At 31.5% G+C, this 60,948-nt stretch overlaps 1 protein-coding gene and 1 long non-coding RNA gene across 2 annotated transcripts; both read left to right on the top strand.

The window, feature by feature from the left end:
• Positions 1-1,543: 1,543 nt before the first annotated feature.
• Positions 1,544-46,676, top strand: LOC123560612 (protocadherin Fat 4-like). Its single transcript, XM_053517030.1, has 14 exons — positions 1,544-2,003; positions 3,875-4,002; positions 6,398-6,466; positions 7,072-7,233; positions 8,512-8,734; positions 9,030-9,154; positions 26,943-27,011; positions 28,070-28,198; positions 29,801-30,047; positions 30,644-30,768; positions 37,805-37,873; positions 43,502-43,663; positions 44,223-44,928; positions 46,530-46,676. Exons 1-13 carry the CDS (start codon positions 1,759-1,761, stop codon positions 44,558-44,560), a joined length of 2,091 nt encoding a protein of 696 aa, XP_053373005.1. The 5' UTR covers positions 1,544-1,758; the 3' UTR covers positions 44,561-44,928; positions 46,530-46,676.
• Positions 46,677-46,985: 309 nt separating this feature from the next.
• LOC128546341 (uncharacterized) lies at positions 46,986-49,122 on the top strand. The gene is made up of 2 exons (XR_008365959.1): positions 46,986-47,415; positions 48,055-49,122. It is a non-coding gene; the product is annotated as an uncharacterized LOC128546341 (long non-coding RNA).
• Positions 49,123-60,948: the final 11,826 nt, after the last annotated feature.

Raw genomic sequence — 60,948 nt, 5'->3', positions numbered from 1 at the left:
TTCTAAATATCGAATGACAAAATCTTCTTCTTTTTTCAGGTGTTTGGTTTAACAATGCGGAAGACGTTGATAGCTTTTCTTGTATTTGCGTGCATAAGTCAATTTATCGCAGATAAATCTTCCTATTATAAATGACATTTATCATGTTACCATTTTGAAAATAGTATACCTTTTAAGATATGGTGTATTTTATGGAAGCCTATAAGGGACACTTTGTCTTAGTTTTTATGCATAAGCTCTTATGTATGCCATATTATGTGTTACGTGTTATTAATTACCTCTTACATGTTACGCATTACCTCTTAGGAATTATAAATTGTGTGTTACTAATTAAACGTAAGATTGGGCTAGTTCTCAGTGAAGCGGAAAACAAAAGTGGTGAACTGTAACGATTACGGTTTGTGGCACTTGACCCCTTTTGGTGACCACTAGAGCTAAAAATAGAAATAGGTTTAAATGACTTATGCTATGAACAGTATGATGGATCTTGATCAAACTTGGTCTGTACCATCAGTATAAGGTCATCTCCCAAATTTGCTAAAAAAGCGCATAGGCCCCCTTGCAGAGCTAAGCATAGAAATACCTTTAAACCTTTTTTGTCATGAAGTCCTTGCATGATCTTGATCACACATGGTTTGTAGCATCATTTTAAGGTCCTTCACTTGTTTAACAGGGGCATTTCATGTCTTTAACTTTTCTTTATTTCTAGCTCACTTGAGCAATACTCAGGTGCGTTTTTGTGAGTACTCGATGTCCGGCGTCTGTCTGTCGTACAGGTCTGTCGTCTGTCAATATTTAGCTTGTGTATACGATAGAGGCTGTATTTTTCAACTGATCTTCATGACATTTCGGTCAGAATAATAACCTTGATAAATCTAGGCCAAATTCGAAAATGGGTCATCTGGGGTAAAAAACTAGGTCACTATGTCAAATCAAAGAAAAACATTGTGTATGCGATATTGTCTGTATATTTCAATTTATCTCCATGAATTTTGGTCAGAATTATTGCCTTGGTGAAATCTAGGTCAAGTTCAGTTATTGGTCATCTTGGGTTAAAAACTACGGTATGTCACTAGGTCAAATCAAATAAAAAACCTTGTGTATGCAATAGGGGCAGCATTTTACACTGGATCTTCATGGAATTTGATCAGAATGTTAGTTTGGATGAGATATAGGTTTACTCAGGGTCAAAAACTAGGTCACCCTGTCAAATTAAACAAAAAACCTTGCGTACGTAATAGGGGTTGCATTTTACACTGGATCTTTGTAAAATTTGGTCAGAATGATTGCCTAAATGAAATCTAGGCTTAGCTCAAATATGGGTAATCTGGGGAAACATGTTTACTTTGTTATGATGTGAGCAACCTAGGGCCATCTTGGCCCTCGCGGTATTTCATTTCATTTTAATTTTTTTTTTTTGAAATGGCAATTGAAATTCATGAACCATATACCAAACGAAGACAAACCTGCGGTCAGGTGCTAAATGGATCACCCGAGTCCTACAAATACATTATTAGTTGCAATGCCAAAGAAGGTGACTTGTTGTTACATTTTAAAAAGTTCATGAAATATACTGTGCTGGTAAATCTTACCTAGATAGATCCAGATCATGGATTTGTTGTCAAACTGAATACTTTCTTGTTGCATAAATACAACTGTGACCTTATATTAGGGTAAATTGTATAGTACGGTTACTGTTATTATATTCTATATTCCACTGCATTCAAATGTGTGAATGTGTACTTTGTTTGTTCACACATGTATTTCTTTTACTTAGTTACATGGAATTCGCCATCTAACGGGGCTACAGAAACGCTAGCAGAAGACAGGACCGTTGGTTCGGTAATTGTTACTTTAAATGCGACTGCATCGAATACCATAATTTACGTCATAGTGAGCCAAACGCCACCGGAAGACAAATTTGGAATAGACAACACAAATGAACTTTATCTTAAAGCAGAACTAGACTATGAAACAACAAGTTTATACGATGTCAAAATAAGGTAAGAGACTATGTTCCGGAACACTTTGATAGGCATTGTGTGCAACAATGGGTTTAGTGGGAAACTGATCACATGGCATAGGAAATTCTATAACATAGTTGTCCAAACCTCTTACTAAACTCCTGACACCTCCTTTAGTTCAACCTTCATTTCCAGCAGACAATCTTTATTTACAGTTACACCGATATTCTACTGTACATATATATAAGAACAATCTGATAAGTTAAATATAGTATTGGTTTAGAATTATATTATACCAAGTTAACAGCTTGTAGGTAATACCAACCATTTGATCAATTTTGTTTGTTTGTTTTGTTCTGTTTAAAGTCAAATGGATACTAATGTATGCCATATGGACGATTAGGCAGTGTCAGTTATCGAGGAATCCCAGGGTGTCTATAAATTGCACGTGGGACTCCGAACCGAGAATGCTGTAAGGCAAGTGATTTTCAGTCGGCGATCTTAACCTAAGATGCCCAACTAAATGATAAAATATAGATACTTTACAAAATTTAGAAGATTTCAATATAATTGTTAAAATTTTATCCTTCCACTTGAAACATGATACGTAGTGCTCTGAGATAAAACTTGTCTTGATAACGGTAAATAAGTACTTTATATTTGGTTAAAAATGATAGTTGTTAATACAATTAAATGATAACTCTACTTAATTAAGCACACTATTAAGTCATATTAAGAGCAGAACAATCACCCATGTAAGAAGACACTTTTGAAGCAAAATCCGAACCAGTCAAGATAATAGTATACTTTGGTTTGATTGAGTCTGTTCATTGGAAGTCAAACCACGTGCAACACCACCCACGCTCCCTCCTATTACCGGCCGCTTAAGCATAACTATAATGAAAGAGCAGTATCCCAAAGATGTATACATGATAACATATTAGGTTTGAGTAAGAGACATTTTTTCGCCGCCATACGTAATGGTTGTAATTGTTCCTTATTGTAAAATTTCAACGACGTATTTAAACGTGTCAGTGTTAAAAATTAAAAAAAAAGGTATCCTAGATATAATGACTCTACGTAATAAACTAAAATTAAGGAGTGTTATCTCAAAAGTCGCAAAAGCATATTCTTTAACTTAAATTTTATAATTTTAGCGTCGCGTTGCTCCGTGCGACCTTGGTGATTCATTTATTTGAGTAATAAAGCACTGATTTTACGTTTTCGTAACTGAAAAAAGGTGAGTTTGATGTGTAAAAGCTATAATAGCTATAAGCAGCAATTTTGAAAATACAACGATCTAGTTACAAATAAACTGATTTAAACTACACAAATGATAGCGTTATGACATCACTTACGTTGATATGTGAGATGTTATTTTTGCCCAAAACAAGCTTTAAATGACAGAAGTAGCTAACTGATGAGCCTGGTGTTTTGCCTACAGATTTACTAGAAGTCAAGAATGATTTCTTCTCAAAGAGTCAATTGTATATTTAAGTGCGTGTTTAGTGTGTCTATTGTGAAATATGTAGCAAGTGAATTTAGCGTGTACTTAAAGAAATGTGTACACACAGCATGGTACTAACTCAACTAGCGAGATAGTGTTGCGTATAAAGAAAATAAACAATATTTGGTAATAGGTAATAACTAAAAGAAGTTGCGTATAACATAATTAAGAAAAAGCATGCTTATTCATTTATTTGAATTTCGTGCTCGGATAAGCAAAGTGTGCAGCTTTCAATATTCCAAAATCAATTTGTTACATTAAATAAATATTTGCAGATTGCCGAGCAGCTCTGTGTTACGCTTGATTTTATAAAATGGACCACTGAAACAGAAATAAATAAAGACAGAACTTATTATCGTTTACCTAATAAAAGTTAACATCCCTTGACGATTTTCAATTTTAGAGCTTTGGATAACTTGGCAAGTGGACAAGCTGACATAACATTAACCATTACTGTAACAGATGTAAACGACAATGCACCTGTGATTGCATCCGACACATCGAGCGATTTACCAACAAATACAGCTGTAGGTAAGGAAATGTTTTTTAGTCCCCTACTGGTTGAAAACCAGTTTCGGGGACTATAGGAATGCGCTTTTCCGTCATTTCGTCCGTCCGTCCGTCTGTCCGTGCTCGCGAAATGATGGTTAAGTGACTTCATAACGGTACTTTCTCTTTGATGTCATTCATTCCGTCCTGTTTATGTGACTTTTTTCTTTTTATGTGACTGATAGAACAATAGAGAGAACAATGGGGGTGTCACAAAAATACCGTTTCGTGAGAACGTCCGTCCGTCCGTCCGTCCGCAATTTCGTGTCCGGTCCATAACTCTGTCATCCATGAAGGGATTTTAATATTACTTGGCATAAATGTTCCCCATGATGTCTTGCGCAAAACGCGGACCCCTAGCTCAAAGGTCAAGGTCACAATTGGAGGTCAAAGGTCAACAGGGCTTTTTTCCTGTCCGGTCCATAACTCTCCCATCCATGAAGGGATTTTAATATTACTTGGCACAAATGTTCCCAATGATGAGACGACGTGTCATGCGCAAAACCCGGACCCCTAGCTCAAAGGTCAAGGTCACAGTTGGAGGTCAAAGGTCAACAGGGCTTTTTCCTGTCCGGTCCATCACTCTCCCATCCATGAAGGGATTTTAATATTACTTAGCACAAATGTTCCCCATGATGAGACGACGTGTCATGCGCAAAACCTAGACACCTAGCTTAAAGGTCAAGGTCACAATTTGAGGTCAAAGGTCAACAGGGCTTTTTTCCTGTCCGGTCCATAACTCTGCCGTCCATGAAGGGATTTTAATACTACTTGGCACAAATGTACCTCATAATAAGACGATGTGTCATGCACAACTTTCAGACCCCTAGCTCAAAGGTCAAGGTCACACTTAGCAGTCAAATGTTAACATAGCATGAACAGGGTCTGTTTCGTGTCCGGTCCATAACTCTGACATTCATTAAGGGATTTTAATATTACTTGGCACAAATGTTCCCCATGATGAGACGACGTGTCATGCGCAAATCCCGGACCCTTAGCTCAAGGTCAGAATTGGAGGTCAAAGTTCAATAATTTTTGTTACCTGTCCGATCCAGAACTCTGTCATCCATCAAGGGATTACAATATCACTTGGCATAATTGTTCCCCATGATGAGATGACATGTTATGCGCAACACCCAGTACCCTAGCTTAAAGGTCAAGGTCACACTTTGAGATCAAAGGTCAGTAGGATTTTTTTCCTGTCCAGTCTAAAACTTTGTCATGCAAAACAGGATTTAGATATCAGTTGGCACAAATATTCCCCTGGATGAGACAACATGTTATGCGCAAAACCCAAGCCCAGCGTCTAATGTCAAGGTCACACTTAGAAACCAAAGGTCAGACACAAGAATGACTTTGTCTGGAGCATTTCTTCTTCATGCATGGAGGGATTTTGATGTAACTTGGCACAAATGTTCACCAACATAAGACGGATTGTCATGCGGAAAAACCAGGTCCCTAGGTCTAAGGTCAAGGTCATATTTAGAGGTCAAATGTCAAATTCAAGAATGACTTTGTCCGGAGCATTTCTTCTTCATGCATTGAGGGATTTTGATGTTACTTGGACCAAATGTTCACCACCATGAGGCACTCTTGTTTTTAGAATTACGTCCCTTTGTTATTACTATAAATAGATTTTATTGTAACTTTTTTATTATTGGCCGTAGAGAAAAATCGCGACCACTTTTCTGTGGTACAACATGCATGTTACATCCATTTTTTAGGTGTATTTTGACCTATCTCTACCTGGTAAAGAGTTTCTTGTGGACTTATATTATATAGATTTTTTTTTTTTTTTTTTTTTAAGATTAATTTCCCTTTGTTGGTACTATAAATAACTTATATGATAACATTTTTATAATCGGCAAAAACATTTCAATATGAAAACAACTGTGGGTTTTTATATATGCACATTTTAATCCAGGTGTGTTGTTATAACATATTGTATATAATAGTACAATATTGTTTATACATCATTGACAGATATCAGTTCATGATGTTATACTGCAGTAGAGAAAATTAGGTGCCTTCTAGTAGGGGACTTTGTATTGCATGGCAATACTTCATTCACTTGTTTATATAGGCACTGGTTACAATGAATATTCATACGCCTGTTTCGTACTACATCGTTCCTCGTTCATTTCGTAATCAATGATGAATTTCAATATATATGTATATATGATTTATCTTCATCATCTATATTATCATTAGCATTTATCTTCATACTTTACATTTATCATTAGCATTTAACTTCATATATATGTATCGTTACTCTCGAATGAAACCGATCTCGAAAATTTTGATCTAAATTTCTGAAGTCTAGAGCTAGTGTTAGATTGAGTTTCTACATGGCAACTTCATCGTATTTTTATTTCAGGTTCGATTGTGTTCGTCGTTACTGCAGCTGATGTGGACACTGTTGGCACAGTAACTTATTCAATAACAAGTAGGCACAACGTCCGAATGTTTGCTATCAACCTATTATTTTGTATTCTACACCATGTAAATGCATAATACACGGACTATTTTTTGCTTAACATACAAAATATAAGAAAGTGTCGGACCACAAGCTAAAACTTTAAAGACCAGTGATTCGAACAAAATGAATATGCAATGGCTTATTCATGATTTATTTTATTAATAAAATCAATATTATCAGAAAAACATGTATTAAATTGAGTACATTTAAAAATAATCCACGAGATAGTATTAATGCGTGCTTTGCGTTGTTTTTTTTTTTTGCTAATTATTAGATTCCATTTTGTATATATTTATGGCAAATGACTGAAATACGAAAATGCAACAAAATAAAACAACGTTATGTTGATGTTTATGAAGGTATAATATGTAAAATTGCTGAACAATATATGATTTTTTTTCTTATGGTAAGGGCCATATGTAATATTTTCAGAAGTAGCTCAGATGTTTTACTTTACCAGAAGATGTTTGGATACAGATTAAAATTTTCAATTTGGAACATAATTGTTACATGTATAAAGCAAACAATTCAGATTGATAAAATATGTCTTTTGGTCTTGTTTCTTTTTACAGGTGGAAATGTCAACCACGATTTCAGTATAAATGCTATGACAGGGGAGATCACTTTGAATAATGCACTTGATATCAATACTACCCCAGAATACGACATTGGTATTGAAGCAACAGACGGTGTAAACAGTGTTACCCAGACTATAACTTTCTATGTGAATGACGGTGAGTGTACTTCATTTCTTTTACCACTTCGACTACAAGATGCAATACATTACGTATAATGTTACCACAAAACCTAAAGAAGGCTGGGAAGTAGGTAAATATGTTGTTTCAACACTTAAACATGAGAAATTATTTCATCAATGTAACATTAACTTAGTTTAGTCTCACGTATAAAATTGGCACCAAGTCGTATATTGGCATAACAGCCACAATATTATGTAAGTCTAAATGTGTAAGAAACTCGTGAAAGAAGAATGGTATAAGTGAAACTATGTTAATAACCTCCACTTGCTTCAGAATAAATAAATTTTCATAATACACGTTAACTATGCCTGCGTTTGAAGTATCTTTCATAAAGAAGGATTGGATACATTTTGTAGATTATTAGTTACACTGGTTGTTGGTGACAGGATACGGGATATACGCTGTCGAGGAAATCCAGGCGTAACTTTTATGCGCGCTGTCTGCAAATGTTCCGTATATATCTTTTTTTTTTAAGTTCATTCAAAATATCGTACTAGTTCAGTATACTCTTGAGGATGAGACGGGGCAGTAACCTTTGAATTGGAATCACGCGGACTGGCGACCAATGTAACAATCACATATTCTTGCCATCAAAGTAGTGTCATTATGCACATCAAAAGAGGCACTTTCACATTTTATTCTTGTAGCTGTATTTATTACAGGATTACATGTACTAGATTATTAATGACAATCATATAGGTCAATTTTAATGGTATTTTCAAAACTGGGTATTAATTGAAAAAATTAAAAAAGAAAAAGAAAAAAAAAACAATCAAATAAACAATAATGAGAACAAACAACTATTTCTGATAAAAACCTAAATATTCGTCCCTGTAGAAATTGTTCTTGAAATCCAGAAAATAAAATAAAAATATCTCGCATATTAGTGAACAGTTTGGTTCTTGATCCCATGCGTTCTGACAGGGTACATACTTGCTACTTTGACAATTATCAGTTATTATATCAATGTACTTTTGCTTTTCATTACAAATATATAGTATACATGTAAAGTACATATTCCTGACTGAGAGATAATCATAGCGGGCCAGATGGTCAAGCTGGAAATGGATGGTCACGTTTGCTTCCAGTAATCACTGGCTTATAAAACAAATGAAACTACGATTCTTAATAACCTGACAATTAACTACATGCTATGACCACCTACCGCTACGAACGTCCCCCTTTAAGGTGTATTTAGTAGTCCGTAAGATTCTTACCTATTTGTATTTGTATTTAAATTTCTCTCATTTCCAGTTATTTGGCGAACACCCAAAGACGGACAGACAGACATACTTGCTGAAAATACACCGATCGATACAACTGTAATAACACTACAGGCAGACAATTCAGTTATTTATTCCTTTACACTGCTGAAGCTGGCAGCTGAAGAATCCAAATTCAGGATAGAGGGCGGTGCCCTTAAACTTAAAGAATCTCTAGATTATGAAATAACAAAGTCATACACATTCACCTTAAAGTAAGTTATTGTTCCTGTATGAGAAATACAATTAACATATTGTACTTTTTTATAAGCAGACACTTAAACAGAATCGTCGGCAAGTCATATTATATTCGTATAAAGGTATTCGGTAATGATAAGGTTTGAACATGCAAATATAACTGGTAATTGCTTTGAAACGGGTGATAATATTATCTGCCTTATTGCTTTCGTAAATATTGATATTGTTTTGGAAGTTTATTAATATTCTGAAATCAGAAGTAGTTTTATTTGCTTAAAATACCGGTTTGATAGTGTTTTATTTCATTTTCAGAGCTCTTAAGTCTTCGTCGCTTTCTGCTGTAATAACTTACAATGTCAATATAACAGATGTTAACGATGAACCTCCGGTGTTTTCAAGTGCCACATCACTGGATTTATCAAAAGACACAGACATAGGTAAAGCACGTGTGGGTTTAAACATCCGAAACCAGTACTGCTGTCTAATTATCTCTAACGCTATCTTTTTTATTTCTTATTGCATGCTTCCGTATTCAAAGTAAAAGCTGTAGCAATGTAAGAAGAGTTATTGTCAAAGCCGTAATTAAAGTTGTACAAGCGAAAGGACGATCACTTTGTATCTCTACTTACGATTATGTCAATATACCATTCTGAATACTTATGAAATAACGGTTTTGTTTCAGTGTTAACAAAACATTTCTTTATTTGTCGTAATAACGATCGCCGAAAGACATAATATGTTTGCTCTACGTAGTATTTAAGAACACTTTTGTGTATGCTTTACTAGCAGTAGTGTAGAGGTAACAATGGTATGGAGTATGTATACATTCTATACTATCGATCTAGGAATAACAACAACAGGTGTATGTATACTTGTATATTGACCTAGGGGTTACAGAGGTAAAGGGTATGTATACTGTATAATCTATCTAGGGATAACAGAGGTAGGGGTATGCATACTTTACTACCGATATAGGGATTACAGAGGTAGGCGGTGTGTCTAACATACAACAAATATAAGGCTAACAGAGGAGAGGAAGGGACGGGGATGTATACGATACTATCGATCAAAGGATAATAATAAAGGTAATGGGTATGTATGCTTCAATACCATTCTAGGGATAACAGAGGTAGGTAGTATGTATACGATCTATGGGTAACAGAGGAAGGGGATATGTACACGATGCTACTGATCCTGAGATAACGCGGAATACCCACTTCATTTTTCCGCGAAGGAAAGATAAAGCAATACGAGGACTTCCGCAGAGTGCTGCATAATTTTAACTCAGATTACCGGCAATTGTAGCTTTATTGCTTTTATACTTATTATAATATATAGCCGTAATGAATGTTTCTCCGCACATCTCAGACTGGATGAAAGATCTATTCAATCGCTTTGTTACTTTTACATTTTCACATCCGTTAAGTATGATTTTGAATTTTCCGACTGAGTGAGTTAAATAAAGACATTCGTTTATCAAGAATAGACTCAATTAAATATTATATAACGGTCGTTTATAATAAAATTTAAGGTGAAATTATTATTTTTAACCAGAAGATGCGTTTGTAGAAAAGTGCATGTCTCCCCTGTGCATAGTCGTAATAGGTAAGAAGTCAATAGAGGACAGGAGAGAAAGTCAAAGGAACACTGATGGTGTGCTATCATAAGGATCATTTACTTGCATGTCCATCCCACTAAGTTTCAACATTCTTGGCTTAGTGGCTCTAAAGATATGACTGGGGAACATTTTTCGATGTTCAGACACGTGACCTTGAATTTTGAACGGGTGACCTCAAAGTCAATAGGGGTCATCTACCTACATATGCAATCGTCTTTTGAAGTTTCAACATTCTTGTGTAAGTGGTTCTCAAGTTATTGATCAAAAACGGTTTTCCATGTTCAGGCCACTTTGACATTGACCTTTAATCTAGTAACCAAAAAAAATATGGAAGTCTTTTACTTTGTAAGAGTAGTATTAAATATAGCGCTTTTGGCGCAGTTTAATCTAATTTAACATTTAGTCTTTGACCTAAACCGACCAATGCCGGACAATTAAAAATCCACAGGTTTTAAACCCAATTAAAAGTTTTTAAAGTTAAATTTAAATACAAATGATATAGATGAGTTTACAGAATAAAATATATTGTTTGAAAGAAAGAAAATTTACTGATAATATAAATCCTCACTATGTTACAGCAAAAAATGGGAAAAGAATGTTAATGGCTACCTGCGCATCTTGTGGGAAAATGAAATCAAAGTTTGTTAAAAGTACAGGGGGTAATTTAGATATTCACAAAGCAATGTTACCTTTATTACCTAAGAAAGGTTTAACACTTCCAGGATATAATTATTGTGGGCCAGGAAATCCCCTAGATAATGGACCCCCTGTCAATGAACTGGATGCAGTATGTATGGACCATGATTTTTGCTATGACAGTGATGTAAAAAAGGGTACATGTGATAAACAAATGCTTTCCAATTTAAATAAAACTAAATCAAAAACATTTGGAGAAAAGATTGCAAAACATTTAGTTGTGAAACCTATAATTAAAACGAAATACACACTTGGGCTGGGACAAAAACAAAAGTCAAAAAACGGGAAAAGGGGGTAGAGCAAACTTTTACTACCCCCGAAATAAATTGGAGCGATGAATTAGCAGAAGAATTACACAAACCAATTAAAAGAAAATTTAGGAAACGAAGAGTGATAGTTAATGATATTGATGATACTTGGTCAGCTGATTTAGTTGACATGCAAGCTTTTTCAAAATATAATAAAGGAGTAAAGTACTTGTTAACCGTTATTGATATATTTAGTAAATATGCTTGGGTTATTCCATTAAAGAATAAAACTGGAGAATCTGTTACTGAAGCATTTGAAAAAATAATTTCTGAAGGACGATTACCAGTAAATTTATGGGTGGATGAAGGAAAAGAATTTTATAATAAAAAGTTTGAATCATTTTTAAATAAAAATAAAATTAATATGTATCATACATTTAATGAAGGAAAGGCTGTAGTAATAGAAAGATTTAATAGAAGTTTAAAAAGAATAATGTGGAAATATTTTACAGCAAATAATACTTATACTTATTTAAATAATTTGCAGGATATGGTTGATAAATATAACAAAACAAAACATTCTAGTATAAAAATGACACCAACCGAAGCTAGTAAAAACTTAAATAAAGGTACTGTTTACTTTAATTTATATGGTGATTTAAAGATACCAAAGAGTAAAGCAAAATTTAAAATTGGTGATCGAGTTCGCTTAAGCAAACTTAAAAGACATTTCGAAAAAGGATATACACCAAACTGGACAGAGGAAATATTTATAATTTATAAATTAATAATACAAATCCCAGAACATACTCTATTAAAGATTTAAATAATGAAATAGTTCAAGGTTCATTTTACGGACAAGAACTTTTACTACTACACAAGAAGTTTTTAGAATTGAAAAAGTTATTAGACGAGACTATAAGAAAAAACAAGCTTAGTAAAATGGAAGGGTTTATAGCGAAAATTTATAATAGTTGGGTTCCGTTTAGCGATCTTGAACAAATTTAATTTAGAAATAAAAAGTATTAATTATATAAATGAGTAATAAAATCAAATTTCTAATAATAATGGAATAGAAACAATAGATCAATTAATTATTCACTTAACTAAACTAGCTGCTGCTTACAGAAAAAAGTTATAAATTTTGCGGAGAGTAAGTACCGGATTATATTATTACAGCAGGTGTTTTTGGTTGTTCAGCTGCATTAGTTACTTGTTCCAGCTATTCCTATATTTGTAGCAGTTGCTGGTGCTGTTCCATCAGTAATTACCATATTTACTAACAGACTAAAACTTGACGACAAGAAATTTATTTAAAATCACATCATCAAAAAATAAAACAACTTATAACAAAAGCACATATCGGAAAAGTAAATAAAGAAGAAGAGAAAAAAGTTATTCAGGATATTTTTACAATACTATAGAAATGCAGAAGAAAAAAATTATTCAACACCTCTTGAAATGCATATGAAGGAATTTAAACTTAACGGATATAAAAGTAAAAAAGAAGAAGAGTTGTATTAACTTTAATTAAAGATTTTTCTATAAGTATTTTATATAAATGAGAAAAATTATATCAGTTGAAGGTAATATTGCATCAGGAAAAAGTACGTTTTTAGATATTATTAAAGAATATAATCCTAATTTTAATATAATTCCAGAACCAATTCACGAATGGCAAAATGTTATGGACCCAAGTTATAATTCATATAACCTTTTGAACTTGCTGCTCAAGAACCTTCCAAATATTTATTTCCTTTTCAGCTAACAACTTTAAACAGTCATATAAAAATGTTATCTTCTGCTAAACAGTTTGATGGTGTTTCTGTTCTTGAACGTTGTTATTTAACTAACAGTAATGTTTTTACAAAACAACATCACGACAACGGTGTTATAATGACCCCGAGTGGGCAGTATACAATCTTTTCTTAACTGATCATATTATAAAACCATATGGAAAAAACCCAATTGATGGATTTGTTTTATGTTAAAACCGACCCAGAAATATGTTTTAAAAGACTTCAAAAAAGAAACAGAACGGAAGAAAACAAAGTTGGTTTAGATTATTTAGAAAAACTACACAAATTACACGAAGAATGGTTAAACAGAATGTTTCAAGAAGGTATTAAAATTTTAACAGTTGATAACAATTTAGAAAAAAATGACTTTAAAATCTTATTCAAAAGATATAGTTAATATAAACAAATTTCTCAAATCAATATAATTTCATTAGGTGCGTTTTTAAAGATTTTGTTCTATAAGTATATTATATATAGATGGTTAATAGAAAGGTAGATAGAATGATTATGCCAAAATTATCTAGCACTTTAGGAGAAATAATGAATCCAGATGAAAATTCATATAAGAAAGTTCTTAAAAGAAGAAATGTTATTAAATCAAAACTTGATCAAATAGTTAGCGATGAATATAAAAATCACGTTATTGATAAATTACAAAATGTTATAGATCCTTATCTTTTAAAAAATAATTTATTTGAATGGGACTGTGGTTGTCTATTAACTGAAGAAGAAAATGATGAAAGATTATGTGATTGTCCCAGACCAAATAATTATCGAAACAATCCTAAAAAAGTTATTGTAACCGATTGTGATACTAATGAAGAAAAAATATATAGAAGCACTTACAAAGCATCTAAAGAATTTGGTATTAATGCTGGGTTAATAAAAATGTGTTGTGAAGGGACAAACCGAGTAAAATGTGGAATATCAAAAGTTAATGGAAAAAGATATAAGTTTAAATATTTTAATTCTTCTTAAAGATAATTTAAAACTTTATTTATTTTATTATTTTTTTTAATTATTTTTTAATTATTTTTTTAATCCTTTTTTGCTTGAAGATTTTTTTTTCTAAATATAATATATAGATGGAAATCGAGAGATCTACAAAACAATATTATAAGAAATTTGAAATTAAAATTACATATAGACAAGATCCAAAGAATCAATTATATTTAACTATAAACGACTCTTATGAAATACTTAAATCTGAACTTAAAACTTTAAAAGGTATAAAAATAAACGTTGTTTTAAAAATAACTTTTGCAAAATGGATAAAACTGATACAATATATAAATCACTTATTTTCAATCAAGGCTTTAGAAATTATTAACACAAATGAAATAAAAAAAAAACTTTACATCAAGCTTTTGATGAAATAATAAATAGAATTGGTAATTGGATTTCTGAAGGAAGTGGCTGGAGAATAGAGTCAGTTGATGCTCATTATATAAATAGATATAAGTATAATCCATTGGCTGCTTCAAGTTATTTAGAATTACCAAAACCATTACAAAATTCAATGAAAGGATTAATAAATATAAAGAATGATGATAATGAATGTTTTAGATGGTGTCATTTGGCTTACAAATTTCCTGTTGAAAAAGACCCTCAAAGAGTTTCAAAATATAAAAAACATATAAACGATCTTGATTATACTGGAATTAAATTTCCTGTTACATTAAATCAAATACCTAAAATAGAAGTTTTAAATGAAATATCATTTAATATATTTGGATATGAAGAAAATAGTATTTATCCATTGTACATATCAAAATATCAATACGAAGAACACTGTGACATGTTGCTAATTACTAATGATAAAATAAATGATAAAATAAATGATAAAATAACTGATGATGACTGTAAACCCTCAAGAACTGTAGTCCAACATTATGTTTGGATAAAAGACTTTAATAGATTAATGTTTCAAAAAACAAAATATCAACATAAAAAACATTTTTGTAAATCATGTTTACAGAATTTTTCACAAGAAAGAATATTAAATGAACATATTCCAAATTGTTTAGCTATTAATGGTATCCAAGGTGTAAAAATGCCAAAAGAGGGAAGTAAAGTACAATTTAAAAATTATCATAAAGGTTTAGCAGTACCTTTTGTAATTTATGCTGATTTTGAATCAATAACTAAAAAAGTTTTAACTGCTTTACCATCAACTGAATCTTCATTTACTGAAGCATATCAAAATCATATAGATTGTGGTTACGGCTATAAAGTTGTTTGTTGTTATGACGATAAATATACTAAACCAACCCAGATTTATAGAGGCCCTAATGCAGTTTATAAGTTTATTGAAAAAATGCTTGAGGAAGTGGAATATTGTAAAGAAATATTTAGTGTTAACTTTAACAAAGAACTAAGAATGTCTAAAAAAGATGAAAGTGAATTTAAAAAACAAAAGTTTTGTCATATTTGTGAAAAAGAATATAAGGAAAATGAAAATCCTGTCCGTGATCATTGTCATTATAACAGGAAAATTCAGAGGAAGTGCTCACTCAGAATGTAATATTAATTTTAAACTAACACATAAAATTCCTGTTATTTTTCATAATTTAAGAGGTTATGACGGTCATTTTATTATGCAACAAATAGGGAAATTTAAAAAAGAATAAATGTTATTCCTAACAATATGGAAAGATATATGGCATTTATGATTTCTGACTTGGTCTTTATTGATTCATTCCAATTATGCTCAATCATTGGATAACCTAGTAAAAAATATTCCAGAATTTAAATATTTATCTCAAGAATTTGATTGTGAAAACATTAATTTATTAAAGACAAAAGGTGTTTATCCATATGATTACATGGATTCATTTAAAAAATTTTAAAGAAAAAAATTACCTTCTAAAGAAGATTTTATTCAATTTTAAATGAAACTAATATTTCTGATAATGAATACGAACATGCTAAAAATATTTGGAATAAATTTAAAATAAAAACACTGGGAGAATATCATGATCTATATTTAAAAACTGACGTATTACTTTTAGCTGATGTATTGAAAATTTTAGAAAACTATGTTTAGAGTACTACAAATTAGATCCTTGTCATTATTTTAGTAGTCCTGGGTTAGCTTGGGATGCAATGTTAAAAATGACTGGAATTAAGTTAGATTTAATAACTGATATTGATATGTATCTTTTTATTGAAAAGGGACTGAGAGGAGGAATAAGTTATATTTCAAACAGATACAGTAAAGCAAACAATAAATATATGAAAGATTATAATTCAAAGAAGAAAGCAAATACATTATGTACCTTGACGCCAATAACCTTTACGGTTGGCTATGTGTCAACCTTTGCCCTCTGGAAACTTTAAATTTATATCCGAAAAACAATTTAAGAAATTAATTGCAAAAGGTAAAACTAACTTTTATGTTGAATGTGATCTTGAATATCCAAAAGAATTACATAAAACCCACAACGATTATCCTTTAGCTCCTGAAAAAATTATTATACCAGATCAATGGCTTTCTGATTATAGTAAAAATATTAAAACAGAATTGAAATAGGAAAAGTAATGTAAAAAAATATAGTTCCAACTTTAATGAAAAAACAAAATTATGTAGTTCATTAAAAAAATCTTGAAACTATATACACAATTAGGGTTAAAAGTAACAAAAATACATAAAATATAACTTTTGACGAAAGTCCTTGGTTAAAAAAGTATATTGATTTTAATACTCAAAAAGATCTAAAGCAAAAAATTCATTTGAAAAGGACTTTTTAAGTTAATGAACAACTCTGTATTCGGTAAGACGATGGAGAATTTACGTAAGAGGGTTAATATTAAATTAACACATGATGAAAATATTTTATTAAAATACATAGCCAACCTTCATTTGTTAGTTCAACGATGTTTAACTCTAACCTTTTTGGTATTCATAGAATAAAAGAAAGTTTGTTATTAAACAGACCTTGTTATGTTGGAATGTGCATTCTAGATTTATCAAAATATTTAATGTATGATTTTCATTATAATTACATTAAGGAAAAGTACGAGGGTAATTGTAAATTATTGTTTACTGACACTGATTCATTATGCTATGAAATAAAAACCAAAGATGCGTATAAAGACTTTTATAAGGACAAAGATTATTTGATAATAGTGATTACGATAACAACTCAAAATTTTATTTGATAATAATAAAAAAGTAATTGGAAAATTTAAAGATGAAGCTGCCGGTGTAGTAATTGTTGAATTGTTGGATTAAGAAGTAAAATGTATTCATATTTATTAGAAAATGAAGTTAATGTTAAGAAATGTAAAGGAAATAAAAAACTTGTTGTTAAGAAAACAATAGTTCATAAAAATTACAAAGATACTTTGTTTAATTCAACCCAAAGTAATCACACCTTTAAAGTTATACGTTCTGATAAACACAATCTTTCCAGTTATGTTATAAATAAAACATCTTTATCATGTTATGATGATAAAAGATATATTCTTGATAATGGTATTGTACATTAGCTTATTCTTAAATTAATTAATTTTTATTAAAGTTTTTATTAAAGTTTTTATTAAATTATAGAACCATAAATTGTTAACTGAAATATTCATACGTTTAAAGAATTAATATAAATAACATCATTTATTTTAAATTCATTTGCATAATTAATAGAAATAGATTCATTTTTTCTATTATTTTTTACATGATAACTTTGAAGAATTACACTTTCTTTATTTTTTATTTGTAATTAGCTTCTCCTTTATCTAATTTAATTGCATCAACAAAATAATTAAAATGCAATTAAAATTAATTCTTACATTATTACCACCTGAACTAAACCAGGACTAGCATTTACAGTTTTCCATTGAAATAATCCACCATCGGTACTGGGTATAACTTGTTAAAAACAATGGAGGTTTCTTATTAATATGCCTTTCTATTTTTTTTCTATTTTATTTACTTTTTCATTTATATTATTGAAATTCCCATTATATTAATTATTCCAGTTAAATTTCAGTTAAATAATGTCCTTATTGGTAAAATAATTTATAATAGTTTGTTCATTTACTCTTGATTATGAATTTTTTAGTATTTTATACAATAAATCATACAACGGTACTTTATCTTGTAACATTTTAATGAAAAATAAACAATAATATCCGCAGAGTGTACTTGTTTTGTCTTGATATTGAACATGTTGTATTTTACATTTGGTATATACTTAATTACTTCTTTGGTGGAGGAAGTCCAAATGGATCGAAATACAAAGCATTCTCAGAAAACCTCTGGTTTTATCAAAGTACAAAGTATTAAAGTAAACAAACCAATGTGTTCCAGGACCAACAGAGTCGTCCAAATTTATAATTCCACATTCAAACCTTTTCTTTTAATTTTAATTTTGGTAGACCTGTGGTCTCCGAGAGTTTCACTCTTGGTAAATTATTTCTACTAAATACACCCCTAAAGTTTTTAATTTTTAATTGTTTTACCCATTGTTCAATTCCAAAGTTAGAAATAGGTTTGTTTATAAATTTTATTTTTTTTTTACTATAGGAATTCCTCTGTAAGGTCTCCGTTGAGAATCAATCTGTAATCCTTTTCCACTTAACAAAGATGTAATCAAAGGTATTCCTAGACTAGCAGCCAACATACCTAAAAAGCCACCGTCTTGTTTTTGTTTTTGTGTTAATTTAATCACTCCAGATCCTACTAATTGTTTTCTTTGATTAGGTGTAAGATATGGTGATATCAATATTCTCTTATCATTAGCTACTGAAATCATACCATTTCCAAGTATTTTACTAACACCAGTACTGGCTAGCACAGACAAAGCGCCAATGCCTAGAGGGGCTAATATTTTTGGAGCTATTTTTGCTGCCATTGGAAGAATTGTTTTTCTAACAAACCAGCCAAAGCTCCTAAAAATCCACCATTTTGACCTTGACTGGACATCTTTTTTTCGAAATTGTAATTTCTAATCCCTTCTTATTGCAACAGCTTTTTTAATTTGATTAATTTGTGTTTTTGTTAAAAGTAAAGGGAAGTTCCATGTAATTGTTCATGTTTTAATCTAAAATTATATGGAGTTTTGTTGTTGTAGGCTCGGGCTAAATTTTTCTTTTGTCCATCTGTAAGGTTAACTTTATATTCAATATAATTTGATGACATTATATATAATTTATATTTATATTTATTTTAATTTATATTTATTTTATTTAAACAATAACAGGTTCATTTCCAATAGTATTTATTTCAACTGTTTCCTCATACAATACAATTGCGTAAATAGATATTTTGCAGTGGGAAGTGCAGTTAACTTAATGTTAATGTAATCTGCTTAGGATCTTCTGTAGTTACTTCCTTTTTATATTCCAAGTTAAAATGAACAAATCCAAACAAACTATGAAAATTAAATCTATTTAGCAGACTTCCAGTAGTTTTGTTATTTTGTTTATAATAATAATTAATTACATCATCATATATTCTTGATATACTTGTATATTCTGTTTCTGGATAAAAAACACCATTACCAACTTCAAGACGACAGAAGCTCAAAACAGAATTATAATCATCATCTGCTGCATTAAGTTTAAATGTATCTAATAAATGTGGATTCATTTCTTGATTATTACTTTTGTCAGGTCGTTGTAAATAAACAAATACATGTTGTGGTTTTGTTACGCCAGCCGTTATTCTAAAAGTGTAATTAATCTGTTGTGTATCAGTTGATTGCATCATCATTTCCCGAAGGTATGACCATCTTGCTTTTTTAAATCTTTCAGTAGTAATTAGATCAAACCCAAATTCATTAAAAATTAAACGTGGAACCCATAGAATTAATTTTGTTACAATTACCCTACCTGGATCAGCAGCATTAGCTCTAAAAATTATTCATCATCATCTGTCAGCTGCAGTGTTATTTGAATTGACTTGGAGGTAAAATATTAGTTTCTAAACCCTGAAAAAAGAATAATTATTTAATGGAATTTTAGCATTAACCTCATTATTTTCTTGATTAAATCCTTTCTAATAGCAAAACCCCGAATTATTACAGCAGCAGCAGTACAGTAGTATCTAAATAGATAAATTCATTTGTTCCAGTTGATTTGCATAATCTTCAGATAGTTCAACCAAACTCTTTAACATTTATTACTTTGTATAAATTATTACAATCATAAACAATTTTTTCCATTTTGTTTAACCACTAACTGATCAATTAATGAAGCTGCCATTATTAATTTAGAGCGATTTGGGCTCCATCATACTCAGCACCATCAGCAAGCTTATTTACTTTAAAACTTACTTCAAAATAACCATTAAACCAATCAAAATATGAACTTCTATCATTAATTGTAAAGTGATATCCGTTTTTTGTTGCTTAACATTATTTCCCATGACAGATATAATGCTGATCTAATTGAATAGGGTTAGTTCGTATCTTTCACAATATTCTTTTGTTCTAAACATGTATATATTATATATTATTTTATTTTTTATTAAAGTTAAAACTTTAGTTTTTATTTTATTTTTTTATTCTAGTTTTTATTTTATTTTTTTATTTTTTATAAATTAATCTGTTAATACGCTTTTGTTGAGCTGAAGTTCCAGCACGAGCCAAAGTCCCAGATCCTGACAATAATCTATTTAATCTTATATTAATATCCTCCTCTTTATCATTATTATTTTTATTATTATTTACTATATTCTTTTCTTGTAATTCCTTAGCAATTAAATTACCAACTGCCGGAGCAGGTTTCTTTTAAGTTTTTCAACAATTTTAGCTGCAGCTAAATTTCCAACTTCTGTTCCAACCCTTTTTGTTCACTTTCAAGTGCTGCTTTTCCTGCTGTTTCCAAAGCTTTTTTCCAGCTGTGCTAATTGAAGATGCGGCTGAACTTGAAAGCAATTTCGTTAAAGTGTCAAAGAACCGTTCGTGTATGATTTCTTCTCCTGTGAGCATCAACATAAATAAATATTCCTTTATTTTGTCATAAACTTTTCTTGTACATTATATAAAACTAAAATTTATAATTTCAAATTTCTTTTAAAATTAGTGTAAAACTTGTTTTCAACTCATTAAAATTAATTATTACCAAATACATCTGTAATATATATTCTAATTGAATTTATAATATATTTATTAATTTCAGAATATCCAACTCTTTGTGGTTCTTTTGTAAATGGATAAGCTCTTGTTAAATCTGCAGTACTTAAAGCATAGATAATATCACTGAAATTACCATCAACAAGTGAATTATCAATAAGATCACAATGAATGTAAATTGTATCCACAGAGTTAGTTATATTTGGTGTTTTAGTTCCCCATTCAGTTTTGTCTATTTTTTTTCTCAAATCCAAGCAATGTATGAAAATTTGATATTTCCAAATCCAACTTAAAATTATCTGTAATTGAAATCAAAATCTTAAAACTACTTAAATCAAATTCCAAACTTATTGGTGCAATTTCTGATTTATCAAATTCATAATCATCATTACTTATTAATGTTTCCCTAATATAATTATTAATATCTGTGTAACTGTAAGAACCATTTGTAAATATAATATCTTTCCAATCCTTACCATTATGATAAACGAATTCTTTTATTGTCATATTCATCACTAATATTATGCCAAGAATAGGTCATAGTGTTAATACTATCCAAACCAACAACATAAGTTTTATTTTTATCTAAAATTAAAGAACGACTAAATCTGATTGTAAAATCACTCGGTTTATTTTTTATTATCTTTAACTGTTTCAGAACTAATACTATTTTTTGTTCCATTTATATATAATTAAAAACTTTAATTAAAAACTAAATTCAAGAAAAATAATTTTTATAAAACATTTCATGTTGTTCTGGTAATAGTGAATTCATTTTTAATAGTTCATCAATTATTCTTATACCTTCATTTTTTAGTTCTTCATTATTATTTCCAGCATTAATTGAACCACAAATTAACTCCAAGTCATTAACCAATTCTTTCGGATTACATGGACAAACGTCATAACCTTGTCCTCTAATTACTTTTTTAAATTTCATAGATCTTTTATTGATAGGTAATCCTGACTTTTCTGTTAATTCTTTGAATATTTTTCTTGAATGATTTGAATGCTTTTTCTTATTGTTATATCTTTATTAATCAAATCAATTAAATCATCATCTACTTTAGTGTTAATAACTTCTTTTCCAGTTATTCTATCCTTAGCAATTAACTATTTTGACCATAAAGTTTATTTAAGTTAATAATTAAATTACCGTATTGTCCATTTGGTAAAACTTTATATGGGTTATGATGTTTTATTCCTTTTCCTTTTTATATATAAGCTCCGTACCAGAATATAATTTAATCGTTTTTTGTACTTTATCAGTTCGCCTTGTTTACGTTTTAATTCTTTTGCTTCTTCTTGCTTATTTGGATCTTTTGATCTTGATTTGCTTGTTATTGGACCATTTAATTTTTTAATATCTCCAGTAACCTTATCTATTGTAGCTTTAAGATTGTCTTCATTTATTTTATCTGGATTAGATTATCTGCATTTAAAAGGTCAAATATTTCAGACGGTTTGGAATATTTATATTCTTCTAAAACATCATTATCCACAAAAGCATCTAAATCTACTGTATGTATTTTTTTTTCTTTCGGTCTTGCTCCCAGTTCTTCTGATTCTTCAGTTGTATCATCAGTTGTTTCAGTTATTCCCATCTTTTTTCTTCCATAATCTTCTAATCTTTTAAGTTCATCTTGAGAAACCCGTCCAGCTGGTTCATCTCCCCAATCTATCGGTGTTGGTGTATAGGGAGCCGGTTTTGGTGGTAATAATCGTATTGGTTCTTTTGGTTCTTGGAATAGCTGTGGTACACCCTGGTATGTTTGTATGTCTTTCATTTCATCACCTAGTAATGCTAATTGTTGTTTTATTCCAGGTAATGCGTTTAACTGACTTGATAATTGTTCTTTTTGACTTTCTATTTTTTCAGTAATTGGTTTATAAATTTCAGTATCATATCCCGATTTGTGCTTTTCTTATTTTTTCTCTCATTATTTCTTCTCTAAGATTTCTCATCTTTTGCCAACTAATTTTTTCTTATTATCATTTCATTAGTTTTGATTGCATTTATATAATAATGTAAGATAATGTAAAATAATGTAAAATAATGTAAGATAATGTAAGATATTGTAAAATAATGTAATATTATATAAATGGAAATTCCAAATTATGATACAAAAAGTGATAAATCCAATAACTTTAAACAATTTTATCCTTTTATGCCAGATTCATGTTTTAGAATGTTAATATGTGGATCTTCTGGATCTGGAAAAACAAATACATTAATGCATATACTTCGAAAACCTCTTATATATTATGATAAGTTTATCTTATATGCTAAAAACCTAGAACAATCTAAATATCAGGATTTAATTAACAACTTAAACCAAATTGCAAAAAAAATTAAAGTAGATCCAAATGAAATACTTGAATATTCAGCTGATCCCAACCAAATTGAACCTTGTGAGAATCTTGAATCAGAAAAACAAAAAGTAGTAATATTGATGATTTTGTATGTGAAGATAAAAAAGTTCAAAATGAAATAACAAAATACTTTTATTCAAGGACGTCACAAAAACTGTTGTGTTATTTATTTAAGTCAGTCTTACTATGAAACACCAAAAATATCCGTATTAACTGTTCACACTATATTCTATTTGAAAGTCCAAGTAAAGGGGAAAATAATAGTATTTGTACTGAACAAATATAGATCGTGATACTTTGCTAATGTAATAAATCAAAAATATGATTTCTTATTATATTGACAAACCAAGGAAGTTTTAAGAAAAAGCTTTATGGTAATATATAATAATTATATAATGGGAGTTTTTAATGATGAAAACAAATAAGTGAACCTGACAGTATAAGTAAAGTTAAATTTGATATTGATTTAAGTGATTATGCTACTAAAAAACAATTCAAAAAGCTTAAAAAGGAAACGGAATCGTATCTTCATAGAAATAAGGAACTTGATAAACACAATGAATAGAGCATTAGATATGGGAGGTAATGAAATAATCAAACCTAGGAAATCCAGATAACCCAACGATGGCAGTTTCAAGACGGTTTGTGTATAAAAAAATTCAAAGTGTAATAGATGACTATAACTTGAAGATGTCAAAAGTATAAAACAAACACTAGAAGTAGAAGTAAAGAATATTGAAGAATTAACAAAAGATTTTAAAAAGAATTCATTATTAATTAATCAATTACAAGGTAAAATTGAAGAAGAAATGAAAGCTATGGCTGATTCTATTAAAGAACTTGAAGAGAAATCTGATTTGACAGATGACAATATAAAAGAAGTATTTCGAGTTAATTTAAACATTTTATACACTCAAGTTCAAGAATTAAAAGATAGTATGATTAAACATGAAGAACTAAAAGACAAGATTATTGAAGCTGAGAAAAAGTTACAAAATATGTATCAGTTAGAAATCAGAACAGAAATAAAAAACTAAATACTGAAATGACAAAAGGGAATCAAGATTTACTCGATACATTTTCAAATAAATTTGCAGAATATAAATCTGAATTGGAAAAGGCAGCTTCACAAAGAGGTGATGATCATGACACAGCATTAGATGACTTTAAAAAAGAAATTAATTCTAAAATAGATGACTTTAAAAAACAAATTCGAAATTGGATTAGTATTGTTGACAACCGTCACAATTTAAAATATGCAGAATTAAGTAATATTACAAAAAAATTACAAGAAGATATTAATGAATTTAATGCTAAAGTTGAAGAACATAAAAATGAACTGGACTCTGTAGCTGAAAAATCAGTTAAACAAGAAGAAGCAATTAAGATAATTAATGATAAAATTAATGATAAAATTAAAAAAATAATAAATGATTTGGACTCTGTAGTTGAAATATTAGCTAAACAAGGAGAATCAATCACTGCTAATACTCAAGTAATTACTGCTAATACTAAAGCAATAACCGCTAATGTTGAAGAAATTACCACTAATGCTGAAGAAATTACAAAAGTAAAAAATGTTTTCTTAAAACAAGAAACACAATTAGCTAGAACAAAAGGTGTTGTTGACAATTTATCTGCTTCTGAAGTTGCTACAACAAAACGGGTTGATGATTTAGCTGAAATAATTCTTAAACTTAAAAAGAAAGACAGGAAAATAGAAAAAAGGGTAGAGGAAGTGAGACATGAAGCGTTTCTCTTTGAATACTATTATAATCATACTTTTGATTACATACAAATGAAAAAGTATTTTGACCGTCGTGGTGCCTGGATACATTCAACATATAAAAATATGGCCGATCTGAACTATTTAAATATATTTGAAATAAGACCTGGAATTTTCGTAGATTATAAAGACTTTATAAACACAAACCAAGAATATAAAATAGATGTACTAGATATGCTTTTGAGTGGTGTGTTTATAGTCAAAAAAACCGGAACTTATATAATAGATATTAAGATTTTATTAAAGGGTGCAAGCTCCCCGGGTGAACCGTATAAACCGACTAAAAGCCCAATATCACATTTTATATTTAGGTGGCGAAATAATAGGCCTCAGGATGATGTTTTACTTTTTGGTATATTTGATAATGTAAATATAACAGCTGAGGCAGCTGAGGACTTTGACACTGATAAGTTAATGTCTATGTATAAGAAAAAAATTAAAATTTATCTAAAACAAGGAACAATGTTTGATATTCACCCTTATGACGATTCAGCATCTACAGAATTAACATTTATGCTTTTGATGGGTAGTTACATCAAATTCTACATATCGGATGAACCTGTATTCCATGGCAGAAACAGACTTTTGGATTAAAAGCTTAATTAAAAGCTTAATTAAAAGTTTAATTAAAGTTTTAATTACTATGTGTACCCTAATAATATACTTACTAATTCAAAATAAGATCAAATAAGTTACATTTTATCAATAAATATAATATAATATAATCTGCCAAAGTTCTGCCAAAGATTCGGCCAAAGATTCGGCCAAAGTAAAAGCAAATGACAGTTTGCTGCCTTCGTGGCAGAAAAATGGCAGGCTTTTGATTGGTTGAATTTGTGGTTTCCCGCATTATCATTTTCAGAAAATACAACGTAAATTCCAATATAACATTTTCAGAAAATATGTCAGCTATTTATAACCAGGTTTTCTGAAAATATGAGAAAATGAAAGTAAAGTTAAAACCTGTGGATTTTTAATTGTCCGGCATTGGTCGGTTTAGGTCAAAGACTAAATGTTAAATTAGATTAAACTGCGCCAAAAGCGCTATATTTAATACTACTTGTAAGCTGTATCACCCAATGAAGTTTGAAAGTTCTAGGTTTAATAGTTCTTCAGTTGTTGGTCGAAAATTAAGGGAGACAGACGGATGGCCCAAGTGATCTTGACCTTTGATAGAGTGATTCCAAGAATTACAGGGGTAATTTACTTTGTACGTGTTATTACCCTATGAAAGTTAAAGGTTCTAGGTCAAATGGTCCTTAAGTTACAGACCGGAAATGGATTTCCATATTCTGGCCGCTGGTACATTGGCCTTTAAAAAAGTTATCTCTTAATAAATAGGAATCACATACTCTGCATGTCCTACCATCCTGTGAAGTTTCAACATTCTTGGTCAAGTGGTTCTCAAGTTCTGGCCGGAAATGGTTTCCTCTGTAATATGACATAATACACTATGCTCTTATTCATATATCCGCCTTTTTAAACTTTGTGAGATATGTAGGATAAGAAAGCTGTATATGTGCACTGCATAGAGATCAGCTAATCACAATTACATTATATTGCCAGACGAACCTTAGGCGATTGTTTTACGTTAATAGCAGGCTACAACATTGATTTCCTTTACTTTTAGGTTCAGTTGTTTATACTGCAGAGGTAACGGATCCAGATACAGTTGGTAGCTCTACATTTTTAATAGCAAGTAAGTACTATATAAGTATAAATATAATGCCACCTAGCTCTCTGATTGCACGACCAGTTTGTTAATATATAAAAATACTACATTTTATAAGTAAATTCTAAACCTCTAAAATACGTTGGCGTTGGATTCTATCAGGAATCAGGTGTCGATAGTGATTATTTAAAATATAAGTTGCAGAATTTGCTTCAAGATCGACCTAAAATAAATAAGTATAAACTAAGCCTCTAAAATAGCACATTTTACCTGCTGGGTAAACCATATATAACCTCCCAGGCTGCATAATTATTTTTTATTTCCTACACGAATCAAAGGTGGAGTACGAAATATTTCAGACACAATGTCTTTTATCAAAATCGTCACTGAGAACATATGGCCCACCCGAGATCGAACTCACGACCCAATGAACCATAGGTCTGCACTCTCCTGTGTCAGGAGCCAGATAGTGAGATAAATAAATAATGTCAGCATAGAAACAACTTTCTAGAATTACTTCCCTGTTTTCCAGGACCAACTGAATGAAAATAAAAATCCCCAAGAAAAGTCAATCTCTTTTAAATTCTATTGTTTATTATTTCACTGTTTCCATGGCAACCAATCATTTTGATAAGGCAACCGTGTAGGTGATAATTAGTCGTATCTTGCTAAGGTTTGGAAATTACGCGATAAAACTGGTACCAAATTGGACCTCCGGCACTGACTGTTTATATGCAGTTTATTATGTTCATCTAATTTGCATATTTGTGCTGACACTACAATTTTAAAGTGAAAAATATCGCATTTCAAAGTATTATACTTACAAACATTGATAATCAATGCACCCGTTGGTCGGTCGATGTGTGTTTAATCCCTAAATGAATTAATAAATGACTACGTGTATAAATCCAGGCAGTTTTCAAGATATTTCTTTCTAAACAATGGCTCACTATTATGCTTTATCATACGATATGGACGACTATTTTACTTATATTCTATCTAGACGTAGATGTTTGATCTACAATGCTTTATGACGACCTTCAGTAGTACTTTATAAACGATTGTTTGCTTGATGTATTATCTAGGCGGAAATACGAACGCAGATTTTAGTATAAACACAACGACTGGCGATTTAACTCTTGATAAGGCACTGGATCCTAATGTTACCCAAACATACAGTCTGGTGGTTGAAGCGACTGTCATTGTGAACAAAAGTAAGCATGAAATATACAAGACATATGAGAGTTGTTAAAGACTAATTGTGAAGTATAGTGAAAACTCGATAATTTGATTTTGTTGACAATCAATTAACGCTGATTTGATAAAAATGATAAAGAACATACCAGTAAAATTAATTTTAAATCTATATTTATAATCAAAATTTGTAGAGGAATGGTAAAATTATTAAATGATAAAAGTGCAACCATTGTTTTACTGGAATATGACATAACGGGGCAAAACTAAATAATTGTAGTTCTCTAATTACTGCAGATGTGGCCGATTTTCTTCCTTTTGTTTTGTTTTTCTACTTTGACCGACCATTGCCATTACTGTCAGATCTCTATTTCAAAGAATAAGAGGGGGGCATAGACATAGGCTGCGTCCGTGAAGGGATCTTAAAATACCTTGGCATTATTGTTTACCATAATGAGACGACGTGTCATACGCAAGACCTATATCCCTAGCTCCCAGGTCAAGGTTATACGTAGAGGTCAAAGGTTAACATCTAAACTAAAGTCTGTTTCATGTCGTGGTAAAGGTCACATTTTGATGCTAAAGATTAATTGCCATTCATCAAGACATTGTTAAAATTACTCTTCATAAATATTCTCCATAATAAGACGATGTTTCTTGAGTAACATCCAGATCTCTAGCCTCAAGGTCAAGGTCACTCTATGGGTTATGTTTCTTATCCGTTCCATAACCCTGTCATCTGTCAAAGGATTTGTTAAAATTCTGACCCGGGGGTCAATATTTACAACACACGGGGCCGCTTGTTTTGCAATGACTTATATAAACCTTTTTTTTAAAACATCATTTTGTCCAGAATCATAAGGTTCAGACCTTAGCTATTTAATATGTAGTATTGTTTAGATGTCAACTATCCAGTTTGTTTAAATCATGACCCTGGGGTCAATTATGACTGCGCCCTGGGGTCAATAGGTTTTACATTGGCTTATATAAGAAGAAGCCTTTAAAAATGTCTTTTTGAAAACACAACGCACAGAGCTTAGGTGTGTTCTCTACAAAGATGATTTAAATCATGACCCTGAGGTCAATATAGGCCATGCCCGCCTTGTCCCTTGTTGTACATAGACTTATTTTTAATTTGCGGTCGTGGTGATGTTTTTTATTTGAAAAATAAATTAGCAAACTTTAAGCTCTCTATAAAGCTAAATCATATCTACATCGCCTACCATTCCCCGTGATATTCGACACACTGCTAGAAAAAATGCAAAAGATGACACTCACATTTGTTGATGCTCTTTTAATTGCGACATGCACTAACTCGGAAGCTGCGACAGTGATATTATACCTCCGTAAGAGGTAGCTCTGTTGTTTACCAGGCGTGCATACAGTGATTTAAAAGCTTAATTTGCCACATTCTAAAAAAGAACAAAACATTCGTCAAAACGAAAACACTCTTCTATGTAAGGTATACTGTTTAGACTGCGGTGTAAAGTATTAGGGCTAATATTTTACTTGACATTTTCGCATAAGTTTTGCTTGTTAAGTATAAAGGTTTATCTTTACTTAATTTTACCTACATGTAGTATGAAAGATCATCAACCGCATTAAACGTTCAACGACATCAGCTTTTGTTAACATTTGTGTTCTAGTTGCCTGGACTGAACCAGAAAAAGGAACGATAGATGAGCTCCCCGAGGACATAGCAGTGAACACAGTGATACAAAATCGGACTGCAGAAACAGCAACATCTTATATCATCAGAGACCAAATTCCATATCCTGAACAGTTTGGTATAATAATTAATACAAACGAGCTGGTGCTTGTGTCTGAACTGGACTATGAAAATACCACTACGCACATTATTTCATTAAGGTGAGTTAATTCCACGTTTAATATTAATATATTAGTAGTTTCTCTATAGTACTACTTTTTGTTGTTAATACCATATTGTATTTCTACACAAAATTACTCTGCATGAAATGTATTTCATACATAGTTTCATAAAGTAGTTTCGTTCTTAAAACCTTTGAAAATTCAAGCGCTGATTTTTATTCCTTTTTGTGTTCATCACCAGTAGCCTTTGGATAGAATGAAATATCTTTTTCATGTTTTGGCTGTCTAATGGATTGTAGAATGTTGTAAATATAGTAAATTTCGCTCTAAAATAGAAACCTTTCTAATTCGAAAACACCTCTAATTCGAATTTTTTCTCGTCCGTGCATGTTCGGATCAGAGAGTTTCCACTGTACCTGCCTATTTCTAATATATTCCTCAGACTGAACGCTTACTCTTCTTAAAACCGGACAAAAATTCTATGTTTCCAATAATTTCTTATCTGGACAAGTAACGGCACGAATCAGTGCTAACAAGGCAACTCAACAGGACAGTTCAATATACATGATAAATTAGTACAACGCATAACATCCTTGAACAGTGTAGCTTCAATCATTTTAAATTTCATGCTGAAGAGCCTTAGATGGATCAGGGAAATCAGCAGATATCAGTTACATTGTTAATGTTATTGATGTAAATGATCTGGAACCCGAGTTTGTGTCAGACACATTTGAAGTCATTCCGGAAAATACCCCAGTTGGTATGTATATGCTTTTTCTGTCTTTATAAGAAATCTTGTGCAACAAGACACCACTCAGTCAGGGTGAAATCGTAATTTAATTGTTGCAGACAAAATTTAACCTTTCACAAAGTAAAAACCCACATGCAACCAACAGAGCAGGCATAGCTGATACGTGGCATGATTGTGGTTATGGAACTTCCTGTTATCATTTTGTACTGGTTAAAAATGTATTGCTGAAAAGTGTATTTCAGAAATGAAATCTAGTCCATTTATTTTATAAACGCATTTCGAAACCACGAATACTAAAAATAGGTTACAGTGAAGACAGATCTGTGTCATTTTTTTTCAAAGTTGTCAAAGGTTCGCTCATTTTATCTATAGTTTGTTCATTTGAAATATGTCATTGGTCCGCTAATTTTATCTACAATTTGTTATTTTTTATATTAAAAATTCATCATATGTCCGCTGATTTATCTATTATCTTTGTCATTCTACTTTATTTAGAATTTATCATGTATCCGCTAATTTTAGCTACAACTTGTTCATTGTACTGCATTTACAATTCTTGATATGTCCACTCAATGTATCTATAAGTTGTTACATGTCCGCCCAATTGTATCATATACCCGCTCATTTTACGAACATTTTGTTTATTCCACAGTATTCAAAATTCATACATATCCGCTCATTTGATTAAACATTTGTTCATTCTACTGTATTTCAAATTCATCAAATGTCCGCTCATTTGATATACAATTTGCTCGTTCTATTATATAAAAATTTGTTACAGGTCAGCTCACCTTATACATAAGTTAATTATTCTACTTATATTTCGCAGTAAAATAAAGGCACAGACAAGAGGTCAATAACTTTTTCCAACATTAGTCATATGAAAACTATATATTTTCTTATTTTATCATTCGAAATATAGAAGTAAAACAAACGTTTAGAAATAACCATTTATTACCTAAAATCGCAGGGTTCCCAGCAATGGAAATTATAGAACATTGATCCACTATCATTTCTGACGTAACAGTAATAAGTATGCAATAAGTACACATGATTATACCAGAATTTTCAGTAGACTTTAAGCATATTCTGACTTATCATCACTAAAGAAATGGCATGTTGTGGCCACTCAGAAGGTAAGTTTTTCAGTCGACCGGAAGGAGATCGGACGCACCTGCTTAATATGGAATACCCGTATGAGCAAAATTTTTCAAGGTAAGATATAGCACACACCGCCGTCTATGTAAAGGCTACAACGGACGCAAGGCAAAAATTTACATTGGTTAACGCTAAGCTAATCCATGCAAGGGAACTGTTCAATAACCTTTAGATACCAGTCGGGCAAGTATCTAAGCGAGGCTACGACGGACGCAATGCAAGATAGACACAAGCAAGGTTATGTAGGTATTACCTCAGTACTAGGACAATACCTATGCGAATACACCAGACTTATTTTAAAGCTAGAATCTATATACAATCTGTTAACCGCAACAGACGATATTTGCCACTAACCCGAACAGTTTCTATTGCCCCGAGTTCCAGTTTCGGTTCTCCTCGGGTGCCCGAACTTTTACCGAAACCGGACTTCGAGTTTTTATTTAATAAAAACCTTATAAGTGCATGAAAATATTTTCTATTAAGTTTACGACTGATAAAGTACGTCCGAGTCGACAGAACTTTCAGCCCTAATAACATAGTAAGTGACTATATTTGTTTCGAATAGAATCCGTTATAAAATCCATTTAAACAAAAAGAAACAAGTATGACACAAGGTAAATAGAAACAAGAATGACACATGGTAAATTAGCTAAATCAATCTTTGACGTCCATGTACATATAACATCAACACTGTCCATTCCAAGAATAAAAAAATTTCTCCTTTAAATATACATAAAACACTTGAAAAATTATCAAGTCACTTTAATACTCCAGTTCTCCCGAATAATCGTTATGAAGCACGAAATATCACTATACGTAAACAAAGTCCTGCCGACGCCATTATATATTGATGCCGATTGCAGTGATCCAATTGTTCCTGGGTTTGTAAGGTTGCATAACTTGGAATGTTCTGCTCGGGTGCCCGAACTTTTACCGAAACCGGACTTCGAGTTTTTAATTAATAAAAAACCTTAAAAGTGCATAGAGATATTTACCATTAAGTTTACGACTGATAAAGTACGTCCGATTACCTCCCGAGTCGACGGAATTTTCGGCCTCAAACTATTTTATTTCAATTTATCCCCAAAAATTCTGGCAAGCCTTTTTAAAATAAATAATAGAGACCTATATGGTGTTTGGTTGGTATACATGTATCAAAAAAACAACAACGAGAAACGTTATTCAGATGTTACTTCTATTTCTAATCAAGTTGAAAAGTGTTTAGAAATGGCATCTTTAATGGAATCGAGGTAGAACTCCAATTCAACATCATTTAAATGTACACTGTCACTGCGGTAGAAGTTGGTTCCATTGTCGATGCCAGGCATTATGACATCACCATTTCCGGACTTCAGTACAATTCTACGACCCAAACGATTTACGAGGGGCGTTCAGTATGTAATGTTACTCCGTATGTAGTTCCGTAACCGCTTGTTATTTTTAGATGCGGATTTTTGCACATTATAGAGCAATTTATTGTCAACACAATGTTATATAAATTAGAAAAATTGGTGTATTCAAAGTAAAAATATAATCATTTGAGTGAGGTGTCATCTGGTATACTTGACAATTTTATGTCCAAAATATTAAGCTTGTAATATGCAATTCCTTGATTATACTATTCAACAACTAGAACTATAGTTTCATTTTTAGTTTAAACAGATAAAACAAATCATGATCTTCACAGAAACATATGAAAACAGTTTTAAATTGAGTGTGTATATTTTTACTCGAAAAATGATAAGGTGAGTATAATAAGCCTCTACAATTTTGTCAGGCGCGATAATTATTGTTTAAAAATTTCTTGTATTTTAAGTTGACACTAGTATCTTAATTCTCGATTGCGAAACCAGTTCTTATAACTTTGATTAATCGCTTTCAACCCCAATTCCAGATGGAATCAATCTCGAGTTTAGATTTTTTAGTTGTGTTGTAAAATTAAAAATGCAATAAATAATTTAAAACAAACCCAAACGCATCACAAATTGCTGTACCTTTGTAGAAAAATGATAGAATTGTGTGATTTTACAAGTTATTCTATTTGTCTGAGATTCTGGATGCCCAGGACAAACATAAATTATAATCATGGTCCAGTATACCTGAGTACACCTCACTTAAATGATTATATTTTTACTTTAAACCTGCCGATTTTTATAATTTATATAGCATGGTGTTCCCAATAAATTGCTCTATATTGTGCCGAAAACCGCGTCTAAAAACAACCGGCAGTTACGGAGTAACATTACATATTGAACGCCCCTCGTAGAAGCTTTCTTTTTTGTTCTGAAGTTTTATACCCTTCCCTTGCCCCATTCCATACACGCCGTTGAAGGATATCCATCCAGAAAATTACTGTATTTGGAAGAGCATCTCTTAGATAGGAAACTTCCCTTTGAATAATTTCTCTTATTCTGGGGGTTTTAATGCTAGTTAAATCATTCCCACCAGGGCTTACTATTATCATTTTTGGTGGTAGGCACAGGAGAACTTTAGCTTCACCTGATGTCTGAATCCTAGCCAACCCACTCCTCGCCCACCCCACCAGCCTATCTGTATATTCTGAAGTCTCAGGTTGGGTTTTGCGGTTATCTTGGCACGGACACCGGCCCAGTAGGGAATAGAATCGCCTAAAACCCATATGTCTAACATGTAAGATTTTAATGTATTTATAGCTTGAATCGAGGTGATTTTATATGATTACAAATAGCTAATTGTGACTAATTAAACATAAAGAGAGCAAGGGCAATGAATTGAACCAAGTAAAATCTAAACAGGAATATTGCGTATGTATAAGCTGTAACAATCGAATGACAAACTGCCCATTTTCATAATAACCTCGGACGGGAGACCTAAGATTGCGAGGTCCGTCGCTCTGCCAATCCTAAAACTGCGTGATTAAAATTTAGTTTATAACCTGCCATTTATATAGCTTTTGTCAAGACATGCGTAAATTTTGATCTCGTGGCTGTCGCTCCATTCTTGTGACAGGAATTGGCTTTCCGACCGTACTTGTAAAGATTCAAGAAGTTTACGAACTGGACATATATGTATAGCATCATTTTGCTTTGGTATTTTAAATAGAACGGGGTTTCCTCGGTGGTTTGTTTGATAGCGCCTAAGTTTGATGAGGATATAGCTATCTTTTTGAGTTAGGCAAACATCCTCCCGTAGCAGTGCATTACTCCGCTGATGAGCGCGATTTGCGAATAATTCGTTTACCCTAAAAAGACCAAAGTATGCTAATGTGAATAATGATGTAAACAGCTTAGTTTCATAGATATCATAACAAACGGAAGATAGCGCGTTACATAATGCTTCAAGTGCGTGTTTTCTTTTCTAACGGAGCGCGCTTGTCACGGGGGTTTCTTTCTATTTCTGTGGCAACCTTCAATAAGTTTTTTTTTAAATACTTGAGCAATATCCGAGTATCCTTGTAATTTATGAAAATAGTTTGGTGAGAGAACTTTCTCGAAACATTTAAAAAAAAACAACAATCAAGCCGGTATTGGCCAAGATTTAGGTTGGTTATAATCAGACCTAAATGTTTCGAACGCGTTTAATGTCGTATGATATGTTGTTAAAGTATTTGATGTAATCGCTGTATTAAGGAGTTGTCTAGCTCTGTGTTGAAGACGTGCCACAGGAAATCGGGTACCTGACAAGGTTTGAGGTCCGCCTCTATCGCCAACTCTCTGAATCTCTGTAAGTTTAAACGGGACAAGGAGTCACATATGTCGTTATGACAACTTTGAACATGTTCTGCGTTTAACCAAATGTTCATTTTCAAGAGTTGTAGAGTAATTAACCTGACTAAGCGCATAACCCTTTCTGATTTCGATGATAATTTATTGAGAATATGTACAACTGCCATGTTATCGCATTTGAATTTCAGTTTTTTATTCTTTAAATCCGAGCCAATATTGGGAAAAGTTCTAACATTGTAATGTCCACGGTAATACTCGTTTTATGCCAGTTAAGAGGCCATTTTGCTAGGCACTAGTGACCCTGAAAGTAAATGCCGAATCCGAGACCCTTGCACTGTCTGAATATAGCTGTATACCAGTGTTTGAGACCCAGAACTTATTATGAAATACTGAAATCACATTGAAATCGCTAAAGAATGTAAGACACATGTTCAAATCTAACTTGATCACGTTTTTGGGTCTTAAATGTTGATGGGATTTACTTTAACCGCATACAGAATTAATTAAGCGGCGTGAGAATGGCCTAGCCATAGGAATTGCGCTTCAGCAAAAGTTCAGTGACCCAATGTGGGACTGTATCCGTTTTAGAGTTGTCTTTTTGTGGGGGAGCATTTCTTTTATGTTTTATATAAGCTCTTGAAGTTTTGGTAATGGTATCCTTACCCGATTATTAATTGAGTCCAACTCAAAACCCAAGAAAAACTAGTGCCTCTGTGGGTCCTTCGGTCTTTTCCTCCGCTTTAAACAGTTTACAGTTTTGACCTAGTTCTTGGACCATTTTGACCGCTTCATCGAAGCTAGTATATTGCACTGTACAGACTTCCGGGTCGTTAAATTTATTTACGGCTTGACCTTGGGAATACGACAGGTGGTGAATCATCCTCTATTCCCCGGACTTTTCTTGGGCACAAGGCAAATGGGAGAAACTATTAGATTTGGACATGGCCGATCAGAAAATCGGCCACCTATTCTTCCTGCTTCAATTTCTTTCTTTATTTTAGATTTTATCAATTCTGGGTTGAGTGCAGTTGAGCATAAACATTTTGCGTTTCTTGGTAACCTTGGGTCTGTATACTGAATATAGGGGAAGCCATTTGTAAAACCGTTTAGCAGATCTTTTCTTTACATTCACTCTGTGACGTTTCTATGCATCCGTCCGCGTTCATTTTGAATATAGTGCTGTTACAGTACTCTGTGAGTTAAACTGTACCCTTTAATAATAAAGATAGATTTACATATTCCCCTTTACATTTTTTTTGCTTCAATGATGCTGGCACGTGCGCTGCAATATAATCGTCTGCGAGACGGACAGACGGGAAATTTGTATTTATACCGGTCTTATTGGTAGAACCCGCCGGAAGGTATACAATATTTGCATTTTCCCCGTGCATAATGTCATAATGAGGGTTAGTATTGCCTGTAACGTTACTATTACTACTGGTAGCCCCAACTGTAGGCCTATCTATAACTCCTGCATTAACTGTTCAAAATCAATAAATTGATACCTACCCGCATCGTTCTGCAGCATTGGATGAGCCGTGACGTCATCCAGCTCCAGCGCATCTCGCCCTCGTTTCCGACCATGTCTTAGTTTTTCGGCGTTCGCAGCAGGCGGGGTGCTCGCGAATCTTCCGGGTCGAATCCTTGAGCAATATTCGCTTGTGGTTGTACCGGTGGCGGAACGTGAAGGCATGCCCTGTTGCCTCTCAAAACTCTGTCTGGTCCCTGTCTGTCGTCGGCACGTGCCGGGGCCTGAACCGGCGCCCTGTTCGGTGAGCGAGCTCTGTTTCCTCTATTGTTAGCAGGCGTTTGTGGTTGAGCTATTACCTGTCTGTTTGGGATACGACGGCGAAGTCTGCCTCTTACACCACGTGGCATAATTTATTAACGTTGCAATTAACAAAAATAATTGTAGACGTGTAACTGCTAGAAGCTAGTATACTTGTCGAATGTAGTTTTCTAACTGAAAAGGTTGTACGTGAATCAGATTTACTGAATTGCCTGTCTGGTTCCTATTCATGTTTGTATAAAGTAGCATTGTAAACCGGGAAAGAAATCTTATTTTGCGGCAAGCCGTGCCTGAATAAGCTGGCCGCTTGACCGCATATCTCGGTATATTTCTCAAAAAAAAAAAAAACGGTATTATTTTTATGCAAAATAATTTTTATTATATTTATTCATAGGAAACACAATTTACACTGCCTCAGCAACCGACGATGACACTGTTGGTACTGTCAGCTACTCCATAACAGGTAATACATGTTTCGCTTTTCTATTGATGAAAAGAACTTCTTCCTTTACAGTCGTCACTTAATTTTATATGAGTTGTTCAGATCAATGTATGTATGAAGACCATTCATTCAATACATTTATAATAGAGTTCCGCTTAGGCCGGGGCTATGGTATGTTGGGTGTTGCACTTTTCATTACTTGTCATGAACAGACTCAATCAAACCGAGTCTGCTATTATTTTGCTTGGTTGCGTTCTATGCTTTCAGGGGATCTTCATACAGATTTTATTAACTATCACAACAGCAATCTTTAAGTGCCGTGTGGCGGGTGTAAAAGTCTCCCCGTACCTGGATTCAGTTTAATTTAAATTTTCTGGTCCTTTGGGGTGATGGAGTTCATTCAATACATTTGTAATAAGCGTGAGGAATGTTGCATTTTCTATTACCCCTCATGAACAGACTCAATCAAACTGAGTCTGCTATCATTATGCTTGGTTGCATTTTGTGCTTCCAAAGGATCTTGTTACAAATGTTATGTATATATTTACGGTGTCAATCATGCATTTGAAATTTGAATGTCATTATCACATATAAAGCTCCATTGTTATGTATTGCTTAAATACTGAATACGTGTGCTTTCCATGCGTAGAAGATATACTCAAGCAATTTCGGAATAAATCAATAAAATATGCATGTATTGAAGTAAGGGTTTTTCATATTTTTCTCAGTGGGTTGAAAAATTAAGATGTATTCATGAACATGAATACGTTCACCAGTGTTTTTCCTTTTATAGTTTTTTTTTTCAAATTCACATATATGATAGGAAAATTTGTGCTGAAAACAATGAACAAGTAAAACAATGGGTCACCAGGTTTGTTTTGAGAAAAATTGTTTTGAACACACCCACGGTTGTTGTAACTGCCAACGATTTTTCAACATTTTCATAATTTTCTGCTTTTTTATAAATACCAACCAAAATATACATCAAGACAGCACAATAAGGTTTATTCTTTTTACAGATTTTATTATATACTTATTTGATATCATAGTCGTATTTGTAATACTATATCCTTACAATAATTGGTACAAATAAAAAAAAGTCTTGTTTCATATTCACTTTTGTGGACTTTTTTCGATGAAAGATACCCATAGTGGAGAATATTTTTTTTAAATCTGGAAAAAAACATTTCATAGAATTTTTTTTCTGTTTTTCTTGTGTATAAATAATTGTATTGTGAGCATAAAAATGGCTAAAAATGTATGGGTCATCAGGCTAGATTTTATTTTAAGACCGCTTGAATAAACACCTGTTCGGACGAAAAATGGCGCACACCTGACCAAACTGATTACATGTATATCTGCTAGAAGTTAAAAAAAGTTTTAAAAAGTTCTTAATTCTTTCTATATTTGAATACAAAATAATCTGAAAGGTTACATTGTCTTATCAGTACTAAGTCAATTGTCTTACATTATATGAACAACACTGTCTTTGTACTAAAATGCGACGTGAAAACACAACCACAAAAATGGCAAGATACCTGTCAGGCATGGTACTTGTCAATACAACATAAACCAGTATCAACATTTGATTACTGAAAAAACTTAACAAAAATGTTATTTCATTCAAGATTCCTCATATTTAAGATTGTTTGTCACATGTTTCAACAAATGTTGACTTCACTTCAGTTTTCCATAGAAAGTGTCGGCTGCGCAGAAAGATGCGCATAAAAAACTATAGGAATTCCCTGTCTAATATTTTAGCTAGAACATTTTGACATGTGTGTCTCAAATGCTCCCGCTTTATTATATCAACCTGGTTGGGGTGACGAATTGTTTTTGCCCTTTCCGTCCGTCCATCACATTTCATTTCCGATCAATAAGTGGAGAACCATTTGTCCTAGAACCTTCAAACTAAATAGGGTGATTGGGCTTTTATCAAAAATCCAGCTTACATGGAAACCTATTTCCGATCAATAACTTGAGAATCAACATACAAAATAAATTATCCCTATCGATTTTGAGATTTCTCCACCAAAGGGCAAGGTCACATGAGGCCAGAATCCGTCAAACTTAATTTCTGAGTAAATAATGGAGAACGAACTATTTGACTTAAAACATTCAAACTTCATGGCTTATGTAACATGACCCCTTTTGCTTTTTGGGGTCATTCCATAAAAGGTCATGGTCACTAGGGTCTGAACATGAAAAACCGTCTCCAACCAATAACTTGAGAACCATTTGACCAAGAATGTTGAAACTTTATAGAATAATTGGACATGCAGAGTAGATGACCCCTTTTGTCTTGCCGTCCCTCCTTTAAAGGTCAATGCCACAGGGGTCTTATCATGGGAAACCGTGTCCGTTCAATAACTGGAGAACCATTTTATCTAGAACGTTCAAACACCATAGGGTAATTTTGCATGCAGAATTGATGATCCGTATTGATTTATGGGGACATCCCATCAAATGTCAACGTTACATGGGCCTCAACTTTGGATACCGTTTAAGATAAGATAATATTAGATAAGATAGGATAAGATTTATTTAAAGTCGGCCAGATATCAAACAAGTACAACATAAGCTCATGTGAGCTTTTGAACCGGCTACAGAATAACATATAGTATATAATAAAACAATAGTATAAAACTGCAATTATGTGGATATTAGTGTTAAGAGTTAAATAGTATTCAGCACATTACACAAATAAAATTTCTAAAAATCTGAAACTATGACATTTGCCTATCCAGGATGACACTAGGAAGAAAATAAAACACAGACAGATTTAATTGGTACAAAACATAACTGTCTTTAAACACTTGGGTACATCCACAGAAACATTGTTACTTAATTGAAATGAACATGTCCGATTCGATACTTACAAAACCCTTCTTCGTCCCCAACTTGAGTGCAAATCAACCGTCTGGTCACCTTGCATTAAAAAGAAGTAAATTTTCTGGAGATTGTGCAGTGCCGTGCAATACGATGGATAAAAATGTCTACTCCACCTAATTCAGTGTTCCACAAATGCATATAGGTTTGTGTTGAAGGCCATTGAACATCGTAGAAATGATGCAAGGGTTATAATGTTTTATAAACTTTTTAATATAGCGGTCGATGTAAAGCTTCACTCTTATCTCCAACCATCTTACTTACCTTAAGCACTTTTATTATGTCCGCTAGGTTCATGTTGGCACATATTTTTTTTCTAAATGCCACAACACTATGGAATGTTCTGCCTCATCACATTTGGTCATGTCTAGCTTGTTCTCTTGCAAGCAGCTATCTAAAAATTAAACTATTACATCAGCATGATATTTTTGTGCCCCCCATGAGTGGTGGGGGCATATAGATTTGGTCTTGTTTGTTTGTCCGTCCGTCCGAAGTTCCTGACGCGCGCAGCTCGAAAAGTATTTGATATAAATTGATGAAACCTTGCATGAGTCTTTATCATGATATGAACTTGTGCATCTCCTATTTTTCGTCTGGCTTCTCTCCCTATTTTAGAGTTATGGCCCCTAAAATAGTCAAAAATGCACATTTTCACCTTGTGACACGCCTAGCTCAAAAAGTATTTGATATAGATTCATGAAACCATGCATGAGTCTTAATCATGATATGAACTTGTGCACCTCCTACTTTTCATTTTGGTCTGCCCCTATTTTTAGAGTTATGGCCCCTGAAATTTGCAAAAATGCCCATTTTCACCTTGTGACGCGCCTAGCTTAAAAAGTATTTCATATAAATTAATTAAACCTTGTGTGAGTCTTTGTCATGATATGAACCTGTCCACCTCCTATTTTTTGTCTGGCTCCGCCCCCTATTTTCAGAGTTAAAAGTAGTCAAAAATGCACATTTTCACCTTTTGACGCACCTAGCTCAAAAAGTATTTAATATAAATGGTTGAAAACTTGCATAAGTCTTTATCATGATATAAACTTGCACACCTTTTATTTTTTGGCGGACTCCGTCCGCTATTTTAAAGTTATGGCCCCTTGATTAGTAGGAAAATGCACATTTTCACCTAATTATGTGCCTAGCTCAAAAAGTATTTAATGTAAATTCATAAAACCTTGCTTGAGTCTTTATCATGATGTTACCTTATACACTTGGCATTCTTCTTGAGAATCTGTGCGCTTATTACAGAGTTATGGCCCTTGAAATAGCCAAAATAGGGGATTTTTTGTTTGTAATGCTCATAGCTAAAACAAATATGGCCTAGAATAATGAATCCTTTTCATAAAATGTTTGTTTAGGCTAAACCCCATTAACACTGCAAACATTTGAATTATTGCCCCTTATTTGTGACAAATGTACCACTGGGGGGCACACCCTGTGTCCTACAGACACATTCTAGTTAGCATATTTTCTTTATCCTATTTCTAACACTTAACAGGTTATCTACTTTCACTTTACTTGTACACAATCTTTTATAGTAGTGTTTTAGGCATACCGATGCTGAAAACGGTAAATAGCGCGAAGAAAAATAATGGCGGATTCAAATTTTGTAAGAAGTAATATGAGATAATATGGCAGAATTTGTCATGGATACTTATATCATGCACCACCACTACGATTTGGGGTTGTATTTTGTATTTAGCTGATTTTGCAATTTGTGTGTCTGATCGAAAATATCCTTCAAGAAAATGTAAGCTACAGGCATTTATAATGGGTCCCGATGTAAGCTGCACAGTCATTTGAAATTCGCAGTTATATAAAGAATAAAAAAGACAGCTACTTTGTGTATTGTAACCCTGTAATATTGTTTTCGCTAATCGTAGAACGCGTATCGTATGTAACACTTGGAGAGAGAGAGAGAGAGAGAGAGAGAGAGAGAGAGAGAGATGGGTGGGTTAGTAGGTAGGTATCAATATATGAAATTGTTTCATAACTTTATTTTCCAAATAATTATTGTAAATATCCTAAGTATCCAGCGATGGTTTGGTTTCATGAAATATGTTTTTTTTTCATCTTCCGAAGGATAAAATACTTTCTTTCAGCTTATAAAATGGAAAACATGTGAAAATTCGGTGTACGTGTTTTACACATTTTGCTATATATCTGCTCACTGGAAGTATCGCTGTGTCAGCGTGTGTTATATGTTGATTATGAAATGCCACCATGTTTCTCGGATAGACGGTTTCCTTTGCAATTAGAGCAACGCATCCCATATACCTTAGACTGTATTTCGCAAAGTCCTGAACATTTTATTTCAAAATATTTGCAGCTTTTAAATGCATATGTGTTCCAATTTAGAAGATGACGGCATAATCCACAATTCCCTCTTCAACATTTCTTAATTCGAATTTAAGACAAATATCGCGCATGTTTATAATTTCTTCAGGCCATCTGGTTGTCCTTTACACTGTATTTATTTTCGTTTGTCTATAATATATTTCATTTTTTATCGGTTTTTAAAATGTGTAGATTATTTATATTTATGACAGAAGCTGTGTTTATCTCGGGTTGTGTGTTGATACAAATGGAATTACTGGAGCATCATCTTTAACATTTACTTGTCTTAACTCCAATTCACTTTTTTTATGATTCTTTACTTTCAAGAAAATGTGCAAATACAGATTTTACGAAAACAATCAATGATACGATACAGGCGACTTTTTTACTTAATGTCTACACTTACTCACTATCTAGGCGGAAATACGAATACTTCTTTTAAAATCAACACCACAGCTGGCGATTTGACTCTTGATAAGGCACTGGATCCTGACGTTACCCTGACATACAGTCTGGTGATAGAAGCGACTGACAGTGAATTCACAGTCACCATGACGCTAAGCATCGCAGTGAACAGAGGTATGCATGGATTATACATGCTATATAAAGGGTGAGGGAACGCTAATTGAAACAACTTTGCAAAATTATATCGTTGACGCTGAAAGACACAGAATCTAGGCTCCTTAAAAATATAATCATCACTTTAAAGCTAAATGATACAACATTTATACTTCCTCAAGTTACAAAACATCGTTGCTCATTCTGTTTTATTATAACCTCATTTTATTATGATGACTGATTTCTGCTATTTCGGATTTTCGCTCCGAGACACCGCCGAGCATACTAATAAGTAGTGATGTTGGCTCAGCAACCCTTCATCTAAATGAAGACGATGAGTGACTTTCTTACAAGAAGGCCTTTCTTGGAAAAGTTACAAAACTTCGATAGCAAAAGATACAAGTTTTATATAAAGGTATATAGAGACTTTTAGATCATCTATTTTGTTGCAAAATAATAACCTCATTTTATCTACGACTTGTCGCACAAACTAAAGGTAAAACTTGTATGAATAATTGTTTTCAACATTGATACTCACTTATGGGATTACTATAAATATGTTCTCATGTATCTGTTCAAGGAACGAGTTTGGGAGAATGTAACTATCCTAGTTACTGTGGACCACACTGTGAACTCTCATGTCAAGATGGTTGTGTATCCCAACATTGCAACCAGTCTTGTGACTGTGTAAAAGGATGTAATTCTAACTACTGGGGAGAAAAATGCAAGACGCCCTGCAGTGCAAGCTGCAATAAGCCTATAGACGACAGCATTGCCACATGCGACAGCAGTAATGGGACTTGTCTTTCGGGTATTAACGAAAATAAGTTCTGGGATAATCATTGCGATACATCCTGCTCAGACGGTTGTTTACATAGAAAATGTCAACAGGAATCCGGATATTGCACAGAAGGATGAAATAGTAAAATTGTATATGGTTTATTTTGTGATAAACAATGCAATGAAAACTGTCTCGAAAATACTTGTGAAAGATCTGATGGTTATTGCAACTTTGGTTGTGCTGCAGGAAGCTATGGGGAGCGCTGTGATAAGACATGTAATATAAACTGTATAAATGGTACTTGCAAGCGGGACAATGGCTATTGCGACAACCACTGTGATAGGCAGTTACGGAGAACAATGTGATTTAGTTTGCAGTGGCAAATGTTTGAATTGGAAGTGTGATATGGTAAGCGGTCATTGTACAGATGGATGCATATCTGGACGTGGAGGAGCATTTTGTGAAAATGTGAATGAAACTAAAGCTGTGTACTATTGCAAAGAAGGTAGGAAAATGATTATTTATTATGATAATCTGTAATAATTAAATAACGAAACTATATCATCACGGCTGATACAACGTCTGGAAAAGCTACCTGTAATGAATTCAATTATCTCACTTTGTCTATACATGGGTTTGTATATTCATATGATAAATTGGTTCCAATCTAAAGTGATGGGTTGTGTTTTACGCCTTTTTGCGAGATAAAATAAGTCAGTTTACTGCATTAGTATTTCAAGGTTTCTAACTAGTCTTAAGCTGTTATCCATAAGTGACTAATAACTCCCCACGTAAGTCAGAGGAGGAAAAATTGTTTTGAGCTAATCATCATAAGCGACACTTATTATGACTATAAGTATACAGTCTTGTACAATGCATTTCCCTTCGTCGATAGGAATTCTACTGTACGTCAGTTCAGGCAATAGTAACCGAAACATAATTCAGTTTCACCTGTTCGAGTAATTCTGTGACAAGAAATTTTAACCATGTTTGTGATATACGTACCTCAAAGGATATAAACATGTATTTCTATAAAGGCAATGTGTATCGTAATTCGCTAAAGCTTTCAATGCGATTTTAGAGAAGTGACTGTAACGTTTGCACTTTTTCCAACACCATTTGATGAATAGCATCCACCGGTAATTATATACAGCAGTAATTGTGGTAAAATCCAACATTTAGTTGGAATTTTTGAGTTCTTATATTAAACTTTGATACCGTCGGTGCCAGTAAACAATAATTATAGGTTGATTGCGACAGCGCCGTTTGAGCAAAAACATATTCCTAACAGTTCAAAAATCTAAACATGCAAATCTGGCAAACCGTTAAAACGATAGCCCGGATGAACAAACGGACAGGTGTAGATGTATTTTAAAGAGCATTTTCCTTCGCTGTAAAACAAAATTGCGAATTTTTATCTATAAAAACAAGCTAAAATCATCAAGTTAATCTATCCATATGAAATATTCATGTTCATTGACACGTGCGAACGGAATGACAACTTCAATCCGGCGTAGTACAATAAGAGACAAATAGGTAGAAATACATAAGTTTTTATACGTTACGAGAAAGCTAAGGGGTGGATTGTCTTACCCCTAACAAAGACATTTACGAAGTGTCGTAAATAACGAAGCTTTCGAGATACTTTTAGACGAAATATCCACTACGAATACCTTACATACCCGTTAAAACATCATAAGATTTAAGATACGTAATAGTTATAGTATGTGTGAGAGTGTGTTACCAGGATATATCAGAGCTAGGGGTATTCTAGGTGTTCTGTATATTCTGTTTATCTGTGAAGGTAAAATTAATTACGTTTTGCTACATCATATAGTCAAGTGAGTTCTACGTAAATAATGTTTTCAAATACAGTCTGCTATTACTCTTCTTGGTTGCTTTCTTTGCTTCCAAAGGATGTTTGTACATATTTTATAACTTTAAGGGCAGATAATGTCGCATACAGCAATAGAATAGTTAGCTTTCATTTCCTTTTCAAGCGCTTTTGTATTTATTACCTTTCCTAATTTTGGTCAAGACAAAGAAGTGTGTAATGCATTTAACACGTCGTTTAATTAAAATATATTTAACTTACAATGTTTTAAGGTAACAAAGCCACGAGTATTATACACAAAGACACAGTGAAGGAAGAAGAACAACCGCCAATAAGGTAACTTTTTTGACATGGCAAATTATACTTGTAGATATGCAAAATTACAAATTCGAGTAAAATATAGAGAACTGCATATGAATATCGTGATCGTTTATTCTTATCTTGAATGTAACGCTCGTTCTTTGTTATCAGAAACTTACTACATTATGTACAATTTATATCTAACGATTCCTTCGTGGTTACTGCCGTGGCGGACCGGGTTCGATTCCCGACTCGTGCATCTTTTTTTTGATATGGCATTTTCAGAGATAGTTTAGAGACAAAATCTCTTATTCTTCTGTTCATAATATGACCATTCTTTAATTTTAATAAAGATCTTTTTAGCCAAAATCTGAGGACAGTGCATTTAACGTAAGTCAGAATGGGTACCTCTAAGCATTAAAAGACACTAGTACTGCTTAGTCACTAAATGATTATTTAAAACATAAAAAGAACATTGTGATAGAATTATTTTATATTCCTGAAAGAAAATTAAATTAACATGTTTTCAAAAAAGAAGTAACTTTATGTTTTATGGTCATCTCAAACAATACATCAGAAGACAAAAATGCTGACAAAGACTAGCAGTCCGTTTTTCAATTTTGATTGTAAAATTAGTAATACAACTAATTCTCTTACATTATGCGTAGTGTGTCAGAAATAAGTAGTGTTAAATGTTTCATATGAAATAAAATTGATATCCTGTTACCTTAAAATGTCAGTTGCTTTAAAGCGTCTTATATGTTAATAACAGTGACGAGCAGGAATATATGGCCTTACAGCTCGAACAAGGGAATAAAAATGAGGCGGCAAACTATGACGTGTTAAAGCCTGAAGAAGGTAAAGTTCATGTTTGACTGTTAACGTCTAGAAGTACGCATTTATAACGTAACATATGCCTCATCAATAAACGTAGACATATGAATATTATGTGTCATCACGCGATTTCAAAATGGGTTTTTTGTTTAGTAGCTTACGGATCGTATGATACCATAAAAAGTGTGATACTATTGTTTATTGTAGTTATATATTGCCTGTGCTATAAAATTATTTTATTTTTGCCTGGCTGGAATTGTGGTTATCTTCAATACGGAAGGAATACCGTCATATTTGAGATTTTTTTTTTATAATTATTTGCGACCATTCTGTTCAAAACTTAACTGTATTTAATTTTAAACTACTAAATGGTAAGCAGATGTTCATTCTTGTTCCACTTACCTTTAACCCTTTCTCGCCCTTTTCCTATATTTTGCATAAAAGTAAGATGTACTTGTTGGAGTTTTGAAGCAACCCGTCTATACTTTTTTCCGGTACAGATTCTTTTTGTTTTCGGCCTACTTTGCAAATGCCAGGCTTTGAGGCTGTGTTTGTAGTGCCCTGTGCTTACGAGAAATCTTTGCCTCACACATAGAATAAAGACAGAAATTCTCAGAGAGAAATTTTGAAGCTGACAAACTGTAGTGTACTTTTTCTTTTCAGAGAGAATAGCAGAAAAAAGCAATTATGAAAACTTTGCAAACAGTGGAGTTTGAATGGTTTTCGTTTATACACTCGAACATGAATCGAACAACGTATTAAGACATAGTTATTTGTTGCCTCATTGTAACTTCAGGGTGATATCAATCTTTGTTTTATCGAGTTATAATGTTATTTTGATATTCTTGCATAAAACTACTTTTTTACTGGATCTGGAAGTGTATTAACGGGATAAAAATCGTGTATATACAAGACAATTCATGTGCCTTTAATACTTAATTTTATGCTCCCCGCGCGGCAAGCATGTAGGTGCCACTTTAAACCCCGCAGTGGTGGTTTTGCCACTGATCGTTCCAAGGCGGTACCCCACTGTGTTCCTATTTTTGTTTGTTTTGTCCTTGCATATTTATTTTGTGTATGTATAGTGTGCAAGTGTTGTTCGCGTGTGCCTTTGCGGAGGCTGCGATTTTGGAACGTGGCTTTCCCTGTTAGATATTCTTCCTTGTTTTTTTTTTTCACACAATCATAGAGGTCATTGAGACAAAATGCGGTGTCAAGGAATCATAACTCTTCCTTATCTATTTTTGTAATTATCTCCCTTTATTACAGTATACAAAATAAGGCTAGTCCGGAGTATTACTTGAAAAGTGTAAATGGTATTTTATTAAAATTTCACAAAATGATAGAGGCCATTGACAGAAAGTGCAGTGCCAAAGAACGATAATCTACCTTACCCAGTTTATTAATTATCTCCCTTAATTATACAAAATAAGGTTTATTCGGAGCATTATTTAAATGTATTTATAGCATTACATTGAAACTTCACAAAATGAAAGAGGTTTGTTTTTGGTTTCTAATACTTTTTCCCCATATTGCGACAAGCACTTGCATCAGCGAACACCATTCGATTAAACCGATCCCTGGTTATTTTAGAAATGATTTGTCAGGGCCGAACGCAGAAGCTCATGGTTCAAAATGTTCGTTAGGAATAAGGACTTCTAACCTTTATTATATTGAATATCATGTAGCTTGTGCGATTATTTTTTGTAAATAAAGGAAATATTCAATGTGTTCAGAAGTTCAGAAGGTACAGTCAGTCCGCTTTTATTTAATATCTCACAGAAAGAACATAATTTATTTCTATCTCGGAAGCTGGTTAGCACTTTCGTACTGATAATAACTGTAATGCGAATATAAAATGATCATTTTGAAATTGTGTCTCTGTTTATTGATGTTAAAGTGGTATGTCACATATTCTTAATGCCTTGTTTTTAATTACAAGAAATAGAAATTAGTTAAAAACACTTGAATACATGTTAAATGCACGCTTTGCTTTTGGTAGCGTTTTTCTGTCGTGTGTCCCGCTTATGGAAATTTAAATCATGATTACAGCAGAATGATAATTATAACTTACAAGAAATGCAAGGCCATCAGTATGAATACGATACATTTTATCATCATGTCCTGTTTATGTTTGTGTATTATCGTGCATTATCCCTATATTTATCAATTTACTATGAAGGATTTATGTGCTCGAGTAGAACAGTCCGTTTTCTGATATATTACACTATCTTTATATAACTTTACCTGTCTAGTATCTCAATATATACAAAAATATCCCAACATTGTTTTATTATATAAGACAGTGTACATATCTTCAGTTAACATTTAAATTCTGATTAAGAAATTGTCTAACATTACTAAAGTCTGTGAAGTATGAAGAGGGGTTTGTAGAATGCAGTATAATAAGAGATGGAATGTAAAACAACCTTAAAGGCACACATGAGTATTGTCTGGTAGAGTTGTAACACCTTGTTCATTTAGAGATACGATGTGTCGGGAATGTGACGTTTGTTTGATGTATTTGATGACAAAATCTTTTATTTAAAATTTACTTGTGTACATTTTAACAATACGATTTTAGGCTTAATCAAACATATCATTTATCGTTTCCGTCATTAATAAGTTAAAAAACGGCGTTGAAATTACACATCTTTATAGACTAAAACACCGCGTCCAGTGTAGCTTTGAACGATCAGATCAGTTACATGAAACTTGGGATAAAACAGATAAATCTTCGATGCAAAATAAACATGATTGACAGAATATTTACTTTTTACTGTTGATGATTACATATAGGACCAGATGTGCTACTTTCATAGCGTTTTGTTTTTTGTACTGCATCTGTCGGCTTTGATATGAACTTAATAGTTTGCATATAAATGAAACTTTCTGTGCTGTATATATATCAGATGAAATAATGTTCTAATTTATGATTTTATGGTAAATTGTACTACAAGAGTCCTGTTGAATCCGTGCATTAAGTCATGGTGAGAAAGCAATTTAAAATTTACGTTACTAAGATAGTTTAATAGAAACTTTTTGAGACACAAATTAAAAAACACTAAAACGGATAGCACATTTAAGAATCAAAGTCCTAAGAGGACTGTAGGGAAGCGTAGCTGAACCGGGATGCATTTTAATGGAACAAATTTCAACATTTGGCAATATTTCACTAAATGCTTCCAGTTTTTCAATTCATTGAATCCAAAAAGTAACCCAGATCTAGACCAAAGTCAGTAAAGGTTACTCAAATCATAATCTTCGACTTGACTCTAGATTTAATAGGGAACCAATGTCTGAATGTATGAAGTCTGATCATCAGTAAAAGCAGACTAAGGCTTTAAAGGTCGCTTTTTGACCTCAACACCAAAATCGATAGGGATTGTTTATGACTTTGGCAAGGTTCTAAAACATTCGAAAGCAGGTTTGATAGACAATTATGGCAGGATCTTCCAAAGTGAGATAACAATGCATAAAAACAAGAGAACAAACAAAGAAAATGTGAAGTGTGACAAATCTTTAAAATCTTATAAATCTGTGTAACATTTTTTTTAAATATTACCACAAAGAAACAAAGTGAGATTGAAATTGTGGTATGTTAAAGGCCAAATATTTTCTATATGTCAAGAAATCGAACTGATTCACTTAACAGTATTCTTTTTTATTAAAAAAGATATTAGTGTTCACATTAAATGTTATTGCATATCCGTTATAAATTGTATCGATCTGGTTTCTCTTATATTGTTCAATTCTTTGTAAGTATTGAACTACATTTACGGTGCATGTACGGAAAATGGTAGCGCTGAACCGGAAACATGTGGTCTTGACCTTAGTTAGCCACGTGATAGATATTTACGTTGTAAAGTAGTACAACACGTAGACAAAGTTTCTCACAAGAACTTATAATCCCTGTCAAATTTTCATTTACAACTCGTAAGTGTAATGGAATTATCAGCGCTTTTTAAACATCTTTTATATGACGAAGCCACTGGTCAAATTCAGACCTCCTGCACCCGAAAAAGACACACATAACCATTGAAAAGGATGGAACATAATTTTTTTTCAAAGCTTGTTCATAACCTGTATATATGAGTTTCTCTGTTTTGTGATTGTCAAAATACAGTTCATTTTACATTTTATAGCCGTTGTTATCTTGGCTAAATAGCAGAACTATGGTAATCATTGGACTTTAAACATCATCTCTCCACAACTGTAAATCAAGGATGATAGTTTTCAAGTCATGATGTGATATATATATATATATATATATATATATATATATATATATATATATATATATATATATATATATATATATATATATATATACAATCTTGCACTACTGAAAGGTCGTAATAATAACATTGGAGTAAAGGAAAGAAATCATGTACTTACAAAATGATGACAACATTGACAAACGTGCAGACAAAGAGGGGGGACTTAGTTATAATGAATAAGAGTAGTATAAGAAAGGATGTTTTTGGCGTTTTTAACCTCATTTGACCTTTTGACCCTCGGTCCGAACTGACCAATGCCGGACAATTTAAAATCCACAGGTTTTAAACCCAGTTAAAAGTTTTAAATACATATGATATAGATGAGTTTACAAAATAAAATATATTGTTTGAAAGAAAGAAAATTTACAGATAATATAAACCCCCATTATGTTACAACAAAAAACGGGAGAAAAATGATAAAAGCTACCTGTTCATCTTGTGGAAAGATGAAATCAAAGTTTGTTAAAAGTACAGGAGGTAATTTAGATATTCACAAAGCAATGTTACCTTTATTACCTAAGAAAGGTTTAACACTTCCAGGATATAATTATTGTGGGCCAGGAAATCCCCTAGATAATGGACCCCCTGTCAATGAACTGGATGCAGTATGTATGGACCATGATTTTTGCTATGACAGCGATGTAAAAAGGGTACATGTGATAGCAAAATGCTTTCCAATTTAATAAAACTAAATACAAAAAACATTTGGAGAAAAGATTGCAAAACATTTAGTTGTGAACCTATAATTAAAACGAAATTACACACTTGGGTTGGGACAAAACACAAAGTCAAAAAACGGGAAAAGGGGGTAGAGTATACCCCGAAATAAATTGGAGCGATGAATTAGCAGAAGAATTACACAAACCCAATTAAAAGAAAAATTTAGGAAACGAAGAGTGATAGTTAATGATATTGATGATACTTGGTCAGCTGATTTAGTTGACATGCAAGCTTTTTCAAAATATAATAAAGGAGTAAAGTACTTGTTAACCGTTATTGATATATTTAGTAATATGCTTGGGTTATTCCATTAAAGAATAAAACTGGAGAATCTGTTACTGAAGCATTTGAAAAAATAATTTCTGAAGATAGAATTCAGGGACAAAAGTCCCGAAGACTGCAAGGATTCACAAAATTTATGGGTAGATGAAGGAAAAGAATTTTATAATAAAAGTTGAATCATTTTTGAATAAAAATAAGATTATATGTATTCATACATTTAATGAAGGAAAGGCTGTAGTTATTGAAAGATTTAATAGAAGTTTAAAAGAATAATGTGGAAATATTTTACAGCAAATATCTTATACTTATTTAGATAATTTGCAGGATATGGTTGATAAATATAACAAAACAAAACATTCTAGTATAAAAATGACACCAACCGAAGCTAGTATAAAACTTAAATAAAGGTACTGTTTACTTTAATTTATATGGTGATTTAAGATACCAAAGAGCAAGCAAAATTTAAAATTGGTGATCGAGTTCGTTTAAGCAAACTTAAAGACATTTTGAAAAAGGATATACACCAAACTGGACAGAGGAAATATTTATAATTTATAAAATTAATAATACAAATCCAGAAACATACACTATTAAAGATTTAAATGATGAAATAATTCAAGGTTCATTTTATGAACAAGAACTTTTACTACTACACAAGAAGTTTTTAGAATAGAAAAGTTATTAGACGAAATTATAAGAAAAAACAAGCTTTAGTAAATGGAAGGGTTATAGCGAAAAATTTAATAGTTGGGTACCATTTAGCGATCTTGAACAATTTAATTTAGAAATAAAAGTTTAATTATATAAATGAGCAATAAAATCTAATTTCTAATAATAATGGAATAGAAACAATAGATCAATTAATTATTCACTTAACTAAACTAGCTGCTGCTTACAGAAAAAGTTATAAATTTTGTGGGAGAGTAAATACTGGATTATTATTACAGCAGGTATTTTTGGTTGCTCAGCTGCATTAGTACTTGTTCCAGCTAGTCCTATATTTGTAGCAGTTGCTGGCGCTGTTCCATCAGTAATTACCATATTTACTAACAGACTAAAACTTGACGACAAGAATTTATTTTAAAATCACATCATCATAAAATAAAACAACTTATAACAAAAGCACGGATTGGAAAAGTAAATAAAGAAGATCCAAATAAGTTATTCAGGATATTTTTACAATTACTATTAGAAATGCAGAAAGAAAAAAATTATTCAACACCTCTTGAAATGCACATGAAGGAATTTAAACTTAACGGATATAAAAGTAAAAAGAGAGAGTTGTATTAACTTAACTTTAATTAAGATTTTTTCTATAAGTATTTTATATAAATGAGAAAAAATTATATCAGTTGAAGGTAATATTGCATCAGGAAAAAGTACGTTTTTAGATATTATTAAAGAATATATCCTAATTTTAATATAATTCCAGAACCAATTCACGAATGGCAAAATGTTATGGATCCAAGCGGAAATTTCATTAATCTTTTTGAACTTGCTGCTCAAGAACCTTCCAAATATTTATTTCCTTTCAGCTAACAACTTTAAACAGTCATATAAAAATGTTATCTTCTGCTAAACAGTTTGATGGTGTTTCTGTCTTGAACGTTGTTATTTAACTAACAGTAACGTTTTACAAAACAACATCACGACAACGGTGTTTAAAATGACCCGAGTGGGCAGTATACATCTTTGCTTAACTGCTCATATTATAAAACCATATGGAAAAACCCAATTGATGGATTTGTTTATGTTAAACCGACCCGAAATATGTTTTAAAAGACTTCAAAAAAGAAACAGAACGGAAGAAAACAAAGTTGGTTTAGATTATTTAGAAAAACTACACAAATTACACGAAGAATGGTTAAACAGAATGTCTCAAGAAGGTATTAAATTTTAACAGTTGATAACAATTTAGAAAAAATGACTTTAAAATCTTATTCAAAGTATAGATAATTATACCTATTTTTAAATGTTCTTTATGTGCGTTTTTAAAGATTTTTTTCTATAAGTATATTATATATAGATGGTTAATAGAAAGGTAGATAGAATGATTATGCCAAAATTATCTAGCACTTTAGGAGAAATAATGAATCCAGATGAAAATTCATATAAGAAAGTTCTTAAAAGAAGAATGTTATTAAATCAAAACTTGATCAAATAGTTAGCGATGAATATAAAAAATCATGTCATTGATAAATTACAAATGTTATAGATCCTTATCTATTAGAAGAACTTTATTTGAATGGGACTGTGGTTGTCTATTAACTGAAGAAGAAAATGCTGAAAGATTATGTGATTGTCCAGACCAAATAATTATCGAAACAATCCTAAAAAGTTATTGTAACCGACTGTGATACTAATGAAGAAAAAATATATAGAAGCACTTACAAAGCATCTAAAGAATTTGGTATTAATGCTGGGTTAATAAAAATGTGTTGTGAAGGGACAAACGAGTAAAATGCGGAATATCAAAAGTTAATGGAAAAAGATATAAATTTAAATATTTTATTTCTTCTTAAAGATAATTAAAACTTTATTTATTTTATTTTATTACTTTTTTAATTATTTTTTTAATTATTTTTTTTAATCTTTTTTGCTTGAAGATTTTTTTCTAAATATAATATATAGATGGAAATCGAGAGATCTTCAAAACAATATTATAAGAAATTTGAAATTAAATTACATATAGACAGATCCAAAGAATCAATTATATTTAACTATAAACGACTCTTATGAAATACTTAAATCTGACTTAAACTTTAAAAGGTATAAAAATAAAACGTGTTTTAAAATTAACTTTTGCAAAAATGGATAAAACTGATACAATATATAAATCAGCTTATTTTCAATCAAAGGCTTTAGAAATTATTAACACAAACGAAATAAAAAAAACTTTACATCAAGCTTTTGATGAAATAATAAATAGAATTGGTAATTGGATTTCTGAAGGAAGTGGCTGGAGAATAGAGTCAGTTGATGCTTATTATATAAATAGATATAAGTATAGTCCATTGGCTGCTTCAAGTTATTTAGAATTACCAAAACCATTACAACATCCAATGAAAGGATTAATAAATATAAGAATGATGATAATGAATGTTTAGATGGTGTCATTTGGCTTACAAATTTCCTGTTGAAAAAGACCCTCAAAAAATTTCAAAATATAAAAAATATAAACGATCTTGATTATACTGGAATTAAATTTCCTGTTACATTAAATCAAATACCTAAAATAGAAGTTTTAAATGAAATATCATTTAATATATTTGGTTATGAAGAAAATAGTATTTATCCATTGTACATATCAAAGTATCAATACGAAGAACACTGTGACATGTTGCTAATTACTAATGATAAAATAAATGATAAAATAAATGATGATAAATGTAAACCCCCAAGAACTGTAATCCAACATTATGTTTGGATAAAAGACTTTAATAGATTAATGTTTAACAAAACAAAACATGCAAATAAAAAACATTTTTGTAAAAGCTGTCTGCAACATTTTTCACAAGAAAGAATATTAAATGAACACATCAAATTTGTTTAGCTATTAATGGTATCCAAGGCGTAAAAATGCCAAAGAGGGAAGTAAGTACAATTTAAAAATTTCATAAAGGTTAGCAGTACCTTTTGTAATTTATGCTGATTTTGAATCAATAACTAAAAAAGTTTTAACTGCTTTCCATCAACTGAATCTTCATTTACTGAAGCATATCAAAATCATATAGATTGTGGTTACGGCTATGAAGTTGTTTGTTGCTATGATAAGAGTTATACTAAACCAACCCAGATTTATAGAGGTCCTAATGCAGTTTATAAGTTTATTGAAAAAATGCTTGGGAAGAGGAATATTGTTAAAAAAAATATTTAAAGAACATTTTAACAAAGAACTAAGAATGTCTAAAAAAGATGAAAGTGAAATTTAAAAAACAAAGTTTTGTCATATCTGTGAAAAAGAATATATAGAAGATTCAATCAAAGTAAGAGATCATTGTCATATAACAGGAAAATTCAGAGGAAGTGCTCACTCAGAATGTAATATTAATTTTAAACTAACACACAAAATTCCTGTTATTTTTCATAATTTAAGAGGTTATGACGGTCATTTTATTATGCAACAAATAGGAAAATTTAAAAAAGAAATTAATGTTATTCCTAACAATATGGAAAGATATATGGCATTTATGATTTCTGACTTGGTCTTTATTGATTCATTCCAGTTTATGTCTCAATCATTGGATAACCTAGTAAAAAATATTCCAGAATTTAAATATTTATCTCAAGAATTTGATTGTGAAAACATTAATTTATTAAAAACAAAAGGTGTTTATCCATATGATTACATGGATTCATTTAAAAAATTCAAAGAAACAGAATTACCTTCTAAAGAAGAGTTTTATTCAATTTTAAATGAAACACACATATCTGACAACGAATATGAGCATGCTAAAATATCTGGAAAAAATTTAAAATAAAACAATGGGAGAATATCATGTCAATATATTTAAAACTGACGTATTACTTTTAGCTGATGTATTCGAAAATTTTAGAAAACTATGTTTAGAGTACTACAAATTAGATCCTTGTCATTATTTTAGTAGTCCTGGGTTAGCTTGGGATGCAATGTAAAATGACTGGAATTAAGTTAGATTTAATAACTGATATTGATATGTATCTTTTTATTGAAAAGGGACTGAGAGGAGGAATAAGTTATATTTCAAACAGATACAGTAAGCAAACAATAAATATATGAGGATTATATTCAAAAGAAGAAAGCAAATACATTATGTACCTCGATGCAATAACCTTTACGGTTGGGCTATGTGTCAACCTTTGCCCTCTGGAAACTTTAAATTTATATCGAAAACAATTAAAGAAATTAATTGCAAAGGTAAAACTAACTTTATAGTTGAATGTGATCTTGAATATCCAAAAGAATTACATAAAATCACAATGATTATCCTTTAGCTCCTGAAAAATTAAAATACCAGATCAATGGCTTTCTGATTATAGTAAAAATATTAAAACAGAATTTGAAATAGGAAAAAGTATGTAAAGAAGTGGTTCCAACTTTAATGAAAAAAAAAATTATGTAGTTCATTATAAAAATCTTGAACTATATACACAATTAGGGTTAAAAGTAAACAAAAATACATAAAATATTAACTTTTGACGAAAGTCCTTGGTTATAAAAGTATATGATTTTAATACTCAAAAAGATCTAAGCAAAAAATTCATTTGAAAAGGACTTTTTTAAGTTAATGAACAACTCTGTATTCGGTAAGACGATGGAGAATTTACGCAAGAGGGTTAATATTAAATTAACTCATGATGAAAACCTTTTATTAAAGTATATAGCCAAACTTCATTTGTTAGTTCAACGATGTTTAACTCTAACCTTTTTGGTATTCATAGAATAAAGAAGTTTGTTATTAAACAGACCTTGTTATGTTGGAATGGTGCATTCTAGATTTATCAAAATATTTAATGTATGATTTTCATTATAATTACATTAGGAAAAGTATGAAAACTCAGCAAAGCTTTTATTCACTGACACTGACTCATTGTGTTATGAAATAAAAACTAAAGATGCATATGAGGATTTTTATAAGGATAAAGATTTATTTGATAATAGTGATTACGGTAGTTATTCAAAATTTTATTTCGATAATAATAAAAAAGTAATTGGAAAATTTAAAGATGAAGCTGCCGGTGTAGTAATTGTTGAATTTGTCGGATTAAGAAGTAAAATGTATTCATATTTATTAGAAAACGAAGTTAATGTTAAAAAATGTAAAGGGATTAAAAAACTTGTTGTTAAGAAAACAATAGTTCATAAAAATTACAAAGATACTTTGTTTAATTCAACCCAAAGTAATCACACCTTTAAAGTTATTCGTTCTGATAAACACAATCTTTCCAGTTATGTTATAAATAAAACATCTTTATCATGTTATGACGATAAAAGATATATTCTTGATAATGGTATTGATACATTAGCTTATTCTTAAATTAATTAAAGTTTTTATTAAAGTTTTTATTAAAGTTTTTATTAAATTATAGAACCATAAATTGTTAACTGAATATTCATAACGTTTAAAGAATTAATATAAATAACATCATTTATTTTAAATTCATTTGCATAATTAATAGAAATAGATTCATTTTTTCTGTTATTTTTTACATTATAACTTTGAAGAATTACATTTTCTTTATTTTTTAATTGTAATTTAGCTTCTCCCTTATCTAATTTAATTGCATCAACAAGAATAATTAAAATGCAATTAAAATTAATTGTTACATTATTACCTTTTTTAACTAAACCAGGACTAGCATTTACAGTTTTCCATTGAAATAATCCACCATCGGTATCTTGGGTATAACTTGTTAAAAACAATGGAGGTTTTCTTATTAATTGCCTTTCTATTTTATTTACTTTTTCATTTATATTATTGAATATTCCCATTATATTAATTATTCCAGTTAATTTACATGTCCTTTTTTATTAAAATAATTTATAATAGTTTGTTCATTTACTCTTTGATTATTAATTTTTAGTATTTTATACAATAAATCATACAACGGTGCTTTATTTTGTAAACATTTTTATGAAAATAAACAATAATATCCACAAAGCATACTTGTTTTGTCTTGATATTGAACATTGTTGTATTTTACATTTGGTATATACTTAATTACTTCTTTCGGCGGAGGAAGTCCAAATGGATCGAAATACAAAGTATTAAAGTAACAAACCCAATGTGTTCCAGGACCAACAGAGTCATCCAAATTTATAATTCCACACTCGTCCTTTACTTTTGATTTTAATAAATTATTTCTACTAAACACACCCCTAAAGTTTTTAATTTTTAATTGTTTTACCATTGTTCAATTTCAAAGTTAGATATTGGTTTGTTTATAAATTTTATTTTTTTTTTACTATAGGAATTCGTCTGTATGGTCTCCGTTGAGAATCAATCTGTAATCCTTTCCCATTAACAAAGATGTAATCAAAGGTATTCCTAGACTAGCAGCCAACATACCTAAAAACCCACGTCTTGTTTTTGTTTTTGTGTTAATTTAATCACTCCAGATCCTATAGTTGCTTTCTTTGATTAGGTGTAAGATATGGTGATATCATATTTCTCTTATCATTAGCTACTGAAATCATACCATTCCAAGTATTTTACTAACACCAGTACTGGCCAGTCCAGAAAAGCACCAATGCCTAGAGGGGCTAATATTTTTGGAGCTATTTTGCTGCCATTGGAAGAATTGTTTTTCCTAACAAACCAGCTAAAGCTCCTAAAAATCCACCATTTTGTCCTTGATGGACATCTGTTTTTTGAAATTGTAATTTCTAATCCCTTCTTATTTGCAACAGCTTTTTTAATTTGATTAATTTGTGTTTTGTTAAAAGTAAAGGGAAGTTTCCACGTAATTGTTCATGTTTTAATCTAAAAGTATGTGGAATTTTGTTGTTGTAGGCTCGGGCTAAATTTTTCTTTTGTCCATCTGTAAGGTTAATTTTATATTCAATATAATTTGATGACATTATATACTTTATATTTATTTTAATTTATATTTATTTTATTTAAACAATAACAAGTTCATTTCCAATAGTATTTATTTCAACTGTTTCCTCATATAATACAATTGCGTAAATACGATATCTTGCAGCGGGAAGTGCAGTTAACTTAATTGTTAATGTAATCTGCTTAGGATCTTCTGTAGTTACTTCCTTTTTATATTCCAAGTTAAAATGAACAAATCCAAACAAACTTCGAAAATTAAATCTATTTAGCAGACTTCCAGTAGTTTTGTTATTTTGTTTATAATAATAATTTAATTACATCATCATATATTCTTGATATACTTGTATATTCTGTTTCTGGATAAAAAAACCACATTACCAACTTCAAGACGACAAAAACTCAAAACAGATTATAATCATCATCTGCTGCATTAAGTTTAAATGTATCTAATAAATGTGGATTATGTATTTGTGCATTACTTTTGTCAGGTCGTTGTAAATAAACAAATACATGTTGTGGTTTTGTTACACCAGCTGTTATTCTAAAAGTGTAATTAATCTGTTGTTGTATCAGTTGATTGCGTCATCATTTCCCTAAGGTATGACCATCTTGCTTTTTTAATCTTCAGTAGTAATTAGATCAAACCAAATTCATTAAAATCAAACGTGGAACCCATAGAAATTAATTTTGTTACAATTACCCTACCTGGATCAGCAGCATTAGCTCTAAAAATT

The sequence above is a fragment of the Mercenaria mercenaria genome, chromosome 10, assembly GCF_021730395.1.
Source record: "Mercenaria mercenaria strain notata chromosome 10, MADL_Memer_1, whole genome shotgun sequence".
NCBI lineage: Eukaryota > Metazoa > Mollusca > Bivalvia > Venerida > Veneridae > Mercenaria > Mercenaria mercenaria.
The sequence above is the reverse complement of the archived record's forward strand: the minus strand, read 5'-3'. Positions and strand labels throughout refer to the sequence as shown.

Excerpts from the sequence above, each read along its gene's own strand:
- LOC123560612 (XM_053517030.1), top strand. The coding sequence starts at position 1,759 with ATGTATTTCTTTTACTTAGTTACATGGAATTCGCCATCTAACGGGGCT. Across the intron at positions 2,004-3,874 it reads TTATACGATGTCAAAATAAG|AGCTTTGGATAACTTGGCAA; the intron begins GTAAGAGACTAT and ends TTTCAATTTTAG. Across the intron at positions 30,048-30,643 it reads ACGCACATTATTTCATTAAG|AGCCTTAGATGGATCAGGGA; the intron begins GTGAGTTAATTC and ends TTCATGCTGAAG.